This window comes from Eulemur rufifrons, chromosome 4, assembly GCF_041146395.1.
Source record: "Eulemur rufifrons isolate Redbay chromosome 4, OSU_ERuf_1, whole genome shotgun sequence".
In the NCBI taxonomy this organism is placed as follows: domain Eukaryota; kingdom Metazoa; phylum Chordata; class Mammalia; order Primates; family Lemuridae; genus Eulemur; species Eulemur rufifrons.
In genome coordinates, this window is record NC_090986.1 from 23476960 (window position 1) to 23545006 (window position 68047).

At 37.0% G+C, this 68047-nt stretch overlaps 1 protein-coding gene and 1 pseudogene across 1 annotated transcript; both read right to left on the bottom strand.

The window, feature by feature from the left end:
- Positions 1-21836: 21836 nt before the first annotated feature.
- On the bottom strand, positions 21837-60318 carry RAP2A (RAP2A, member of RAS oncogene family). Its single transcript, XM_069467083.1, has 2 exons — positions 59705-60318; positions 21837-26739 (listed from the first exon to the last, which is right to left on the bottom strand). Exons 1-2 carry the CDS (start codon positions 60016-60018, stop codon positions 26502-26504), a joined length of 552 nt encoding a protein of 183 aa, XP_069323184.1. The 5' UTR covers positions 60019-60318; the 3' UTR covers positions 21837-26501.
- Positions 28704-28803, bottom strand: LOC138383041 (U2 spliceosomal RNA; annotated as a pseudogene).
- Positions 60319-68047: the final 7729 nt, after the last annotated feature.

Below are 68047 nucleotides of genomic sequence, written 5' to 3' on the forward strand. Positions count from 1 at the left end.
AAAAAATAAGAGATTACTTTCAAAGGAGCAATAATTAGACTTCAGCTGATTTCTCAAAAATAGTAATGAGTCTAGAAGACATAAAATCCTCTCTTCTGTGTGCTGAAAGAAAATAAATGCTATTCTAGAATTCCATACTGAGTGAAAATACACTAAAAAGTGAAATAAAAACATTTCCATGCAAAAAAAAAAAGAAAGAAAGAAAAATCTATGAGAATTTGTTACCTGCAGACCTAAATTATTCTTTAAGGAGAAAGGAAATGACAACAGTAGAAGGTCAAAATATCAACAAAGGAGTTAAAGAGCAATAAAAATGTAAACAATAAGGGTGTACGTATATGCATAGTACCAAAAGTAATGTTTTGGGGGGTCAAAACGTATGTAGAATTAAAACACAGGAAAAACAATAGTTTGTAAGTTGAGAGGAGCTTAAGTAATGATAAAGTACTCTTGAGTTATTGCATTGTTAAGGAAGAGCATAACCATTTCACATAAAATCTCTTTAAAAACCATGGCTCCTTGTTATAGTTGCTAAGGTAACCACTAAAATAATAATAGCAAAGAGTAGAACTTCCAAACTAGTAGAAGGAAAAAAAGGAGTAGTCAAAAATAATCAAAATGAAGGCAAGATTTTCTCTCCTTTCTTGCTTTTAGAGAGACAGGAAAAAAAAAAAAAACCTAAAAAAAGATAGGACAAGTAGGAAGCAAATGGTAAGATAGTGGGCTTAAGTCTAGCGTATTAGGAGTCACACCAAAGATGAATATATATATATATATATATATATATAAAATATATATATCCTTCCTAGCAAAGATAGAGTAACAAAAAACAGATTTTTCTCCTACCTTAAACAGCCGCCAAATGGGCAAAATATGTGAAACAACAACTTGTAGGACACTGAAAACCAGGCAACAAGGGACAGTGATTCCTGATAAATAGGAAACAAATGAGGTAAGCTCCACCCTTGCCCCAGCTTACTGCTTGGAGAAAGTTTCCAGGCCTTGGCACAGAGCTCAGGTCTTGGCAGATCCCATTGTATTCTGTGGGTTGAGGATGTGGGTTTGAGAGCAGGGAAAGACTAAAGTGGCTAGGGTTTCAAGACAGAGTAGCAGAGAGCAGAAAGCTGCAGGAAACGGAGTCCCAGAGATCTCCAGAGCGTCAGCTTTGAGTATTCATGAGCAGCACATGCATGTGAGGAAACTCCTTGAGAGCAGAAAAAGAGTTACACAAAAGGTAGGTAACAGTGCCTGACACTCACATAGGACTGAGAATAGTACCTGCTGCTGCCAGTCAGATTATAAAACTTTATATCTAGGGCATTGAGTCTTCTTTTTTGTGCAGAGAAAGGCATTCCCTTAGCAGTGGGAAATAATTAGCTCTAGATTAAATACTGCTCTGTTCCCACCTAACAAGCATTAACAGCAAGACCTGAAAGGATCAAACTGCTTCCAAGTAACTTCACTGCATCCCAGAAAAAAACTGAAGAATGTTCATAGGAAAAAAAAAAGCCAAAACTAGCCAGGACCCAACAAGGTAACAATCACAATGTCACAATGCCTGGAACCTTATCAAAAATTTCCAAGCATGCATAGAAACAGGAAAAAACAACCCATAATGAGGAAATAAATCAGTCAAACAAAACCAACCCAGAACTGACAAAGATGTTACAATTAGCATAAAGAACATTAAAACTATTATTGTAACTATATTCCACATGTTCAAAAAGTAAGTAAAAACATTAAAGATATAAAATTATCCAAATGCAATTTCTACAGATAAAATTATAATGTGTGAGATGAAAAATACATAAATGGAGACTAACAGCAGACTTGGCTTTTTATAAAAAAACAACTGATAAAATTAAAAACATAGAACAAAAACTATTCCAAATGAAAACCAGAAAGAAAATATTATTTAAAAATATATGTAAGCAAAGAATTGATGAGCTGTGGGACAATTTCAAAGGGCCTAATCTACCTATAATTGGATTTCTGGATTTCTGAAGGAACAGTGAGAGGAGAAGACAGAAAAAAATGAAGAAATAATGGCAGACAAATTTCCAAATTTAGTGTAAACTACAAATTCACACATCCAAACACAGAAATCACATAAGGCTGCAGTCCCCAACCTCTGGGCTGTGGACCAGTCCTGGTCTGTGGCCTGCTAGGAACTGGGCCACACAGCAGGAGTGAGCAGCAGGTGAACAAGTGAAGTTTCATCTGTATTTACAGCTGCTCACCATCGCTTGCATCACTGCATAAGCTCCGCCTCCTGTCAGATCAGCAGCAGCAGTGGATTCTCATAGGAGTGCAAATCCTATTGTAAACTGCACATGCGAGGGATCTAGGTTGCAGGCTCCTTATGAGAATCTAATGCCTGATGATCTGAGGTGGAGCTGAAGCGGTGATGCTAGTGCTGGGCAGCAGCTACAAATACAGGTTATCATTAGCAGAGAGGTTTGACTGCATAGAGACAATAATAAATCAGTTGCTTGCAGACTCATATCAAAACCTTATCAGTGAGTGGCAAGTAACAGTGTAATAAAAATAGAAATAAAGTGCACAATAAATGTAATGCACTTGAATCATCCTGAAACCATCCCCACATCCCAATCTGTGAAAAAATTTTCTTCCATGAAACCAGCTCCTGGTTCCAAAAAGGTTGGGGACCACTGATATACGGGACTATACCAAAGCACATAATAACCAAATTGTATTCAACCAGTGATAAAGAGAAAAATCTTTAAAGAAGGCAGAGGAAAACAAGATGTTAGGTACAGAAGAACAAATATAAGAATTACAGTAGATTTCTCATCAGAAATAATGTAAGGGAGAAGACCATAGGATATCTTTATAGTACTGGGGGAGTGGGAACCCTGTCAACCTAGAATCCTATATGCAGTAAAAATATCATTATTTATAAAGGTTTATTTTTAATATAAAAAACTGAAAGAATTTATAACTGCAGTCCTGTACTACAAGAATGTTAAAGTAAGCCCTTCAGACAGAAAAAAAAAATGATACCAGAAGGAAATATGAAGAGAAAAAATAAACAAACAACAACATGGATTTCTACAAAGGAATCTGGAGCACCAGATGATAACTATATGGGTAAATACATAAATCTCTTTAACAGATAACTGCCAGTGTAAATAACAATAATAACAGGGTAGTATGCATGTATAACGATGTAAAAATAATAAAAAAATAAATAAAATAAATGACAATGTTAGCACAAAGGCAGGGAGTGGAGAAATGGAAGTGTGCTATTGGAAATTCTTTTTTTTTTTTTTTTTCTGTTTTTCCTTTTTTTTTTTCTTTTGGAGACAGAGTTTTACTCCATTGCCCTGAGTAGAGTGCCGTGGCATCAGCCTAGTTCACAGCAACCTCAAGCTCCTGGGCTCAAGCCTCAGCCTCCTGAGTAGCTGGGACTACAGGAATGCACTACCATGCCTGGCTAATTTTTTCTATATATATTTTTTAGTTGTCCAGATAATTTCTTTCTATTTTTAGTAGAAACAGGGTCTCGCTCTTGCTCAGGCTGGTCTCAAACTCCTGACCTCGAGCGATCCTCCCAGCTCGGCCTCCCAGAGTGCTAGGATTATAGGTGTGAGCCACCATGCCCGGCCTGGAAATTCTTATGCTACACCTGAATAGGGCCAGGGCTTGGGGTGCGACAAGAAGGGAACTTGCCTCAGGCACAAAACTGAAGAGTACTCCAAAAATTCAGCAATCAAGGGAAATATTAATACTGACTTAATGTAATATTTTAAAATATTAAATTAATATAAAAATCCATGATGAAGCAAATATCAAAATTTAAATAAAGACACATTGTGCCAAGTCATGCTGGAGCTTAAAGCAAAAGGAAAAATCAGTAACAATGATGCTGATTTTATTTAAGATTCTGATATTTCATCATGGAAGTTTTTTGCATTAAAATTTTGATTTTTAAAACTATTGCTTTCAAACAGTTGTTTATTTTGATTGCTGAGTTTTGGAGAGTACCCTTAGATTTTTTCTTTTTTTTACCCTAGGCCTGGCCCTGGTTCTGGGGTGAGATGCAGATATTCACATTGTTCTTAATGCTATATGCTCTCCTCCTGGTTGAGAACCACTAACAGAGAAATAATTTCAGTCTTTACCTGGGCATACAAGGTTCTTTATGAACTCAACTGAACTAGCTCTTTTTTTTCTATGTTTCTTCTCCTTGTCCCCTCTGCTCCCCTCTCCCTGCTCAGAAAAAAAACAAAAACAGACGGAGGTGTCATATCCAGCCCAGATTGTGGTACCAGGGAAAGTTTCCTGGAAGAAGTGACAATTAAGCTGAGACCAAAGGATGGAAGGGAGGACAAAAGAGTCTGAGACAGAGAGAACAGATTCTCAAAGAGTCTGGAGGCCCTTAAGAGAGCGGGGCATTCACAGAACTGAAAGAAGTCTGGAGTGGAGAGAGTACGGTGAGGAGTAGTGGGGAGGGGGTGGCGTGGGATGGAGAAGCAGCTCAGACCACACTCTGCAGCAACACGTAAGGCAGAGGTCCCAAACTGCTGACTTGATCTGCCTTGTAAATATATCACATTTGACCTTCATGGTGTTTTAACGTTATTCAAGTAGTTAAGATTTAAAAATTAGAATATTTTTGCATAAATATCTGTATTTCCACGGTACCCTTCAAAATAAAATTAGAAACCCCGGCTTTCCTGGACATGTGTCTTTTCAGAGCAATTGGAGATGAGCAGGAGCAAGTTCTTCCAGACAGGGTGATTGTTACCAATTTTGTCACAGTCTCTGTCACTCCATATAGACATTTGAATTTGCAAACCCTACTATAAGCTATATGTACCTGGACTATTTTAATGACACAAGCCAACTTAAGAAAATAGAATCTTTTGGCTTATATGCCTAGACAGTCTATGGTGGGTTGGGCCTCAGGCTTAGCTGGATTTAGAGGCACAGACAGTGGCATCAGGACTCTCTATGTGTGTCTCTTGGTTCTGTTTCCGTTTATGCATTTCCTACATACAGCCTCTCTCCACATGGTGGGGAAATGGCTACAACAGGCTCAGATATACATTTTCTCAGCTTAATAACCTTATGGTGAAAAATCTTTTTCCTCATATCTATTTATCAGTTTCAAGGAAGGACTCTGGCTCTGTGTTGGTCGCCTTCCTACTCCTGAGTCAAACACTGTGCCTAGGAGGAGTCATTCTCTCTGTTTGCAGTCCTGGATCACGTGACCGCAGTCTGTGCACAAAGGCATCTGGTCGGAGGGAGCGAATGGGGGTGAAATCCAGCTCTCATCCACTCACCAAGCTATGTAGCTTGGCATGGCTGCATTTTCCTGGAGGAAGGGAAATTCTCCTTTGCATAAGGTGGTGTCTGCTTGCCCACCTGTGTATGCACAGGGCTGTTTCCTCTTCTAGGGGTTGCCTTTTATGATTTATCTCTGTAGGGAGGGCCATCTTGGCTAGCAGTGGCTCTTGTGACCTTATGCCCAACCAACCCTTCATGAATTGGGGATGTGCGGTTTCCCCAAAAGAATTTGGGCAGACAATACATACTTACCATCTATGATAAGGATTGGGCTTTTATTCTAGGTATGATAGAGAACCACTGATGAGTTGTAGGCATTACTAAATTTGTATTTTTGAATGAGCAACCTGTTTTTGTACTCTATGTATTTTTTTTTAGTTTAAAGTCAAACATTTGATTCTTCTATTAAATATTTTCACTCTAAAGTTTTAACTATAGCTATGTTTTTGATTAACAAAAACAACAAAGTGACAAGAGAAGAAGGAATTAAGGAAAGGAGCGGGGGAGGGAGGGAGAGTTAGGAAATATGCCCAGGATATGGAGCTGTGGTTGGGAGAATGGGTTTAAGGGGAGCAAGACTAGAGCCGTGACAGCTAGGAGGTTGTTGGCATAACCCAGATGGGATGGTGGCTGCCCTCCCTCCTCCTCCATCCTCCAGGGATCTTTCAAAGCTCAATCGCAAAGGCACTTCTTCTAAGAATTCTTGATGCTACCCCAAGCTGAATTTAGACCTTTATCCACTGTTGCACCACAGTAGTTCTTTAGAGCATTTTTCTCACTGTTCCATGATAATTAGCATACGCACTTTGTTTCTCCATCTAGACAGCAAGACTCTGGGCAGCAGATACTGTATTCTATTTAATCTTTATGTATAAAGAGCCTAGCAGAGTGTATTTATGTAATCAATGCCAAATCAATGTTGGATGGATGGATGGATAGATGGACAAATGGAAATGATATAATTTGGAGTTTAGGATATTTTCTAAATTCTTAGATCGAGTAACTGGGAAGACGTTTCCATTATTATTTGAAATAGAGGGTGTAAGAAAAAGAACAAATTTGGTGGGCTACAGTGAGGTTGGTTTGGGACATAATGCATTTGTGGCACCGTGGAACATCTATGAGCACCAGGCAGTTATAAACTTCCAGGCTTCAGTATCCTCATAGATAAAGCTGAGTGTCTGGACAAGGTGATCTCCAGGTTATCTTCAAGATCCTTGATACCAAATCTAATACCTAAGCATAAAGAAGAGTAGAATTTACAGAGATTTAATGTTGGCTTTAAAACGTGGGAATCCTCTGAGGATCAGCAAAAAGGCAATTTACTGTTCGATTTTTAAAGTATTTGGTTCTGTGATACCTTCTTCCACTCCTCAAAGTGATGCATATCATTTACGTTTAAATGAAAGTGAATTCAAATCGATTTATCTTTGACAGATAATTCTTGAGATACTTCTCCAGCATGTTGCAAAACCCAGGCTGGAAGTTATTCTTTTAATCCATGTGGCTGAATTCTCAGAGAGGTTGGGAATGGCTTCTGCGAAGTCCTGAGACTAGAAGAGAGCCCAAGGGTGGGTTGATTCATTGGTATCTACCTACTAACAAGGATAAATAAGACGATCTCTCAAGTCGCTTTCAGTCCTTGGATTCTTTGATGTTAGTCTCCACCTTCTTGCACTGAGCCAATATTTTTATTGTCCGGGCCTATTATTTTGCAAACTCTACAACTCTTTCTGCCAAAACCAAATGCTATCTCTTTTCCCCCTAGATGATTAATTCACACATGCTTGGACCAATATATACATCCACATGCCAGCAGTCAATGTTTTAGCTCCTCTTCTATCAAGATTGTCCCTCTGCCCAGGGCTAAAAAAGCCAGAAAGATCAGTGCCAAACAGTACGTGCTTTTCATATTGATTCTCCTTCTTAAAATTAATCTCTTTGCAGACTGCTGAATATTTTATTTGTGGTAAGTGTTTCTTTTTTTCCCTCTCATGCCTTCACTGGAGCTGCTTCTTATCTTTTTAAATACTTTAAAGACAATGGGTGTAAATATAAAGGATGTTCTGCTATGTTCTATCTATTTGCACAGGCCCTGGAGATTTCTGATTCTCAAAAAGTCGACATAGACATTTACAACACAAATACCCACAAAGAAAAATGACACAGTCCTTGATTTTTATTCACTTTTCAAGGTGAATAAAAATTCATCTTGAATTAAAACAGAGCAGTTTTAAGTATTTAAGTCATCCATATAATATTCAGACAATCACTGGACTCAGCAAAATTTGACCCAATTGGTTTCTGATCCAATACTCGAGATTCCCATTATGTTATAATTCATCTTGTTTCAGTAGCTATAATTATCAAATCTATTGTCACAAACTCCTATTAAAAACGTACATAGAAACACATAAAGTTTAAAAAAACAGGCTTTTATTTACCATATTATGTAAATAATGTTTAAATTAACAATCCTGTAAGATATTGAATGAATGTTTCAATCTATAGAGATGCAGATACTATCTTTGATTCACAATCTATGAATGTGTTCAGAGTAGTTTCAGATGAAGTGCATTTTATTAGGCTTTAGTTATTTGGGAAAGTGTAAGCTGTTTTTGGCATTATGGTAATGTCAATGCATCAGAATATTTAATTTGAAAGAAAACTCAATGCTAACGATCCTGGATATGTAGGAAGAAAGGGGCTGAGAGGGCTGAGATGGATTGGGGGATCCATTGAGCGTTTATACTACAAGCCCAAGGAGGCCAAACTAGCAAATCCTAATTCCAAACACACTCTCTGGTCTGTTATTCCCATTTTAATCACTTGTTTTTGCTAACTCTATTCTAACTCAGTTTTTTTCCCCTATGCTGCTGAAAGAGTATGTTGAATAGCTCTCATTTTCTAAATACAATACATTTTAAAATTATACATTGTTTGCTATTTTTCTATTTAAAATTTTGTCTTCTGGATTTAGTTTCTCGGGATAAAACTTGAATTTTCCAATCCTAGCCACACATAAATCGGGAATAACCTCCAAACAACTTTTAGGACTGTCTCCATTTTTTAGTTGAGGTAATGGAGGTGGATAGAGGTAAAGTAATTTGGACAGCCATACAGCTAGTGAGTAAATAGGAATTCTCCCCAAGATTTGACATGTCCCAAGGACCATGTTCATTTCCTCAATAATATAGGAAATCATTATATACAGGTACTCTGTAATTTTCACTAAATGGGAGAATCTCCATTAACAAGAATCCAAATACCTGTGACCCTCAATTTTTTTTAAATAAAATTACTTTTTTAAGAGAAAGAGAAAAATTACAACAGTAACTATGTCAATAGCAATTAAGACATAAATATTTGTATCTACAATTCCAGGGCTATTATGTTATTCCCCTAAAACCACATTTGGTCTAATAGTCTACTCTTTAATATTGTATTATAAATACCATAGAATGATTAATATTTTCAGAGATAACCTCAAGCCTTTTAAATGACCCAAATTGAGCCAAAATATTAATCAAGCTAATTAAACCATACTGAGGCAGGAAATACATATATGTTTTATTTCATTTAAAGAGTGCTTAGATCTTATACTTCAATTTCTTGTTTTATAGCGGACTATCTGTTCTGAGATACCTTATTTTAAATAATATGTATTTTCAATCATAAAACAAGTAATTGCTTATTGTAGAATATTTGGAAAATACAGAAAAATATAAAGTAATTCAATAATTCAGAGATATATGTTATACTTTCTTTTTTGCATATATAGATATATATATATCTATATGGCTTTAACTTTAAAAATTGGGATTATACAGTATATACATTCTTTATTCTGCTCTGAGCATTTTACTATGCCATTTATAATTCTTTATTTGCATAAATATACATAGCCTAAAGTAGTCTCATGGAGATATATCATATTTTACTTAATAGTTTCACTGCTGAATATTTGATTTGCTATATATAATACAACAACTAAGATATTTTTCCCTATCTAATTTTTTCTTGGGTTAGATTTCTAGAAACAGAATTACTTTATTAAAGGTAGAAACATGTTTGAAGCTCTTGATAAGTATTGTTAAATTACTCTCCAGTAATTTATGCTCAAATCCTTGTAATAAAATGCTATAGTATTTGCATATAACCTACCCATAACCTTCTGTATACTTTAAATCACCTTAGGTTACTTATAATACCTAATAGTTAAATAATGTGAATGCTGTATAAATAGTTGTTACACTGTATTGTGTTTTATTTGTATTATTTTTATTGTATTATTATTTTTATGGGATTTTTTTTTCAAATATTGTCTATCTGTGTTTGGTTGAGTCCATGGATGTGGAACCTACAGGTACAATGGGCCAGCTGTATTTGTGTTCCTTTTTAGTTATAATAGTTTTCCAATTGATTTTCTTAAGTTTTTCAAATAGAAATTCTGCAGCATTTTACTCTCTCAGGTCCACCTTACCACACCACTACCAGCAATGGCTATGATTGCAGCACGTGTAGATTCGTAATACAATGTCATTATAAATTATTTTCTTTACCAGGTTTAAAAATGAGCCTCTTTTGATTCATGGAACACCTTTTCCTAAAGGCTCTGTTATCTAATAAAACAACAGTAAAAGTGTGGCGGGTACTATGCTAAGTGATAAAATTATCTCATTTAGTTTTAACTACAACTTCATGATATATGTATAATTATATTCATTTTCTAGATGAAGAAATTATTTTATAAAAATTTAATCACTTGCCCAAGATAACCCCATTAGGAGTTGGTACAGAATCAACCAGGTCTGACTCCAAAATATGTATAAAATTGTATTTATTTATTCATTTTAATTATTATAGTTTTATTGAATACTTTAAGATCAGGCACCCAGAATCCCCTCACATTTCTCTACATTATTGCTTGTTTGACCCCTCCAAAGCTCATATTGGAATCTGATCCTAATGTTGGAGGTGGGACTGAGTGGGTGGAGTTTGGGTAGTGGGGGCAGATCCCTCATAACTGCCTTGATGCAGTCCCGGCTATAAGGAGTGAGTTCTCACTCTGTAATTTCCCACAAGAGCTGGTTGTTTCAAAGAGCCTGGTACCTCCCTCTCCCCTCTCTCTTACTTCCTCTTTTGCCATGTGATCTTTGGCACACACTGGAAGCAGCCTGAGCCCCTCACCCCATGCAAATGCTGGCACCATGCTTCTCTTACAGTCTGCCGCGAGCCAAATAAACCTCTTTTCTTTATAAATGACCTAGCCTCAGGTATTTCTTCATAGCAACACAAATGGACTAAGGCAATTATTAAAATATTCTGATCTTTTTCTTTCAATTTATTTTCTAGATGAACTATATACAGTAATCATTTTATCGATTCCCTCAAAATTGGCATTTTTATTGATGTTGCATTAAAGGAATACATTAAATTCAAGAAAAATAACATCTTAAAGTGCCCAGTCTCCTAGCAACATGATATCAAGATATCTCTTAGGAACATGATTTAGTTTGGTGGTTTCCTTCAACATTGTTTGTTCACCTTTCTCTTTTTTTATTTGCTTCCTTCTCTCTCTCTGTATTTTTTTTTTTTTTGGCAATAGTAAGTGGGATTTTTAAAAGTTATCTTTTAACTTACTATGGTTAGCATGGATTTATGTGTACCCTGAGATTTCCCTTGCTATCCTGGGAGGTTTGTTCCAGGACCCAGTTGGATACCAAAATCTATGGATGCTCAAATCCTTGTAATAAAATGCTATAGTATTTGCATATAACCTACCCATAACCTTCTGTATACTTTAAATCACCTTAGGTTACTTATAATACCTAATATGTTAAATAATGTGAATGCTGTATAAATAGTTGTTACACTGTATTGTGTTTTATTTGTATTATTTTTATTGTATTATTATTTTTATGGGATTTTTTTTTCAAATATTGTCTATCTGTGTTTGGTTGAATCCATGGATGTGGAACCTACAGGTACAATGGGCCAGCTGTATTTGTGTTCCTTTTTAGTTATAATAGTTTTCCAATTGATTTTCTTAAGTTTTTCAAATAGAAAGTTGTATATTTGCAATATTTTTTCTCTTAATTTCTACTATTTCATATCTCTACCTTAGAACTTCTTCTTGTCTTATTAAATTGGGTAAAACTTTTGGAAGAGTGTTAGATATTGATGACATGGTAATCATAAGGGATACTCCTTTTTGTCTTTTAGCACACTGAGATTATTTTTAGTATTTTGCCTTTAAGTTAATGTGAATGTGTGTGCGTATTTACTGTGGTAACATACAGGGATGATGCAGTCAGTGGAGATTCCACCTTGACTTTGGCACCCTTTCAGTTTTTAGTTTTCGGTATTGTCGTGGGCAATTTCATGGGGAATTAGAAACTGATATATGGCCCCCAAACTTGCTGCTATTGTAACTCTGAAATGAACACATAAATTTTAGAAAGATTTTCAACAAATGGCACAATACATTATTGCCTAATTAACTTTAAAATTCAGTCCATTTCCCCAAGCATCTCAGTCTTCTGAGGTAAGATTATAATTGGCTTTTCCTAATTAGATTTATCCCACACTCCATTATTTTACATTATACATGCTATTTCCACCTCCCACTATGATTTATGGTTTCCCACATCAGGACTAGAGAAAGTCAAACTTGAAGTTAATGAAGAACAAACTCCTGAGCTTCAAGTCCGCCACTCACTGTTCTGGCCTAGACCTGGTGGTGTGCACTGGGGAACAGGAGGACTTGGCTCGGGCTTTCTCATCTCCTGAGCTCTTGTTCCCTGGGCTTAGATAACCTCATACTTAAACCTAGCCCCAGGACTATAAGGAACTAGGTTTTCCTGAGGCTGAAAATACATAGGCCTATAAGGGTGGATACATGGCATTATGTATTTGTCAAAACCCATAGAATGTACATCATAAGTGAACCCTAAAGTCAACGATGGACTTTGGGGGATAACAAAGTGCCACTGCAGGTTTATTGATTGCAACAAATGCACCACTCTGCTACAGGATGTTGATAGTGGGGGAGGCTGTGGGTGTGGGGGAAAGGGATATATGGGAACTCTCTGCACTTCTCAGTTTTTCTGTGAACCTAAAACTGCTCTTAAAAGTAATGTCTATTTAAAAATATATATGGCTAAATAGCCCCCAAATATGATCCCGATGTCATGCTTATGGACTCCATCTCTACTTCTGTTGAATGTCTAGCAACTTCCCATGGGACATTCTTATGTCATTGTTTAGGAATCTAAGTCCAACAGGGCTAATTTCTCAGGACTCTTTGATCCCTAATCTGTCTTCCTACCCCTCTCTTCTTTTGTTTCTTCTTTACTTCCAAGCCATTTTCCTACAGTGAAAGATCCAAGGGGGGACCTGCTATAAAATAATCATGCCCCTAAATACCTCGCTTGAGTCCTCTCCTCATTGTCTACATTTCAAAACATTGCTTCCCATTGGTTGGTGTCGTCACTATGCCTGAAATCTGAAACAAACAAAACCCCTCCTTTTCCTGGAATATTATAAATAGAGTGTTTCAAAATCTGCCCCTTTATAGAAAAGCCAGAAAATTATTCTATAAACATTAAACATTGGTAGAAATGTATGTTAACGAATAAACAAGTGATAGTGATCCCAAGACTAACAACAAAATAGTCCCCACTTGGTAGCTGATGGTACTATTTGTCACGTTATACACAGGAGCCACAAGAACATCTGGTACAAATCTGCAGAGTTGGTTATTTTTATCTCAAGGACACTGTAAATAGTGTAGTTTTGTTTTCCTCTTGGCTTTGGCTGCCAGGGAACTCAGAAACAAGTATGAAGAATTTGGCTCCCAAAAATACAGGACCATTTGGCATGAAATCATGAAAGACAAGTTCACCCTTGTGTTTTTTTCCCCCTTATTTTTCTATTATATTCACTTTGCTCTTTTTTCCTAGTAAACTTATATGGTATGCATTTCTGCAAGCTTCCCAAAATATCAAAAGGAGAGAAGAACATTCAGGAATTTTTATACGATATTGCAATTCTTAGCATGAATGTTTCTGCCTTTACAAATTTTTCTTGGCCAGTTTAATCACATGCTATTTTCCCTTTGTCATTTGATACATACGTGGACCATATAAACTAAGGGAATACAACACCAATGCAAATATTAGTTTGACTCAAACATAATTGGGAATCAAATTTTTCAGAAAAGCACATAATGCAATAAGTTCCCAAGATAAGTGATTATGACTTTAGTATTAATTGTATTATTATTACAAGTACTATTACCTGTGCTATTTTTTCTTTTTCTGGTTGGTATGTATTTTTGGCAAAAAAAAAAAAAAAAAAAATTTGCTTTGGAATGAAGCTTTCCTTTTTTTTATTTATTTTATGGCAGCTTATTATGGGGGTACAAAAGTTCAGGCTATATATATTGCCCATGCCCTCCCATCCCCCTGAGTCAGAGCTTCAAGCGTGTCCATTCCCCAGACAGTGCGCATCGCACTCATCATGTAGGTATGCACCCATCCCTGCCCCCCACCCCCCACCTCTGTCCGATACCCAATTGGTGTCATTCCCAAATGTGCACTTAGGTGATGATCAGGGGAACCAGAAGCTTTCCTTTTTATAACATGATATTAATACATGAATCGGTAGGAATTGTTGTATATTCACCCTGCCTTTTTTTTTTAATGTGACCATGGAAACATGGCGAGTAGCTAATAAATCCTTGATGATACTCAGGCTGCTTTGATTTTACTGTCCTTCTGTATCTGTTGTTAATGTTGGATTAATTGCAGCACATAATATACCAGATGGCAACAGTAGGTGTGTGCCACATAATTTTTTATTCAGACCTATAACAGTGTCTCCTACATAATCAATGCTTCATATTTCTTGAATAAATGATTGCAAGAATAATGGGATGAATGGATGAAGAATAAAACAAATCAGGCTAAATCTTAAAAATGAGCTCTGGCAAGGCTGCTTGAGAGAAAGGGATTCTACTGTGAGCGACTCAGAATCCATGCTAGAAAACTACTGTTAATAAGAGAACCTGAAATTTTCCTTAATATTGACATTGCTAGGACATTGTTTTAGGCTTTTATCATCCTGACAGCAGACTTTATTAAAGCTGAATACTTGATGAGGTTCTCTGTTGAGATGGCCAAAAGCTGCAGTCCCCAGCCTTTTTGTTGGGGACCGGTTTCATGGAAGATAGTTTTTCCGTGGACTGGGGTGGGGTGGGGATGGTTTCAGGATGATTCAAACACATTATATTTATCGTGCAGTCAAACCTCTCTGCTAATGATAATCTGTATTTGCAGCCACTCAGTACCACTGCCTCAGTCCACCTCAGCTCGTCAGGCATTAGATTCTCATAAGGAACATAACCTAGATCCCTCGCATGTGCAGTTTATAGTAGGGTTCATGCTCCTATGAGAGTCTAATGCCACCACTGATCTGACAGGAGACGGAGCTCAGGCGGTGATGTGAGCAATGGGGAGCAGCTGTAAATACTGATGAAGCTTCACTTACTTGCCCACTGCTCACCTCCTGCTGTGCAGCCTGGTTCCCAGCAAGCCACGGACTGGTACCAGTCTGTAGCTTGGGGGTTGGGGACCACAGGCCTGAAGGATTCCAGGCATCAGAATTTTATTCTATGTGCTAACTTCTGTTCTTTACTCTTTAAAAATTTAAAGGCAGCTGAAAAAGAACCAATTGCAAGGGAAGGGAAACAAAAAAGTCAACATCCAAGCTCCATCTCACATGTACAGGACTGGCTACATAATTTGAGGAGCTCATTGCATAAATTCAGAGCCCTTGTTTAAAATCATTAAGAATTTCAAGATTACGACAACAAAGCATTAAACTTAGCACTGGTTTCTTCTAAGTGTGAGGCCATATATGACTGTACAGATTGCCCACCCATAAAGCTAGCTCTGCGTATAATATTGGCTTTGTACAAATAAAATTGAATAAGTCTGATATATAAGCAAATTTTTTTATCTGAATGTGGTACTGTTTAATAGAACTTTCTGCAGTGATGGAAATGTTCTATATCTCTGCTGTCCAATATGCGTAGCCACTACCTACCTGTGGCTACTACTGAGTACGTAAAATGTGGCTAATAAGACTTGAAATTTGACTAGTGCTACTGAACAATTATATTTTAATTCTATTTAATTTTAATTAGTATAAATATTAATGGCTACATGTGGATGTGGCCAATGACTACCATATTGAACAGAACCATTTAATCAATCAACCAAACTGCAGACAATAAAGAATATAAAAGAATCTGTACCAATGGAAAGCAAACAATGCCTTTTATATTAACTGTCTTGAGCAACTGACAACAGCTAAGTTTGCATGTTAACCCGAGGGAAAGTTTCAGCATAGCTTTTAAACTCATAAATAGAACAAGAAATTGCTGTAAGATGCAGAACTGGGAAACTTTGGATCCCTGCCTCCAAAATTTGCTAAGGGTAGAGAGTTTCCATGGCAATGGAGAATCCATCCAAATGCAATTAAAAGTGAGTGACTAGGGTATCTATATTGTTCAGTTCTAGTACATTTTACCTTTAATTATATTTTTCTAAGCCCCTGATGTGCTAATATGTCAGACAATATTTGTTCAGGACTTGGGCTGACAAGTCATTGTAAGAAGAAAGAAAAGAGGACGCAGTCATCTTCAGGGAACATTAGGAGCTCTGCAGATAGAAAGAAATGAGAAGAAAAGGTGTATCCTTTTGCTACTATTTGGAATCCCTTCAAATAGTAAGAAGAGGAGCCATCATTTTACGGTTTTCCACTTAGGATCACATTTCCCCACCAAGGACTCCTGCCAACTCTTACCCTTGCAGGACTCTCCCTTCTTTCTTCCCAAGAAGTATCTGCCTTTGCTCTCCAGCTGAGTTCCGGTGTCCCAGCCTTTCCTGCCTGCTCTTGTGCCCTCCAAACCCCGAGCCCAAGGCCATGGGCAGCCCTGTGAGGTTCCAACACAGGAGTCCTGACAGATATTATGGCAAACAGCGACAATCACCATTGTCCTAGTTTAAAGTTAATATTGAGCAATCAGTTCTGTTGTGTGTGATATCTGGAAAAAAGTTGGTCATTAAAAAAATGTATACAATGAATACTACTACTGGTATGAGTGAATGAGAAGAGTTTCGTGCACTTTTCTTTTGTTTTAGTTACAAATCACATGTCCCTGGGTAGTAAAGGGGAACACAGGCAGTTGTTGAAGCCAGCTGCTCAAGTGAGCTAATTCGCCTCCCTGAAAGATCTTTATTGCGAGAAAAACCACCACGGAAACCACCGGGCCAAAATCATTCTCAAAAGGAAATAATGTTAATGACTTAATTAGCAATTGTCTGTGTTTAGGATGTGGAGAAAATCCAGCGACATGGGGCCACGGAAGGTCCTCCTGGCAAACCAGGCAAAAGGAAGGACTGAAAAGAGGACAGGAGCCGGAAGGAAGAGTAAAGCAGCTGAATTGGTTTAGGGGACCAACTGATGTCCATCCCAAATCTTCCATTCAAGTTTCAGGGGGTGAACGCTGCAGTTACTTATTTGCTCTTGCTTTCGCCCAGGACAGCGGTAACCAGGCTTTCTTTAGTTTGTCTTGGTCAGCCGCAAGGCAGCAAAAGATCAGAATCCAGGCTCTTTGGGCAGTGACTATTACAAGCATCACTTATTTTGCAATGAAACCCTGGTTTAACCCAGTGGTTCCCAGTGGGAGAGGAGTAGAGCACAATCCGTAATAGAAGGAGGTTTCCAAATTTCCAGGGCACGAGAAAGACTGGCTTGTTCTACAGAGATCCACACAGATTTTGATGCAATCATTTAGGGGCAGGGCCCATTTTCCTTCTTCTGAGTCTCTATAAGCAATAAAAGTTTCCTGATGGACCTACATTGCATGTGCGAAGGATGAGGGGACAGGAAAAATGTGAGGAGGCATTGTTTCCATTGTTTTCTTTTTCCTTCTTTTTTTTTTTTTTTAAAAAAAATATCTCTTATATCTAGGACAGCCCCTTACCTACACCACTATTTTTGTCTTTCAAGACATTTACATTTTTTTTTATTTCAGCTTATTATGGGGGTACAAAAGTTTAGGTTATGTATATTGCCCATGCCCCCCCATCCCCCCGAGTCAGAGCTTCAAGCGTGTCCATTCCCCAGACAGTGCGCATCGCACTCATTATGTAGGTATACACCCATCCCGCCCCCCTCATCTGCCTGACACCCAATTGGTATTATTCCCAAATGTGCACTTAGGTGATGATCAGGGAAACCAATTTGCTGGTGAGAACATGTGGTGCTTATTTTTCCATTCTTGGGATACTTCACTTAGTAGAATGGGTTATTTTTGAAGCATCCAAACCTATTCTTGTGGAATGTCTCACGATGTGGATTTGCCTGATTGCTTTCCCATGATTAGATTCAGGTTAAGAATACCACATACGTGACATGGGGTGTGCTTCCCTTTGTGTCTCAGTGGGGCCCATGATGGATTTTGCTCCACTGTTGGTGGTGCTTGGTTCGATCACCTGGTTCAGGTGGTATCAGCCAGATCTCACCACTGAAAAGCCACCTCTTTGCCTTGGTAACTAAGAAGTACTTTGTAAATGTCTGTTTCCCTATAACCTTTGTACCCAGTGGTCTTAGCATTTCTGATCCTTGCCTGGACCTACTTTTATATGGGAGATTACAAAATGATGATTTCTTGACTCTTATCAGTTTTCTTCTATTAGCTAGTATCCCTCTGTAAATGCCCAGTCCTCCTTATTAGTATTGTTTTTTAATTTCACTATGAACGCTTGGATTCAGTTTTTTCTTAACATCTTTTTTGTAGAACATCATACCGTTTGTCCTGAGATATATTTTCCAAACTGTGATATACTAGTCCTGTGAAATATATAATATTATGTATATATTACACATTATAAATACATATATTTCACAGCACTTCACAAATATAATAGATAATATGTAATAGTCCTGTGAAATGCTCTGAGGAAAAAAGCATTCTATGGTTAAATACTTTCGGGGACATAATGTATCTCCCATCTCTCATGATGTTACGTAATCCACATCAGGATATTGAAAACTTCAAGAACCTGCTTCACGTTGTTTAACCAGGTGTATCTCAACCTGGAGAAACCTTTTTCCTATTCAACACCAACTTAGTACTTGATGAAATACATTCAGGGAAATGCTGGCCAAAAGCCAGCCCTGTTAATTAAATGTTTAAATATTTCATCAATAATAAGAAACAAAGACTGATTAATGATGGTTGGTGTATCACTGTTCAACAAACTCAACTCAGCATACCACTGAGGGACTGGAGGTCAAAAATGACCCTAAAGTAGGCAAAGATTTCATAAAAAGAACACAAAAACAATGAAACATCAAAGAAAAGATTGATGCATTGACTTCATTAAAATTACAAACTTCTGCATAACAGAAGACACCAACAAGAGTATAAAAAGACAAGCTTCAGACTGACATAGTATACTGTATTTATAAACATGTGTCCAGAAAATATAAAGGACTCCCACATATATATAAGAAAAAGATTAAATAAATCTTTTTGAGTTGTTTAATTCAATAAAACAAAAGACATAAACAGCACTTCACAAAAGAGGATAACCAATGACCAATATGCATGTGAATATACTGGCCTTAGAGAAACACCAAGTCAAATCCACAATGACCTACCAATACACACCCACCAGAATGACTGAAATGGTAAACGAGAAAGACTGACAGTGCCAGGTATGTGTGTGGAGGTGTGAAGTTGGTAGAAACTGTGAGGTGCTACCTGGATCGCCTTTCAATCAAGTGATTTTTGCCCCAGTTGCAGCTGAAAACGCTAGGTCTTCACTTTTCAATCCTTCAGGGATTGCTTCAGCTGCATCTTGTCCGAGGTCACTGATGGAGGGAGGGGAGAGGGGACTAGGCATTCTGGCCCAACTTGGGGTGATTCTGAGGGCCATTCTAACTCCCCCAGCCCCACTCCAGGTTGTTGTTGGACCTGCATCCCTCAATGTCCAATCTTACTTCCTCCTTTTCTCTTCCACAGGAGTTGTGGGTTCTAAGGACACTCTGTAATAAACATCCTGCACATTAAGCTCTGTATCACAGCCTGCTTCCCAGGTAAGCCATCCTGTGACAGGTGCAATAGGAGTCTCACACATTTCCTGTTTGTGTGAACTGGTACAACCACTCAAGAAAACTATTCATCCATGTCTACCAAAGCCAATAAATAAGCAAATCTTTAGCAATTCCACTCCTAGATATTGACCTAGGAGTGAGCACTGTGTCTGTCCACCAAAAGTCATGTACAAGAATGTTAATAACAGCTTTATTTATAACAGACCCCAAACTGGAAATGATCCAAATGTCTGTCAACTGTAGATTGCCTCCTCTCCTCTTCTCTTCTTCCTGCTCCTCTTCTCTCGTCCCCTCCTCTCTCCTCCTCTTTCTCTCCCTCCCTCGAGAGACTAGAGGGGCCAGAAGAGTTCTCGGACTCACAACTGATCCAGATCCCCTTATCTGGACAGAGTTCTTACAGCAGTATTTGGAGGCCAAATATCTATTAATAATAGCAGCATTTCCCAAATTTTGCTCCAGAGTGTGCTAACGTATTATTATCTGAAGAAAATATCCTGGCATTAGTTTCCGGACATCAGTGGAATTTCTTTGGGTCTTTTTCAAGATGTGAGATGTATTATGCAGGGTTTCCCAAACTTACTTGAGTCTAGAATCATTTTCTGCAGAACATCTCATGGTACAAGAACTCTTCAGAACACACTTGGGGTAACAATCAAAGAAATAAGCAATGTCCATTTGCTGGAACATCCTCTCAGCGGATCTCCCTCTGGCATGTAGATTCACAGATTCTAACTCATGGCTATCTCTTTCCTACCACATAGACATGACTAACAACGGACTAAATAAATTAAGCCCCTGGTTGCGTTGGTTCATACTTCTTTATTTCATGTGTTATACTGTCTTACTCAGATTTTGTGACTCTTTACAGAAATTCTTGTTCCTCCACTAAATAGTATTTAACGTCTTGATGTTAGTAGTTCTCCAGTAAACAATGATTTATTTAAATCACTCCAAGAAACTGTGAATCACTCATCTCCTCTCAGTTTGCAGGAGGGTCTTAGGAAACACTTTCTGATCCTGATGTTTTTAACTAAAAATCTCACTAAAACCTAAAAATGTCTAATATTTAACTCTAGGCATGGAGCCAGCCAGCATTTATTCTCCAGTGTAGTATTGGGTATCATCAACTTTGCTGCTGTTCCCAAACAGGCTCAGTGCCCCCACTGCCCCTTGCAGCTCTTACCCTTAGCCTGAATTCTTCCTTAGGCAGTAGCCCCAGCCTTTAACAGAACCCCAGATAGTACAGAACCCTCCTGTGCTACCATCCACACCCACCCCATCACACAGATACCACAGGTTCCCAGGATGGACTAGCTCAGACTGGTGGATCTTGGGAAGAAACAATGGAGCTAGCAGCAATCTCAGCAGAGGCTGTGCCTGGGACTCTGGCTCAGCCTGGGTTACTGGCGCACTGGCATGTTAAAGTGAGGGAAGTACAAACTATTTCTTGCCAGTAGACTACTTTGTATCTGCCTTGAGAGAAAAGGGAAATGCAGGGGATAACACTAGGATGTCTTTGACATCAGGGCTTATGTGCATGCAAATATCTGTATGGTTGCACAGTGCCAGACACAGGAGTAACCCTCAATATGTAATAGCTCAATGAGCCTGGAATGTGTGGGTTCAATTTAAGTAAAAGAAATAACAGTGGGGAAAAGGTGATTTAGCGATAGAAGTTTAGATGTGCACTTCAACTCTGCCACCTTATTAGTTGTGTGACCTTTATTTTTAGTACTTGGAGTCACAGTTTCTCAAAAGTAACATTGACTTATTCACTCCTCTACTTACGTGTGTTATGTACTGGCCCATGTATATATGTGTATGTTTGCATAGAAATATGTCTGGAATGATTTACATTAATTGTTAACATGGTTGTTTTGGGGAACCGGAAGTTGGGGTGACTTTTCCTTTTCTTTTTTGTATTTTTCACTAACACCTGATTTTTTTTAAGGTAAAAAGGTAAATTATACCCAAAATACTATTAATGTAAAAATGTAAATGTATAACAATGAAATCTTTGATACTTTCCAATCTTTGAAATGGGAGGATCTTATAAAAAATTCCCATAAACTAAACCAAGTATCATTCCTTCAGTTTCTTTCTTTCCTAACTCACGCATACTAAATAGGTCTTTGTATTTACTCTCTCAAGCAGAGTCCTTTACCTCTTCCTCTGCTAATAAGTCTTGGAGGAATCCTTCCTTACAGGGTAACATGAAGACTAGTGGTTCTAAGAAAATATAGGAAGGAATAACACAGCACCTTACCTAGAAGAGCAGAAAATCTTTTAAAACCCAATACTCTATGTGTGGGGTGTAGACAAAAACCATTTAGATGATACTGAAAAATATAAAACCAGTTGAAATTACCCATTTAACAAATGAAGAGCCACTATGTTTTACTAATATTTAATAGCAGCATATATATTTTAAATTAAGAAACAAGTAAAAGGTAAGGTCAACAGCTTTTTGAGTGAGTCTGTGATAATATTCTCTGCTTCATAGATCCTAGAGGTCAGCTGGACTCCAACCTGGGTGGCACCTTTTTCCTTCAGCTATTTATATTTTTATTCATGGACCTCTAATAAACAATAAACAGCACAACTTGGGAGAATTTCAAAATACTACTTTTCAGTCAGCCTCAAGGAAATTCTCCCAATTCAAATTTGAATTTGATAGGTTTCAATAATTCACAATTTAAATGAGAGTATAAAGCTAATCAAACGACATTTATTAACTAAAATATAGGCATATTTTCTTTTAAATATTTGAGAGTGCATCTACAGTGCCTCTGTTATATTCATTCAAATTATTCTTATAATCTCAAACAATGAAGCTTCTCAACTGGTGGAATGCGGCCAGGGGATTTCAACAGTTTGAAGGCAACATAACCAAAAGGCATCCTTGCAACTGGCCTAGTGGATGAATGGGTTCCTTATCAGAGCTGCTGAAGGCTGTATGCAATTCACGGCATCTGTCAACATTCACGGGCCCCATATAGAATCAGCAGGCCCTACAGCCTGGCAGCAACCTTCGCTTCTGGCACCTTCAGACCCACATGACCTGAAAACAAAAAGACAGCTTCAAGCCATCACTGGAAAGACACTGAAACATTTTAGTGATATTGCTAACGTATCTTAATCATCTAGAACAATTCTGTCAACCTTAGCATCAGGCTTCAAATTAACCAGCTATCACACAAAATATAAAATATCATTTATAACTTTGTATTTATGACTAATTTTAAAATCTTTTTCATGTTATTTTTATTTTTAAAAGATGTGCAAATTATCTACTAACTTGGCTTTTTATATGATGAATTCTAAATTTAATTCAGCTTAAATGTTACTGTGTGAGGGGTACTAAATTCATTATATGGCAATTTTTAGTTGTTTTTGTATATAATACATTTCACTCATGGGCATGGACAAAATAAAACAAAACAAATCCAGAGTTTCATTAAATAAATTTATTTGTTAAAATAATTTAACTCCAAATACAACTGTTGAATTTGCATTGAGTTATAACTACAATTCATGTTTTAATTGAAATGTCAAGGTTTAACAACTGACATTGTTACAAAACAATAAACTGTTGTTCAATTTTAAATGGTCAGTTGTATTAGAGCTCAACAATTAACTGTGAACTATATCTCTGGGAAACCTCAAATCAATAATGATAAGTCTGTTTCCAAAACCCACTGCAGTCATTCTTGAAACCCTGATCAAGATTTAATAGATGCACAATGATACGTTAAAATAAAAAAAGACCCCCATAGTCATTAATATTTGATTGGCTAAGGAGACAATTAAAGCTTACTCAGTGCTAACACAAGACTACTGATAAAAACAAAAAATGAAAAAACAAAACAAATGACCCAACAGCAAAAACAAAACAAAGCACTTTCATATTCATACATACACTGACAACATTCACACTGGAAAACCCTTGAAAACAAATACCAGACAGCCTTAGGCAACATTCTGTATACAGAAAAGCATATCAGTAGTATTACCACAGAAAAGAGATGGCAACTGCAGCAATTAGCGTCAAAAATTCAGCCCTAATTCTACAAACCAAAAGACAAAATCATCAAAGCACCTTTCAATAGTGTAAGAAAAGATTTTACGTAATATTTTTGATCAGATGCTGGTTTGTTTGTGTAAACTGAACAAATGAAAGGCATCAGTTACCATCACTATCACAGCTTAAAAGAACCAAAAAGTTGCAACATTAAAAGAAAGAAATTAAAAAAAAAATGCTGCCTTTGTATAAAAGTAAAAAAAACAAAAGAAAGCCTTACCACAATAGCTAAAGAAAAAGTGGGTCTTTGGATCAAACCATAATATTTTTAAGGCATGTTAGAAAAACTCTCACTTAACTAGTTGCTAGTCTGATCAGGGCATAAAATAAATAGCGACCCAAGGTCACCAACTTTCCTCTGTAGCCACCAATATTTCATGTGCCAACAAATGCAATCTTCCTATTCTTAAGCTTTTTATTGCCACCTCAACAAACACATTCATTCAAGCTGTGTTATACTCACACCAGATGGATACCAACAGTAAAAGCACAGGAGGATTTCCAGTTTTGGGATGTCTTTGAGGCCTTGTCACCAAATACGTAGGGCTATGCGGAAACACTGATCAAGTAGCCAAATCAGCTATTACTAACATCTTTACAGTAAAAGCCCACCTTACTGTCTGATACAAACCTTTCCAATTACAACCCATTTTAGATAATCTTTTCCATCTTATATTTTGCCATATCATTCACATTGTTTAACCTGTTATTCATATCTGCATAGCAATCTATAATGTAAAACTGTGGAATCTTTATAGATATTTCTACTACATAATCTTAGTTGTCATAAATTGTTATTAACTATGAATCATTCTGAGAAGTTAGAGGTTCAAAACTCAACCAATTCACTAACAAATATTTCTGCTTCAGTAGATAAATCATACTTTTCGAAATTTTAGGTTTCTCTACATGTTTGAATCAAATTAACTTTTACATAATGAAATTTGTTTCAATAAAATTGGCTAAAAGATTTTGTCCTATGAACAAGGTGCTTCGTAATTGAGGATTATAAAAAAATCATACTGAAGAATGTAAATATTCACAATTCAAAGATTTTTGACAACCAAGGCCTGGTTTCACCCACATATCTCCTCAGTTCCCTCCTCTATGAAAAATACTATCAACCTTTTTTTTTAATCCTCTAAGCTTAATGCCAGTTATTAAACACTTGGGGGGGCTACCAATGATTTCAATGATGCATAAAAGACACTTCAATAATTTAAAAGAAAAAATGTTTTTGATACACTATATTCTGCAGTATAGATTCTCAGTATAGGCAATTATCTCTGACTTGTGCCAAATTCATAGGAACAATAAACACACATGCACACACAAACATACACTCTTCTTTCAGTTACACACGTAAGACCAGAGGTTACTTGCACAAGACTGTGAAAGCCAACAAAATGTGGGGTGGTATGTAGATCGTAGGCTCAGTGATATTGCAGTTCTGAAGGCCAAATTTATCTCCAGAGGCCCAGGTCAAGATAATCTCTTCAGCATTTATAACTCTGAAGTTAGTTGAAAACCCTTCTATACTTGATTGTAAAACTTATGAATAGGTTTTTCCTGTGCCATTAGTCATGCAAATGATAAATACTTCACGGCTATGAAAACCAAAAAAACGTCAGAGCTTGAGCACCTTTTCAAAACAAAATATTCACTCTAGCTTTATTTGCCACTTCAATAATCAGGGCAAAATTGTTCTAAGAAAACCTTTATATAATTCTCCAGGAAAATTAAAGATAAAAGGCTTTTTGTCCCTTACCTTCCACTCTGTAATTTATGTTCTACTTTTAAGCCCAAATTATTTCACATGGTTATTCAATTTTTTAAATGCCTGCAATAAAGCTCTGCTACAGCAAACTTGATTTTGAAAGCAGGTTAGCCAAGGGTCACGCCACAACGATAGCCCTTAAAAGGCGAGAAGGAATTTGCTGCATTTACAAACCTAAAAAATATGCCAGATATTTGTACTGTCCTGTGAGGTTTCTGCAAACGGGAACATATGGATGCAACATGGCTTCATTTTCCTTACATGATGGTACTAGTTTATCTACTAAAATGCTTCTTGTTAGTAAGGCTAGGCAATCTCTTTCCATCACAGTTGCTTCCTTCTTGTTCAGTAAAGTAATAAAGACCACCCCTGCTTGGTTAACAGAGGATGGTCTTGGGGTTTTAATTCTGATCAAAACCTTGTGAAAGCCTCCATTTCCTGTGGCAAAGCAGGTGATTTACAAATACTAAAGCCAGACTGTATTTTTATACAACCTGTTCTGACTTTTGCTCTATCAAGGATTGAAGCATGAGTTAGTTCCATGTCACAAATTAGGATAACATCTACAATTAAGCATCAAATTTGAAAAACAGAAATGTGTCAGCTGAGCAAAGAATCTCTCCCTGTAGTGCTGTTGGCAGGTCAGCTGTTATTATCTTACTTGATGGAATACATTGGTTAGAAGCTCTATCTCAATTCCTGAAATTTAGTACTCTTGTAGGAAAATATTTCTCCTTTACTTATTTGTTTTAAAGAAGATAAAATATTTTAATTGTAAGTGATCATAGGAATTCTTCTGGTTTCTCCCTCATGATTATTTCTAATTTATACAATAGTTGCTTCTGTCAACTCAGTGACAATGCCATCACAGCTTTCAAATGAGATCACCCTGTAGATCGATGAGCTATGCCTTAAAGTTGCAGATGCATACAGGAGACTGAGGACAATGGTGAAAACTGTAGTTACTGAACCCAGATGTTACTCAGAGATATCAACTGACAGTCACTGCTCAATTCTGAATAAGGGCTGCAGTTCTCTGTAGATTCACACCACGCATCCTGCAAACTCTGCTGTAGATGAGTTTTCTGTGGCCTACGATGTTGGGCAAATCCTGTACAGGACAGCCATATTCGGATGCTATTGTATGTTACATGCAGAACAGCAGGGATCATCTTTGTCGGGCTGAGCGGCATAGTTCATCTGCCTCACAATTTCTGCAAAGAGTTCGTCCACCATTGTTTTACTCTTAGCAGAAGTCTCCATAAAGGGGCAGCCCCACTCTTCAGCAAGGGCTCTGCCTTCATTGGACGACACTTCTCTCTCACTTTCCAGGTCCACTTTGTTCCCAACCAAGATGACTGGCACTTTCTCATACCTACGAGAGAATAAACAAAACAGACACATATTGTAGTAGTTAGCACAAAATTAAACAGGCAACATGTATTTTCTTTTTTCACTATACTCCACTATAAATAGTCTTTTTAGCTGCTTGCAAAATTGTTTGTACACCACTTGGCTTGACACCTACCTGAGGGCTTTTTGAAGCTGCTCTCATAGTGGATCATAAATGGGTTTTCCAAAATGATGTTTTTAATTAATCAGTTATACATTCTTTAAAATCAATTTATCTTTCTAGATATACTTGGAAATTTATTCCCAGAAACTCAGACTAAATCCTCTTAATTTAAATTGTTTCCATTCTAAGAGATCCTTACCCAAAATTTCACAGTTGATCATGTAATAGCTCTACTGAGTAAACAACTTACAGTTATCAGTATTTTACTACATTCTGTAAGTACACAAAACTGATTATGTTCTAATAGTTCCTAAATAAGAAAAAAACTAGCAGAAAGCATTCGGATAGAAGCCATGAAATACAACTATATCCTATCCCTTTATAAAACTGTTACAGATTAGCCAGTTGAAAGAGAAACAATTCTGGTTCTTTTCAAACTGACAAAGGTTAAACATTTCAATCATTAGTTTTATTTGATGTTATCTTTCTTTCCCTTCCTAACTAGAATAGATGTCTCCCAGTAACCATGTTTGGAAAAAGCTAAACTAATAAAGCTAGTGAGTGATAAGAAAAGAACAAAGAACAAAGCTCCTAAATCATTTTGGTACCCAAAGATGATTCTCTCTACAATAGGACACAGCACAGGACACAACATATGTCACAGTGTAAAAATATCTGGTGCAGGTTTGCATATTTATTTACTATTCTTGCTCATGCTTGTTCTAAGAAATGTAGCTAATATATTTTCATAAGACTATCATTTTTACTTTAAAGGTCATTCTGAAAGGCTGTTGTGTTTTTGTGATTTTAGTGTAAATCAGTGTGTATGAATTTTCCCTTACACAGAAGGAATCTGTGATTTATAAAGGAGGTAAACAGCAAAAACAGATAAATGTGATTGGACACAGCTAATCTGTCAGAAGAGAAAACCACCACACAGTCAAGACGATATTGAGGTAGAATTTGTATAGAATTTTTATCATTCAGGAAACTGAATAATAGGCAGGTGGGTACTGTTTGCTACAATACTTTCACACATTTCATCATCCTATCAAGATGGTTCTCTCCCCTCACCCTAACTTGTAAAGCAAACTGAATTCCCAACAGTCTCACTTTTTTCTTTGGCACTAGATCAAACTAAGAATGGTCTCAACAAGGAGCACACTCCAAGTAGCCTGCCATTTAGCAATCTGAAACATAAAAACAACTTAAAAATGAGTAGAAGTAACAACAAGGGTAACTCTAGAATTTGGATATTATCATTTTGCAGGAAATGCATTTGGACAACTCCAATTTATATCAAAGGACTTTATATGAATTTACTGTACACCAACTGTTATGATTTCTGGCCTTAGATCATGCTGACAGCTCTGAACATATGACACAAGGGTTTCTCACATCTTCTAGGGCTCTTACATACAAACAGTTATGTGTACCCCACAGCCTCTGGGAAGACCAGTGGCAGAATGAAGCTGCCTTACAAAATACTGTATCTCAGCTCTTTGCACATAAGCTCTCCTGACCTGCTATACAGAGAAGCGTGGCACGGAGCTAACACTGCTAGCCGTGTCAGCACAATGTTGGTTTCTAATTTGTTTTACTTGCAAAGATATAACTGCATTTCATTTTTCTTATGAGAGTATATACATCACAGTGTACTTTAAAATGCTTTGCTTGGCAGAGAAGTAACTTAATGATATAATGAAGCAAAATTTATTGGTTGAATTTAAGTTAAAAATGAATTTCAATCTCTGTCTGCAATATTTAATAAAAAGAAAAGTGATAAGATATCACTTTCTATTATTAGTTAAGAGAAATATTTTAAGGAATTTTTTTAGTTTAAATACAGTATTATATAATGTTTTATACTGATAAGAACAGATACTACACCCGATCTTAGCCAAAAAAAGGCTGAGAAGTGGTATCATTTTTTATACTTAAAGGAAAAATATTTCTTATATGTTTAGTTAAAAAAGTACAGATCTATTGGAATATGTGGATTTTTAAAACTTGCAAAAATATCAAATTATTAACAGATGTAAGACACACTGTTTAAATCAAGAATTTGAATAAATGTTACCGACAGTCTTATTCTCAAAAAGGCAACTAGAACACTGCAAACATAGGTCCACACATAATGGCATTTAATAACTGTTAAATGTAGATGAAAATTTAGTCAGTATCAGAGAACCTGCCCATTATAATCACTAACTAAATTGTCAGTGATCTCTTCTAAAATCAAGATGCTAGAGATGCTAGAGAAATCCAGATTAATAGCCTCAGAAGATTTTTAAAGATCTTCAGAAAAAAATATTGTGTACATTTCAGAATAGCAGACGGTGATAAATTTTATCTCTTTTTCTGCTAACATTAAAATTTGGGACAGGAGAAAAGATTCTAAACTAGGAATTGGAGGCTCTGCTTCCAGTCCTGCCAATGAGATCATTTCCTCTATGTATCTGTATTTCATTTCTTTGTCAGTAAAAAGGGAATAAGGATATCTGTTCCCACTTAACATACAAGGTTGCCGTAAAGGTCAAAAGAGATAATATAGATAAAAATCAAGTACTAGACAAATGCACGGTGGTGTTTCTTTCCTCTCCTAACTCTACTGGTGTGAGGCCCCAGCTTGAGAAGCCATGAGGTGTCAAGAAGCTGGAGAACAGACCAAGGGAGATAAGGAGCTCCCGAGGGAGGACCCAGCTCAAACCAAGTGGGGTGAGCGAGTGTAGAGACAGACAAAAGAGAGACGGAGTCAAAAACAGTAAACCAGCTGCCTGATGTTGGGTGATCCCTTCTCCTGTCCCTGTGCTGACCACTGTGGTAATGAGGAACAAGAAAGGCAGAAAAGCATTCTCAAGACATTGAGGTCTTAGGAGAAAATACTGGCACCTGTGGGAAGGGCACTTCTTAGAAGCCTTCTTAGAAGGCTTTGGGTTGGGGTAACAGAATAGGATCCTACATGAAGATGGAAGGTAGATTTTCTTTCTTAGCCAAGGAGGATGGGTGAGAAGTAAAAGGGAAAGAAGCCAGGCCTCCTGTTGACGGTAAAGCACAGCACAGGAAGAGGAGGCAGAGCAGAGGAAGCTGGTCTGGCCATCTCCCATAGCAATATGGTGGGTTAAAAAATAAAATAAAAAAAAAAAAAAAAGCCAAACAGACCAGGACTCCAGTCTCAGAACTGCCTCTAGCTAGAGTTTTGTGAATTTAGATTTACCTACCTAATTTCTTGGTTCCCGAGTTTCTTGATGTATAAAATGAGCTGGACTATATAATTTCTAAGGTGCTCTTAAGCTCTGAAATCAAAAATCACAACAGACATAGTGGGCCACACCCGCAATGAACACGTATCACTTACCAGGTTAATTGCTGAGTGCTTAGCACTGTTCTAAGAACAACTTCTACAGGCTGATTTTTAAGAGATATGAAAGTGCACGTCAGAAATAAAGCCAAAATGTAGGGGAAAACCTGAGGAGATCTCATGGGATCGAAACACCGAGTAGCAGGTTTCAAGTCTACAAGTAGAGCAGCTACTGCCAGCGTGCTCTGATTCACTGGCAGAAGTCAAAAATGCACTCATGACCTAAGTAGTTCCATTTCGCTAACTAATACTGCTCAAACACAAATATTTGGGATGGTTTTAACTGTGTGAATACTGAAGGCTATATTAAAAACTACCGGATGCAGCAGAACTAATTAGTAATGAACAACCAATGTATCGTGTACTTACTCGACTACTCCACACATATTTATTTACCAAGAGCCTACTATGTGCTAGGTACTATTCTAGGCACTTATGATACATCAATGAACAAAACAAAAAGATGTGTGGCCTCACAGTCATTGTAGTCTAGCAGAGGACACACATATCAACAATAAACATAAGTAAATAAGTAAATAATAGGTTTATTAGGAGGTGTTAAGTACAATGGAAAAAAGAAGATGCAGGTCAGAGAGTGGGCTGGGGGCACAGGTGCCATGATTTTAAATAAGATGATCACAGGCTTGCTGGGAAGGTGACACACGAGCAAAAGATATGAAGGGCACAAGGGAGAGCTCGCCGAGCCCAGGGGAAGAGCATTCCAGGCAGGGCACAGACCAGACAGTGCATGTGCTGGTGGGAGTGTGCCTGATGGTTCAAGGAATAGCCTGGGAGACCAATCTGTAGAACCTCCCGCAGGATCCCTGCAGTGTAGGAAACGTGTTCATTTGAGGCTAAGCAGACCTGAGAATCTGCGTGCCAAAAGTGGCCTCAGAAGACAAATTTGACATTTATGATAGGGCTCACTCTGTTAGTAACTTTGTATAATTTTTTATCCTCATAACTATTATTATATAATGTACAGATCTCCCTGTCAACCTGGGATCCCCTAACTGCAAATTCCTTGTTCACTGTTAGGTTATTAAGTATGAAATGTCTGATTTCCTCAAGTACTAAGTTAGACAGTTGATGTCTCTGACATTTCACTTTGATACTTCTTGTTTTATTTTTATTGTGAAGGTACATCCTCAATCTTTCAAACACACATACTGGCCTGTGATTATCTTTCAAATTTGTTTTTAGAGAAATTTTTATGAAACCAGGGTAAGTCAAAAATTCATGTTATTTTTGAAAATGAGTTCCGTCATGGAACCAATGCAGCACAGACAGCTCGAAATATCAACCAAGTGTTTGGGAAGGATGTGGCTAATGAACTCACAGTATGTCAATGGTTTGAGAAGTACCATTCTGGTGATTTTAATCTTGAAAAAGAGCCACGTGGGCTACCCAAGACCAAGGTAGATAATGATGAGCTGAAAGCTGTAGTTGGAGAGAATCCATCTCAACCTATGCATGATTTAGCAACAAGGTTTGATGTTACCATTCCAACAATGCTGGACCATTTGAGACGAATCGGCAAGGTAAAGAAGCTGGATAGATGGGTTTTGCATGAGTTAAATGAGCGTCAGAAGACAAATCGTCTCAAAGCTTGCCTTCTTTTGCTGTCACAACATAAAGATGAACCATTTCTACACTGTACTGTTACATGTGATGAAAAATGGATTATTTTTGACAATCGCAAGCATTCAGCACAATGGTTGGACAAAGATGTAGTGCCAAAACGCAGTTCAAAACTGAATATTCATGAAAAAAACTAATGGTATCTGTGTGGTGATCCAATGCTCGTATTATCCAATACAGCTTCAAGAAACCTGGTCAATCGATTACAGCAGATGTCTACTGCAACCAACTGAACAAAATGATGAGGACGCTTGCGATTAAGCAGCCAAGATTGGTCAATAGAGACAGGCCAATCCTCTTGCAAGACACGCTCAACCACATGTCGCACAAACAACACTGTTCACACTACAGAGGCTGGACTTGGAAACTCTCTGTCATCCACCATATTCACCAGACCTTGCACCAACTGACTACCACTTCTTCTAGGCTTTGGATTACTTCTTAGAAGGAAAAATATTCAATTCTCAACAAGCTGTGGAAAACGCCTTTCATGATTTCATCACTACTTGCTCTCCAGGCTTTGATGCTAGCATGAACAAGCTACCATTAAGATGGCAAAACTGTGTCAATAGTTTAGGCGCATACTTTAATTGTACTATTTCTTGATTGAGATATAACAAACTAAACATTTGATTCGAAATCAGATATTTCCTATTTAATGGCCTTAACATTTAGAAAAATGAGGCACTTTGTTAGTAGGTGATGGCAGTTGCTCTATTTTCATTTACAGTTTGAGGGTTGTCTTCATTTTCCCCTTTTTCTAAACACATCATTTGAAAATGAAGCTGAAGATGCAAAATTCAAAAACTATTCAATTTATATGTTACTTGTTAATCGGGTCATGAGCAGGATACCACCTTGCCTGCATCTTGAACATCAGTGGGTGTCTCATCAGCTCCAGCACATCTTTCCTGCCATTTTTTTAAGATCATGACCAGGTCAGACAGTGGCTGACGCAGCTCAAATAATTTTAGTTTATAGTCTGTGAACAAACACTTGTTTTAGTGACATGAATTTTCATATTGTTGATGTATTCATGAGCTTGATTACATATGTATAAATAAATAAAACTAGTTATTTTAAGCAGCTCTGCTTAATGGATTGAATGTAACATCAGAAAAACTGGTTCTAGTATCACTTAGCTGTAGATTGTTGCTGGGTTTCTCAGTGAGGCAGCTTTGTAAAGTATCAATAGCTCAAAAGCATTTGATGTGTTTATCAACAGACTTTATGTTGCCTTCTCTTTTGTATGTATGCATATGTATTTCATTTTAAAGGTGTCTAAAGTTGGCTGATCATCAAAACAACTGGAGAATCTTTTAAAAAGATACTGATTTCTGGGCCCTCTTCCAGAGCTAGTGAATCTGAATCTGTGGGGTCAGGACCCGAGAGTCTATTAAGATATATAATAATCTATATCTATAAGCCCTGAAGACTGATTCTGAGGTTCAGCAGGGTTCAGGAATCACTGGCCTAATCTACTACTTTGTGACCTCTAAGATAATGTATGTGTATAGTTTATAGTTTTTTATATTGTGTTAAGTCCAGAATCAATTCCTTCTTCCCTTCATTTATTCACCAGTGATAAAGTATAGAAAGATACCACTACTCTCAGCTCATGTAGATTCCCTTTTGAGAGTATTGTATTGTAGCATATAAAAAGAAGGTCCTACACTTAATATGAATTGTATCATGCTGTTATCTTCTTAGTCGTAACTAGTTTGAAATACAATTCTCTTTGAATTCAGAGATGGGCATTCTGACAACTTAGAAAGGCTTTTCTAAGTCCCTATGTCCAACTTTCCACCCAATGTTAAAATCTCATCTAAAGTCCCAAGGCAAAATGTCAAAACACCTGATACTTCAATTACTTCCATGACAACCTTAATGAATGGCCTTGTAGCTTATGTTTGAAAATCTTTAGTGATGCGGAACTCATACCTAAAGGAAACCCATTTTGTTCTGTTAGTTCTCTTAAATGTTCGTGTTAAAAAGTCAGAGTTTAAAAATTACCTCTATATAAGTGGCTACAGTCTATAACCCTGTGCCTTCCTCTCATAGATTCTAGTTCTTTTACCCTTTAGAAGATAGAATCTTTTCTTTTCCCCAAAATGAAAATAGGTCTCCCCCTTGCTCAAATTAAATAAGTAATAAATATATCATGATTAAAAAAAATTCCCTGGCAATACATGAATAAAAAAAGAAAAAAATTGGAAAATAGTCTTAATCTCAGCTCTGTGAGAATGATCACTGTAACTACTTTGGTGTATATCCTTTCAAAGTATTTTCCTATACCTATCTATATAACATAGACAAACTTTTGTAAAATGAGATTATAACAATTATATTTAATAGCCTCAATTTTTACTTAATATTATGGAGCTTTCTATTTGAATAAATGACATACATTATATTAATGGATAAGTATATTCCACTTTATAGAATCTATACTGTAACTGTACCATAATTCATCCCCCATGAGTGCATATGAAGGCTCCCACCCCCATTTCTTGGCTAAAATAAACAGCAATCTGATGAAATACATCTAATGAACTACACTAAGTTATGTAAATATATGATACGTAATACATATAATCACACGTATATGTGTTTGTGTGTGTGTATATATATATCTTTTGCAGACCCTTTGAGCCAGAAACCATATTTCTAGGTTGGTTCATCCTATGTATACACACACACAGTTTCAGTGGATATCCGGAAATTTATATGACAACCAATAGTGCTTACGAGTACTTGCTTCGTTCCCCATTCTGGGATTGATATTTTTTAATCTTTTAATAAAAAGTGTTATGGGACTTCTGAAGAAAGAGGATTGTTTTTGGCTAGGACTTGAAGGCTTCTACCACAGCTTGCTAGTAGGAAACAACAATACTTCTTGTAAGGATGGAAAACATGAGCTACATAAGGCTGCCCTCTTCCTCTAAACTGACTTGTTTAGTTTAGAAATGACTAAATATTTCATCTTAAAAGGACATTTCTGGTAATTTAACTTGAATAATGAGAAAACCATAATCCTTTGTTCTCACTTTCGCTTGGTTTCAGAATGCATACTGAAGATGAACAGAAAAAATTTGTAAATGTAAAAATTAAGTAATGAGAGTAAAGATATTAAGTAATGAGAGTAAGGATACCAAAAAGATATTCAAAGCTATCAGGAATACCCCATACCAATGTAAATAAAAATAATCTGCTTTCATAGAAATTAAGAATTGATATTGTATTGGAAAAGATTCCTAATATTTTGATTTTGATGGACCAACTGATGATGGAAATGTGACTCACAAGCATTTTAAATGCTGTATTAAAAATACACTTGAGGACAAAGTGTGGTCATGATGGTATAAACCCACTAAAGTCTTTATCTCCTGATGACTACAAATAAAAACTCAGGACAAAATACAAAAAGCAACTACTGAAGACCTCAAAAGTAAAGAGAAGCAGGCAGTTTGGAGAGGAGAGGCAACAGAAAGGACCCACAGAGAAGTGAGTTTCTTGGTTTTCCTTTCTTTTCTCTTGTGGCCTTAAGCTGAAGGTGGGCACTCAGTGGTGAGGAGACAGCTACAATTCTGGCCAACACAGTCTTTCAAAAGAGAACATCGGGGTAAAGGGGACCCTGTGAACTGCAGTGTGTGTTTGGGTGGAAAATCTTCACTCTTTTTCTTTTATAGCTCACCTGAAGTGAGTTCCTAGCAAAGATGTGGTGGCAGGCAGTGCCAGCAGCTAAAACTTCATGAAAAATCTTTCTGGATACAGGAATTGGGAAAAGGGGTTCCTAAGGTCCAAAGAAGGTGGGGAAAATCCTCAGTATTCTTCCTTCTCTTTTTCTTTGCTCATTTTGCCGGGAAGACCACCCCAATTGTGAGAACTGTGTGGCACTGCATAAAGCTAAAACTTTGAGAGAAACACCATATTTCTGGCCAGAGGACCAGGCAAATGGGCTCCTGTGGTCTGAAGAGTGTAGAAGGATCCCAGAGAGGAGGAGAAAGCTAGAGGAAGAGATTCTCTAATTCTGTGTATGAATCAACATAAGCTCATATGAGCTGTTTATGAGTGGGAAAGGCTCAAAGCAGTTTAACAAAGGTTTTAAGACATGAACTACAATTTAAAACAACTGCCCAAGCCTCAGACTAGCCACTGACTGGTGTATGTACAAGATAGCATAGTAAAGGGTTTCAATATTGAACTGAAAATTGAACCATCTTCCAAACAAAGAGAGAGAGAGTTTATAGTCTGAACCTAAGTGAGTTGGTTATCAGCTAAAACAAAAAAAAAAATCAACATTCCCCGAAGGATTGTTACAGGACCCAGAGTCTAAGCAAATTAATACTAAAAATGTCCAATACAATCTAAAATTACCAAGCATGCAAAAAAAACAGGAAAATGTGACCAATTCTCAAGGGTAAAGTCTACCAATAGATACTAGATGGTGAAATTATCAGACCTTAAAGAAGCTACTATAACCATGCTCTATAAGGTAAAGGTAAACACTGTTGAAATGAATAGAAAGATAAGATGTTCTCAGAGACAAAGTACAAAAAAGAACCAAGTGAAAATCTGAGAACCAAAAATTATAATATCAGAAATAAAATACTCACTGGATGGGATGAATGGACATGACAGAAGAAAGGGTAAGTGAACTTAAAAATAGATCAATATAAATTATGCAATCTGAAGAGGAGAAAAAAGATTGAAAAAAATAAATAAGCAGGCCGGGTGCAGTGGCTCACGCCTGTAATCCTAGCACTCTGGGAGGCCGAGGCGGGCGGATCGCTCAAGGTCAGGAGTTCGAGACCAGCCTGAGCAAGAGCGAGACCCCGTCTCTACTAAAAATAGAAAGAAATTATATGGACAACTAAAAATATATATATAGAAAAATTAGCCGGGCATAGTGGCGCATGCCTGTAGTCCCAGCTACTCGGGAGGCTGAGGCAGGAGGATCGCTTGAGCCCAGGAGTTTGAGGTTGCTGTGAGCTAAGCTGACGCCACGGCACTCACTCTAGCCTGGGCAACAAAGTGAGACTCTGTCTCAAAAAAAAAAATTAAATAAATAAATAAATAAATAAGCAGAACCTCAGGAATCTGTGCGACAATGTAAAAACACTTAACAGGCATGTCTTTGGAGTCGAGATGCCAAGGAAAAGGACTGGTACAGAAAAGATAAAAGAAATAATAGCTGAAAACTTCCTTAACTTGGTGAAAAATATAGCTTTACAGAGTATAGAAGTTCAGCAAATTCCAAACAGGATAAATTCAATGAAAACCATGTCAAGGCACAGCATAATCAAACTACTTAAAACCAAAGATAAAGATAAACTCTTGAGTGCAGCCAAAGAAAGTAAGTGCATTACATATAGAACAAACAAAACAATGGAAGATTTCTCATCAGAAACCACAGATGCCAGAAGACAGTGGAATAATATCTTTAAAACACTAAATGAAAAAACAAAAAGCCCTGTGAACACAAAATACTGTATCAGCAAAAATATCCTTCAGAACTGAAGGCAAAATATTAACATTCTCAGGTGAAGAAAAACTATGAAAATTTATCACCAGCAAGCCTGTTCTAAAAGAAATGCTAAAAAAAAAAATTCTTCAGCTGGAAGGAAAATGGTATCAGAGGAAACCTAGAATTTTAGGAATAGGAAAGAACAACAGAAATGTTAAATATTTAGGTAAATACAAGATTATTTTTCTCCTCTTATGTTCTTTAAAATATATAAACATTCAAAGAAAAGATCGTAACATTGTCTTTTTGGGGAGTTTTGATGTAGGTAGATGTAATATATACAAAAACTCTGGAAAGCAAAGAGCTCTATGTGGCTGTAAGCTCTTTATATTTTATCTTAAATGATGCAATACAAAACAAACTAAGTAGACTGTGACAGGTTAAGTATTTATATTGTAATAGCTAGAACAACCATTAAAAAAATATAAAGACAACAGATAAATTAAAATGGAATGCTAAAAAACATTCAAATAATCCTGAAGAAGGCAGCAAAGGAAGAAGAAAAGAAAAGCAGAGGGAAAAAACAGAAAACTCATAAAATAGTAGACCAAATTGAAGCATATTAGCAATTATATTAAATGTTAAATACATGAATAAAAAAACATTTTCAGATTGAACTAAAAAAGACCTACATACATGCAATTTACACGAAGTCCATTTTAAATGTAAAGATATAGATAAGTTAAAAGTAAAATGATAGAAAAAGATATACTGTAAACACTAACCAAAAGAAAGCTGCAGTGGCTATCTTATATCTGACAAAGTAGACTTTGTGACAAGGAATATAAGCAGAGATAAAAAGGGACATCATATGATGATAAAGGGCTAATTCGTCAAGAAGACACAGCAATCCTAAATGTGCATGCCCATAATAACAAACCTGTATATACTAAGCAAAACTGGACAGAAATGAAATAAGTAGATAAATCTAAATCTTCAGTCACACTTGGAGACATCACACACATCTCTCAGTAACTGACAAAACAAGTAGACAGAAAACCAGATGGACAAAGAAGACCTAAATAACACTATCAACCAGCTTTATCTAATTAAAATTTATGAAACACTCCATCACACAACAGCAGAATACATATTCTTCTCAAGTGCACCCGGAACTTTCACTAAGTTAGACCTTATTCTTGTTTACAAATAAAAACTGTAACAAATATGAAAGAATGGAAATGATATAAAATATGTTCTCTGACCATAATGGAATTAAACTAGAAATCAGTAACAGAAAAATATCCGGAAAATTTCTAAATATTTAGAAACTGAATCATATATTTCTAAATAATCCATAAGTCAAAGAAGACATCACAAGGAAAAATAGAAAACATATAAATGAATTAAAATACAGTATACCAAAATTTCTAGGCTCCCTCTAAAGCTGTGCACAAAGTAAAATTTACAGCACGAAATGTTTAATTTTTTTAAAGTCTCAAATAAATGATCCATGCTTCCACCTAAAGAAACTTAAAAATCTAAATTAAGCAGAAGGAAGAAATAATAAAGAACAAAAATAAAAAAAAAAAAAAAGCCCAAAACATGGAAAAAATCAATGAAACTAAAAGACTAGTTTTTTGAAAAAATCAATGAAACTAAAAAACTAGCTTTTTGAAAAAGATCAATAAAATTAATAAACTCCAGCCAAATTCACTAAGAAAAAGAAGACATAAATTAGCAGTATCAGAATAAAATGGTAAACCACTATAGGCCCTCCAGACATTAAAAGACTATGCCCCTGAAATAGAAAATTAGATGAAATGCACCAATTCCTTGAAATAAACAATTTATTTACATCATCCATACTCTCCTCCTCAGGGGTTGACAACTGCCCTCCACTGTTGACTGTATCATATCTAAATCCCTGTTTAGCTTCTTCAGACAAACTCTTGCCCTTTATATCTAACCCAACCTTATCTTCTACAACTTTCCAAAGTGAACTTTCTGTTTCAAATTCTGTTGCCTTGTTCATGGGAGTATTCCAGCTATAGTGGCTCCCACCAGTCATTCAGAGCTAAGGTCTAATTTCATCTCTAAAATCTTTCCTTATTCTCATAGATAGCTTAATTATCTGAACTCTTATTTATGTTTTATATCACTAAAAATTTAGTGTTCATAGGTTCATAGGATAGTTACGAGACAACTGCAGTGTTCTAGGCAAGAGACAATGGTGACGTGAACTGGGGTGACAGCAATAATAGTGGAAAGAAACAGGATATAAAATATATTTTGAAGGCAGTACAAAGATATAATAATGGACTGTCTGAAGGAGACAGAGTAGGAATAGTTTTTAACAACAAAAAAAGAGGAGTCAAGAAGATTCATAGGTAAACTATCAATTTTACAAGCCTGGTTTTCTATCATGACTAAGAATATGAGGCCCCAAGGAGAAATATCATATGCCTCCTATTAACCTTTGTTTCTAATATACTTGTACTGTCATCATGTTTAAATATTATTTTGGCTATCCAAATCACTACTTCTTACAAAGAAACTTTAGTACATCATGGAGTTCTTATAAACATTAAAAACAATTTCCTCTTAGCTTAAAACTTACAAAGTAATTATTTTCCTATAGAAGTGGCTACTTCTTTTTCCTTATTAGGTAAATAATCTATAAAAGTTTCAGTTTTCAAATATCCTAGTCAGGTTGATTCACTTCATATTTACCTTAGTATTATTTCTGCATTCCCACTTACCTTTTACTGATGACCTAGGAGCCTTTTAAAAGATGTACTGTATGTTTGTTTCCAGATACAAACTTTTTACCATATAAGATGAAAATCATTTGCCCCTCAAATTTTGCCTTGTTGAAGGTCTATTCACACACTGTCAAATTTCTCCTAATACAAAGAGAATGAGATTTTTAGCCTTCAATTTTTACTAAATATGTGGGTATTTCTTTTTATTTCTAAAAGTTGTCAATGGTAATTATTCAACAGTGTAAATTTACTTTTTTTTTTTTTTTAGCTCTTTCAGAACTATTATTTTAATGAAGTCTTTAAAAGTCTTAGAAAAATATTACATCAATAAACAAAGAGCCTCAAATAGTTTTTGGTAGAAGGGACAGTATAAACAAAAACTCCAACACTGTCTCTTTTTTAGGATGAAAAAGTTAACTACTGGGTTATATTTCTCTACTGGGCCTTTTTAGCATTATGTTCTCTTCAGTCCAAGTATCCCACTTTAAAAAATAAAGCTAAGAAAATTTCGGTGTTTGGGTGACACCAGAAGGGAAGGGAAGGGAAGAGAGGGTGAACAGGTAACAGTTGTCATTGTCTTGACCTAGGGAAATGGTGAATGCATCCAATACATACCCAGTGGTACCCCACAGTCCAAAGGCAATTGAAAGTGACTCAACCTAGCCCTTAAAAAGTAAAAATTATCACAGTTCACCTAGTATGAAATAGATCACTTGAATAGGCCTACAATTATTAATGTATCTGAATTTTGAATTTAAAAATTTCCAAAAAAGAAATCCCCAGGACCAGATAATTTCACTGGAGAATTCTGCCAAATGTTTAAAGAATTAATACCAATTCTACACAATTTTCCAGAAAACAGAAGTAGACACAACACTTCTCAATTTATTTAGAAAAGAGTAATTACCCCAATAGCAAAACCAGATTGAATATAGTACCAAAAAAAGGGGGGAAACTTTAAACCAATGTCCTTCATAAATATAGATGCAAAAATCCTTGTTAAAATTTTAACCAATACAATTTGGCAGCATATAAAAAGAATTATACACCATGACCTTCAGTTACCATCATTCTTAATGGCGAAAGACTCAATATTTTCCCTTTAAGACGAGGAACAAGGCAAGGACATCCAATCTCATTACTCTTCAACACAGTACCAGAAATTCTAGACAATGCAATAAGCAGTAATGCACAAAAAAGGTGAAATAAAAGAATATAGATCAGAAAGGAAGAAATAAAACTGTCTCTGTTTGTAGGTGACTGACATGATTACATATTTGCCAAATCCCAAGGAATCTAGAAAAACCCCACAAAACTCCCCTAGAACTATTAAGTGAGGTCATCATGATCATGGATACAAGATAAACACAGAAAAATCAATCATATTTTTATATACTATTAATGAACGCATGTATGAAATTAAAAATATAATATCATTAATAATTGTTCCCAAAGCACATGGGTATAAACCTAACAAATCACGTACAGAACTTGTGTGCTGAAAACTGTATGATGCTGATAAAACAAATCAAAGAAGATCTAAATAAATGAAGAGACACATTATGTGCATGGACTGGAAGACAGTACAACAAAAAAGTCAATTCTCCCCCAAATTGATGTACAGGTTTAACACAATTCCTATTAAAACCTCAACAAGAATTTTTGTAGATACAGGCAAGATTTTTCTAATATTTACATGGAAAGGTAATTTTGAAAAGGAAGAATAGAGTGGGGGACATTTAGTTAAGTAATCAAGACTGTGGTATTGACTGAGGTATATAGATCAATGAAACATAATAGAGAACCGAGACATAGACTTGTTTGCGCAAATATGCCCAACTGGCATTTGACAAAGTTACAAGAGTACTCTAATGGAGGAAGGACAGCCTTTTTAACAAAAGGCTGGAGCAGTTAGGCATGCTTAAATTAATAAACCTCACAACTTATAAAAAAAATTAACTCAAAATGGATCATGACTTAAATGTAACATGCAAAACTATAAAACTTTTAAAGAAAAACATATGTATTTATGAGTCACTAGTACTCCTAGGAATGTACCAAGGAAAGTGTTCACATAATCACAAAAGATATGTAATAGAATGTTCACAGGCCCCCATCTAGAAACTATCCAAACGCCCATCCACAGAATAGATGATGAAATCATGGTATATTCACACAAGGGGTATACTGCACCTCAGTTAAGAGAATTACTGCTACACAAAATAACATGGATCAGTCTCACAAAGAGGATACTGAACGACAGAAGCCAGAAGTTCAGTAACAGGCAAACCTAATCTATGGTGGTCTTTGAGTACAGAAGTGACTGGAATGGAACATGAGGGAGTCTGCTATGTTGCTTGAAATGTCTGTACTACATATTCATCTGCGATTTGGTTACATGGTATATGCATCTAGCTGTATACCTAAAATTTGTGCACTTTACTGCATAAAAGTTATACCTCAATAAAAAATTAAAACAGAAAAAAATTAGTAGGGTAATTAAACAATTTCCTCATTCAAATAGGAAGAGTAATATAACCTTCAAGACAAAATAAGTGCATATGCATGTTGGTTATGGTATTTAGGTCACATAAGGTACGTGATTAGGTTGACCATAGTTATTATTCGGCAGAATAATACTAACCAATTTTAAATTTTTGTACAAGTCCTATACTGTTTAATTTACATTCAAAATTGGCCTAAGACTGAAAGTAGAAGGAATACTAACACTCAAATGCAAATGTTATTGGAAATAAAAACAATAACTCTGTAACTATGAACATTTTCTTCACTATCATATCTATAAATTGTATCCATCTGACCATACTTCTTTTCACAAATACCAAGATGTGACAGTACTTCAAAGATCCATGTTAAAAAGAGAAAACATGATGATGACTATATTTAATCTGGCTTTTTATTTATTAGAAATGGAGAGTATCCATTATAATATGCCAGTAATGTGTTATTTGTGAGGAAGTATTCACAATTAGAGGCACCAAACCTTATCATTTAAAAACCAAATGCAAAAAAAAAATTGTCTGAATAAACCAGTTGATTCTCATTTTTCTTTAAGGCACAATATCTAAGATATCCAAAATAAGGTAGAGGAAAGCTGTTGTTGGGCTATATTTGATACTTAAATGTGTAGTTAGATTTTAATCTACATTTTAATGTACATTCAGTTACCACATCAAAAATGTATCATTTAAAAAATCTGTCAATAAAGCATGCTTCTTATATAAATTAAACAGCAGGGAAAACTCAAGCTTGGGCACATATATGAAGAACACATAGTTTCCAAAGGGACATAGGTATTCAGATATAAAACATGAATTTTATCTTTAGTGAGAGTTTAAATCTGAAACCTGTACATTAAAAAACAGGCCTAACTATCGTACTTGAAAATATTAAATTGAGTCAATTGCTCAGGAATATGCAAGTTATTTGAACTGCTATATAAATTTATATTGGCATTAAATTATAGTACATTACCTTCTCAGTACCCCTTCATTTAAGAATCTTTAGCAAAAATGTTTAGAATGAAAATTCATATGTATCCACTATACAGTTAAAGCTCAATTACAACTATTTTTGTAAAGCTACCTCTGAATCAAGAAGATTTAAAGATGTTTCAGAGATATTGAGAGCTAAGACTTTTAGGGACTTTTAAATTATGAACACAAGAGTATTTATCCCGGGAGGTTTTTCTACTGTTGTAATAAGATCTTAAAATATTTCTCATTTCCAAATCACTCCATACAAATAGCACCAAATTAAAAAAAAATCCAAAACACTGAGTCTCTATAATCCAGCTTTCTAGAAAACTCAAGTTATGAGACCAACAGAATTAGCAGTTCTTCTCCTCAGCAGTAAACAATTCAGGAGAGAAAGAGGAGCACATCAATTATTCATGGCATGTTGTAACTAGTTGGTTCAAGCGGCATGAGATTGATTGGTGATGTCTATTAAAAAGGTCTTTTCATTTGAACCAGGAGAAGTAACAAGTGACAGATGGAAAAAAATAAAATAAAATAAATGCACATTGAAGAAAAAAAGCTGGAAACTATCACTGTTGGCAGAGATTATGGCCCTCGACAGCAGCCAACGGACAATGATGAGTTACATTTTCACAGGGTTCAAGCCAACAGCGAAGTAAAAGAAGTCAGAAACAGATAGTTATAAGAAATCACCGTGGGACAAGGGAGAATGGGTGGTCTCCAATTGTCTCTAATCGTAATCAGGTATGTGATGGGAGGCTGTAACAACAGGTCTAGCACAGAAGTGATTACAGGGGATAGGCAGAGCAGGAATTACTGGATGCTAGAAAATCTGTCCCTTTATTTTCATTCCCACTACAAAAACCCTTTCACATTTCCAAAATAACGCATACCTAAGCCATTGCAACAGTCTCCTAACTGAGCTCACCTCCAATTTCTCACCCCTCTACCCTATCCTATATGCCACTTCCACAATAGTTATCTTGCTTTTACAGTCTTTTTCCCATCTCCCCAAACACCCCATAAAAATAGGTGGTAGATATACAATGACTAGATAAAGGCCTATCCCCCAGTTAACAGTCAAAGCCAACCACTGTTGGTCACTGGCTAAAATCGAGACGCAGTGCACAAGGGAGAGAGAACTGGAACTGGATTTGGAGGACCTAGAAACAAGTCCCAGCTTGGGTATGTCATGACCTTTCTGAGCCTCAGGTCCTTATTTGTGAAACAAAAACATTAATGATACTTAAGTATACTGTTAAGAAAGATGATGGCGATGACTTTACTAATAACAGCTAGCATCTGTAGAGGGCTTAGTGTGTGCCAGACACTGCACAAAGCAGTTTACATGAATTATCCATTAAAGTATTGTAGAAATTGTAAAATACTACAGAAATGCTAATTATTCTTTTCTAAGTTCTCTCAAACCATCTGTTAGTAAATCGGTTTTAGAATCTTAATTGTGGGATATAGCTGAAAAAATGCTATTTGGTATTTTATCTCTTATTTTTGGCTTTTATTCCCCTGGCCAAACATGGCCAAATCTAACCATCTAGTCTGAAAACCACCAATCCTATGGAAAAAGATTTGAGAAAAACAAGATAGACATGATTCCTTCTAATATAGTAGGCTGAAAATTTACCATCTTCTCCAAGCAGAAGTCTCCTTCCTTATTCTGCTCGTTTTCCTGCTTCAAAGACTGCTAAGACAAGTCACTAGAAATAAACCATGGCTCTGAAGCCCTAGTTAAGATAAGGCAGGGGTAACAGTAGGAAAAACAAAAACCAAAAACTCTGACTAGTGTAAGGAATTCTGAGTTAAAGTCTTGTTTCTGTCTGATGCCAGCTGCGCTACCTTTGAAGTTACCCCTGGGACCTGAGGAAGGCCAGGGCTATGAATGTTTTACCGATTCCCCCAGTGCTGGAATCGGTTCCTGACACTGACAGATACACAAAGAAGAGTGAGTGAATGAAGTGATGCTCTTCAAATTTGACAGTTTTCATATACAGCCCATAGTGTTTGAAGTAACAAAAATGTCACTGAAACAATGCAAACACATCCATCACCACTAGGCTGAAAAATAATTTTTGGATGTATACTATCTAGAATGCTTTATTGTTTTTTAATCATGCCTTGCATCAGATGCTGAAATGCTTAGATTGATTCATGGTATAAGGAGTCTCCAGAGATATGGCGAGAAAATTGTCAAAAAACAGAATATAATAATCTGAAAGGACCTTTATTCATAAATTCAATAAACATTTACTAGGTATTTTCCATGTACCAGGTGCTGGATATCAGAATTGAAGTAGAGTGCCACCAAATAAATGGAAGTAGCTTTCTTTGTTAGCATAAATTAGATGATGCATGTCAACTATGTTTATAAATAACACACACTGTGGGCAGAGTGAAGGGGGAACAGACAGTACTTTATTAATATAAGTGGTTGCAAAGGTTGTATACATATATTTGGATTTTCTGCTGAAACTTAGTCTTAATATGTTATATTCTTAATAAAACTAAATGTGATCTTCAAAGTGTAGTCAGTTATGTGCGGGCAGGAGTTGTAAAATGACACTGGCCAAATAAACTGCAAAGACAGTTGGTAGGTGTGCCATCAATTTGTCACCTTTTAAGAGTTAATCCATTCATTCATTCACATATGACTTTATTCACCATCAATAAATATTAAGGATCTTCACAAAGAAATCCAAAGGACCAAAATAATTTTACCAAAATAATTTCTAAATTATCAACATGTTTAACTAAAATTGTCTTATTATTCCAAATAACCATTGCTGCATTAAAAATTATCCCCAAACTTACTGACTTAAAATAATCATTTTGCTCTATTGCATGATGTTATGGATCAAAAAGTTGGGCAGAACTTGGTTGGCTGATTCTTCTATTTCACATCATATTGACCGAGGTCACTCAGAGGTGTTCAGCTAAGGTGAGTAGGGTAGGGCTGAAGGATCAAAGATGGCTTCAGCTGAGGCCTGACTCCTTGGGAGGAGCTACTGGAAGGGAACTCTCTCTACATAGTCTCAGGGCCTCTTCACAAGTTTTCTAGCATTGTAGCTAGAATTCTTATGTCACAGCTCAGGAATCCAAGAAACCAAGGTAGAAGCTATGAGACCTCTTAGAGACTAGCCCAAAACTGGCTTAGTGTTACTTCCACCATACTCTATTGGTCAAGGTATTCACAGGCCAGTCCAGACTCAAAGGGAAAGAAAATAGATCCAACTTCTAATCTGCAGTTGTCAACGAATCTGCAGCCATCTTTAATCAAGAATACTCAGTAATAAAGGATGTTGGCCAGGTCAAAGAAAGGTACTATTCATTTAGACTAGTTATCACAAAAATATATACAAAAATGGAATTTAACATGTCACGATTCTAAAAAACCGAGAATCTGAGGTAAGAGTTTAAAGTGATCATATAAGGTACTGCCCAAACTGAGCCACTTTTGAGATGGAAAGGGACACTATGAATAAATGTACAGGACAGCAGGCCTAAACCTGAACCATCCCAGGTAAACAGAGACATATGGTCACCTTTGGAGAAAAGGGAATAGACTAAAGCAGTGGTACTTATTCAAAGGAAAACAGATATGGGATCATTAGAAGCCACTTAGCATGGCCTATAAAGAAAAGCTTCAGGACTAGTTACTTTAGTAGGATATGCTGATGAGAGAAACAGAATAGATTTTCTTCTCCTAAACTGTTCCTACCTCCATAAATATACAAGTATTTCTTTTAATAAGGTAAGAATATGTGCTCAGGGTGGCCTTTGGAATAAACATGTTTCATCATCAAGAATAGCCTTTCCAATATACGGAATTCCCATCCTTTGGATATATACCCAGCAGTGGGATTGCTGGGTCATATATTAGTTTGATTTTCAGTTTTTTGAGGAATCCCCATACTATTTTCCATAGTGGTTGCACTAATTTACATTTCCAACCTGCCATCTGAAACAACATGGATGTTAAGCGAAATATTCAAGCACGGAAAGATAAATCTTGCATGTTCTCACTCGTATGTGGGAGCTAAATATTAAAAACAATTGATCTCATGGAGACAGAGAGTAGAATGATGGTTACCGGAGGCTGGAAAGGTTGGGGAGGGATAACGTGGGGATGGTTAATGGGTGCAAAAATATAATTAGATATAATGAACAATATTTGATAGCACAACAAAGTGACTATAATCAACAAGTTAGGGTATACTTTAAAATAACTGAAAGGGAATTGGCATGTTCCTAACACATAGAAACTTTAAATGCCTGAGGTGATAGATACCCTGATTTGATTAATTCACATCATATACCTGTATCAAAACATCACATGTACTCTATAAAAATATACAACTATTATGTATCCATAATGATTAAAAATTAAAAACAAATTTAAGAGTAGAGTAGCCTTTTAAAATGTATCTACCTCTGGGAGGCACCCTCCCATAACGAAGGCACCGATTTGTTTGGCAGGGATGGTGAACAAACAGCATCCTGGCCGCCTTTCTGAGAGTAAATGCGGCTCATGGATCACAGCATTCTCCCTGCTGAGTTTATACCCAGCTGGAGGATCCTTCCCACACAGTGCTCCACACAGCAGCTGTATCTACTGAGATGATGCTGTTTACATCCTTCCTTAATAAAAAGTAACAGCACCCAAAACTAGCTGATGGCCATTTGAGAACAAGAACAGAGGGTTTATGCAATCATTATAGCTCCTACATACCAGAACATTGAAAAAAAGTTTTTTGCATCCTTAGTATGCATAAACTGAATTAACCATGGAGAAATTCTTTTCTCATTCCCAGCTCTTAAAAAATAAACCAAAAAAATTAAGTCTAGTTAATTTTCAGGTTAGCTTTCATGTATGTATGTATGTAACTAATTGTCTAAACAACAGGAATCCAGTCCTTTACTTTAGCAATCAACATTACTGATAGCCAGTTTGTTTAGAGGATTGGTTCACAAAGCAGAAAACGAGAACAGTATGAGTATATGTGGGTCACCAGGGAAGGGAGAAACTATATTTTCGTTGGGGATAATCAAAATGTACTAAATATACTGCTTTAGTCTCAATGTTTGTCCCTCCAAAATTCATATGTTGAAATTTAATCCCCAATGTGACAGTATGAAGCAGCTGGGGTCTTTATGAGGCAGTTAGGTCATAAGTTCTCCCTCATGAAGGAGATTAGTGCTCTTATAACAGAGGTTGGAGGGAGCCGTTCTGCCTGTTCTACCACGTCAAGGTGCAGCAAGGGCACCATTTATGAAGGACAGGCCTTCAGCAGACACTAATTCTGCTGATGTCTTCATTTTGGACTTCCCAGCCTCTACACTGTGAACAATAAATTTCTATTATTTATAAATTACTCAGTCTAATGAATTTTGTTATAGCAGCCCAAACAGACTAAGAGACATATACCAAAGTATTAATATGTAACTGTTGTCATAAGTCTTATAGACAAAGTTCTGACCTTCTACACAACAAGTTAGAATGAACAAAAAGCTCCTTAGAAAAGGTGGCCTAGTAAAAACAATGTGTTTGGTGAAAAAATAGTTTGAAACTTAGAAATCAAACTGTCTTTAAAAATCTATTTCTGTGTAACTCAATACTGTCAAATATATAGTCATTTATAGTACATTTGGACATACCAGAAGGACAAAGATAGTATCTTGTACTTATTCTGCATAATGTACATGGATGGCAATGCTATGCAAATGAGGTGGCTTAAATGATATTGTTTGATGTTGACAGTGATGACTTTTATGCAAAAATAGATAAAACTTTTTCTGAAATAAATTTATTAAGAAGTTCTGCCAACACATTACTATATGTAACTAGCCATAAAGACCGTTAAGATTAGCTTTACCCCATCCATAGTTTTTGGTGTTCATAAAGAGGTCTACTATCATTATAAACTTTTTAAAAAAGTGTTAACAAATACTAATATTATACGTTGATCACTTTTTATATATCATTTTTTTAAAAATATATGTACTAAAAATCATCACAATTCCTCATAACAAAAACATACTGCCACCATTTATAGCCAACACATTTAGGTCTCTAGGGGAAGGCAAGGGCATAAATCACAAAGCACTCAGGGTCTACGCTGTAAGTTCTGTAGCATACTCTGCAAATGCTTAAAACACAGAGGAGAAAGCAACAGCAAAAATAGAAATGTGATACCAGATTAGGGATAGAATTCATCTATATGGTAACACAACTGAGCCTAATTCCTAAAAAAATCACATGGCAGTATACAGATAAATGCTTGGGTTTCATTCCTATTTCTGTGATTTTTGGTGAAACTTTATTAATCGTATTTTAGGTTTACTATATAAACAAAAACTTTATGTTCATTACTTCAATAGTTATTACATCATACCCATATGACAGATGAGGAAATTAAAATGCAAAGAATGTTAACTTGACCCTAATTATATAACTAACAAGTACTAGAGCTTATCTTTAGCCAGATTAACACTTACTGTCTTCATAGATAATATCAGTATATACAATAAAATACCTGTATTAAAGAATTATGTTAGTTATTATGTTCATTGAAAACCTTAAGATGGGTGAATTTAGAACGAAACAAAATTCTCCATCTAAAAATACAGAAAAACACTCTAAGATTTCATTTACAGAGAACTGTAAAGATACTAAAGAAAATACTAACATGCAGTGAATTATTAATATAATGTAAGACTTCCAGATTTGAATTATTAATTTTTAAGGGGATGGAAAGCATGAGATATAATACTCCTAAATGTTTTAAGTAAAGGTTTGCAATATTTCTCTTGGGTAACTTTACTGAGTGATTTCAAGATATCTATAATTACAGTCATCTTCATCTATTTTAGTGTCTTAAAGGAAAAGCTGAATCATTATCATCCTGGACAGATGCAGCAGACCTCTCTTCTGAGTGTCCCAAACCTCCTCAGCAACCTGTTGTAGTAACAGATAATTCTGCAATCATGTATTAAAGCCTGAATACTTCTACAACATACCTTTCTCTGTTCTAAGTTTTCACAAGGCAAGTGCTTTCCTGCATTACTAGAATGAACAAGATTACACAAGAAATACGTCCTCACATTTCTAATATGCAAAACAATAATAAATGCTTTCTCAAAAGATATGCGTTAGGTATCTTTTTGTTCAATGACTAAATGCTACCTTTCTCTGTAACAGAGGTAGGATTTACTAACTCACATTGGGAAGTACTTCATTTTTGTAATCTTACATAGCATTATTGGAAACTGAAAAAGCAGGAGAAAGAAGATAAAAGTTATTTCAAAATATTAAACAGATAGTTCTATTTAGTTTCCCCAGAATCAAATGTTCTAGGATAGCAGTTTCCAAATCACGTGTGAAGGGATCGATTTGGTGGGTCATGAGGAGCATTTAAAAACAATGAAGACAGCCAGGCAGGGGCTTGTGCCTATAATCTCAGTGCTTTGGGAGGCCCAGGCAGAAGGATCACTGCAGGCCAGGAATTCAAGACTGCCTGCACAATATATAGTCGCTACAAAAATAAAAAAATTAGCTGGATGTGGTGGCTTACACCTGTAATCCTGCCTACTCGAGAGGCTGAGGTGGGAGGATCACTTCAGCCCAGGAGTTCAAAGTTACAGTGGGCTATGATCACACCACTGCATTCCAACCTGGCAACAAAGTGAGACCCTGTCTCTAAAACAACAACAACAACAACAAAAAAAAAGAAAAAAAAAAGCAAAAAAAAAAAGCAAAGAAAGAAAGAAAATAGAAAGAAAAGAATAAATAGAAAATGTAATACAAGTAACATAGCAAGTTCACTGTTTCATAAAGCACTGGTTTCAGCTAGATATATGTATGCCTGTGTGCGTACTGTGTCACAACATAAAATATATTTCTTAGTAAGGGCCCTGGTTAAGAAAATGTGAAAACTCCTGTTGAATACATTTCCGACATTAAGTAATTAAACACATCAAACTTCTGGAGACCCCCAGCATTGACTGGTCACTAGATTTCCCAAACCATGACTTCAATATAATACGCTGTTGATATGTAACTGAGATATCCAATAGCCTTGTCTTGACTCAGATGCTTAAAGAAATCTTATTTCACAGCAATGACCCTCAATTTAAACTGAAATTTATTAAAAAATCAGGCTAATGTAGGTGTTTGGTTTGATTAGAGTTATCTTACAAGAAAAAAAAGGTGAAATAGCTGGAATATTCATTCCAATATCTTCAAAGAAGTTTCAATTTTCTAAGAGTACAAAGTTAATCTATTAGTATTCAGCATACACCATGACAAAAATATTACTAACTTGAAATATTCTATTTTTAGATATTTTGATTACTTTAAATTTTACCAATATTTTTGTTTTACTTACATACTTTACTGAAATGTAGATGTCTAAAATCACAGCATTACCATTATTGATATTCTATTAAACAGGTGAGCTTGATCTGATAAAGCATAAAGGCATATTTAAGAAACTAAACTTTATTTGTAAGGCTGAGAATAATTTTTAACGAAAGGAATCACCATCAAAGTAACAAATAAGAAGACAAAAATATAATGGCATTATTTTTACAAACCATTAAAATTTCAAGATTAATTTCCTACAGAAATATTATGTCTATATATTTACTTCTGTAACTTTCAATCTCCTTAAGTTTTATCTTGTTTGAAAGTCTACTCATATTCCAACTCTTATTCTTTAGAATATTTACAACTCTTTTTATACCATGGCACTGAAAAATATAAGTATGTAAGAAAGCACTAGGTAAGAATAGATGGAGAGAAACCTAACAGGGAAAAGTCAAAACAGAAGCAAGGAAAACCCTAGAGTGGAGGCACACATCCTTCCCTTGGGGATTAGGTTCTAAAGACAATGACGAAGAGAAACACTGAAAATAAAAAAATACCCTTGAAAAAAATTCCCTTAAATTAACTACACTGTACCTGGTTTTATGTAAAGATCTTTGATTAGAAATATATTTTAATGCATAATATATGTACTTTAATGTCCCATATGTAATTTCCTAGAAGTTCACATACAGAAATTATTAACAAATCACTTAAGTGTATTGCTACTGAAACTTTAGCAAATAAAAAGATACCAACTTTTTTAGCTGTTCCTGTTGGTCGTATCATCTAGAGACACTTTTCTCAGTTCCTCTATGTACTCCTCAATGTTTACCAATTAATTATCCAACTTGTTCCTAAAGGATATCCAGGGGTCAACACTATCCATTTGCCTGGTTGTCTCCATATTTCTTATTCAGGGGTCAGTCATGTCATCTTTCAAACGATCCATTTGTTCTTACCAGAGAATTTATCAATATGCAGGCGGAGCTGATAGTTTTTGTCTGTGTTTAACAGAATGGTTGGCTGGCTATTTAAATTACTTTTGCCTCCTTCCCCTTAAAAAATAAGTTATTAGTATAATGATTCCTTTTATTATAGATTTCATTGATACAATTATCATCAAATCTTAACTAGGTAAGATTTGCAAGTCACAGGCTGATCATTCTTTAAGGTTCAGATTAAATTTCACCTCCTTCCTCATGACCCCCGCTAGAGAGAAATATGCTCACACAATATTAGAGCTGAAGGGAGATCTTCTCTTCTATCTTCAAAGTGAACTTTAAAATTCCAATCCCAGGGTAGCAAAAAGAAAACTATGTATTGTAATGTTATAATTTTAAAATACAGCAAAAACAAAAGTTTTCCTTTCAGGTCCATAAAAAGGGACTCTCTGAAGTTTCAGTTATGTAAGAAGAGTAAGTCACAGAGATCTACTGTACATCATAGTGCCTCTAGTTAATGACAGATACTGTATTATATACTTAAAAATTTGCTAAGAGGAAAGATCTTAGGTTAAGTTTTCTTTATCCTAAAAAAAAAAAAAAAGAGAGGAATGAATGAAATGAAGAATAAACAGGGTGGGAGGAAACTTTTGGAAGTGATGGATAGGAATACAGCATTGTGGTGATAGTTTCATCCCTGTATGCTTATCTCGATCTAAACTCATCAAGTTGTATACATTAAATATGTACAGATTTTTTATGTCAATCACACCCCAATGAAATGGTTTTAAAAAAAAAAAGATAGAAAGGTCATGAAAAACATTGATCTTTTGGAGTCATTTTCAAAACAAATTTCAATTTTTGACCATCTAAATCCCTCTTAAGGTGAGGAAGTGAGCATTCATATTATTTTCCTCCTCCCATCCTGACTTATCAGCTATACTATGTTTTATATTGTCAGTGTATTTAATAATAATATTCTATTTCATAACCATAATGCTTAGTTCTTTAATTTCACTTTTGTATTTAGACAAATACAGCTCTCACCACTGGTCCTTTTCTCCAAACCCAAATTCTTTATTTTGATTTATGTTTGATTGTCAGGATTTAGTCATCAATTTTTCACGGCATACATTTATTAATTTAAATATTAAGTTTTTCCCACTGATCCACCATTACCAAAACAAAAACAAAGAGTGAGTTTTGGCTATTAGGTTCTGTACCTTGGAGGTCCAGCTTTAGTTAAATTTTGGTTACTGGAGAAGGAGGTATTTCTGGAAGAAAAAATGGTAGCAGAGCTCTGGAAGTGTCACTTATATATTATTCTCTGGTTTTAGCTCTACAGCACCAACCTGTCATGGGCCAAAGATCTGTGTGGCAATTGGCAATATGCTTCTATTTCAGAGTAGGTCTTTATTGCTACTTATTGTGAGGAGAAAAGAGCAAACAATCAGTTGGGCCACTTGAAAGTACTCACTTAAGTGATATAGAAATATTAATAATAATTTTTTAAAAATAACTTGCTCACTTTGGCTAGTGCAAATCAACCACCTTTTTCTTGTTCTTTTCCAAAACACCTCATGCCTTCTAGCCTGTTGCAATCTAGGAAGTCTCCACTGCATACCTTACAACTCTCCAAGTTCTATCCTTGGCTATATTCATTCATTTCTAATTTCTATTCCTAGCCATATCCATCCATTTCTCTCTCTATACTCTTCTACCCAGTAGGTTTTATCTAATCTCCCAATATGAACTATGCAGATGATCCTGAGTCCTTACATTAATAACCGGACCTTTCAGGCTTTATTCAGATATTCTAATTACTTATTAGGCATAGCTATCTGGATGATTACCATCTCCAAAACTGAAATAATCTTCCCTAGCTATTCCTCCATAATACTATTCACTCATGTTCAAAATGTCAATGTTACTTTTGACCTTTTCTTCTCCCTCTACCACTGAGTTTAATTCATTTTTTACTCGCATCCCCTCTTTCCTTCCTGTTACTACAGACACCATGCTAATTCAGGATCTTTGTACTTCATATACAAACTATATTATCACAGTTATTCATGACTATTCCTCCTGCTATAAAATGGAGTGGTCTATTACCACTAAGCCATCTATCATATCACATCATTATTTCTATAATAATTTTGATTATGGTCCTTGACTATAGGATCCAAGTCCAAAGCCTTTAACCTTCTATAATTTAGCTTTAAATTTTTTCACCTCACCTCCCCTTACCTTCTATATAAATTCCTAGTTTGGCCAATCTGGTCTATTTAACATCCAAAAAACATATTCTATGCATTTTCTGTGCTATTTCCTCCATCTGGAATACATCATGGTCCTGAATCTTTGAGGTTCATGTTAAACTTTACCTCTTCCCTTGTTGCCCCACCTAGAAGTGTTCTTACAGAATGTTAGAGCTGAATGAAGATTATCTCCTCCATCTGCATAATAAGCTTTAAAAAATCATCTCCATCTATAAAATTAAAATGTTTGGAGAAACTGAGGCCAAAGAACAATACAAATACTTTTCTTTCTGAACATTCATTTTTTTCAACATCTTTTCTTGTTTCTTATGTGCCAGGAGCTGTGCTAACCACGTGGGCTTAAGAGTTTAGTGAGAAAGACTACACATAAATTATTACGTAGATAATCAAATGTTGATGAATGCTACAAAGAAAAGGGAAATGACAGGGTGCACTGATGTCTAAAGTATATGTGGTTGAGGGAAGGGGTGTGGTGTGAAGTTAGTCTACTGTGGGAAGACAAGGAGTTACTTCAGTCTGGGAAGACATGGAAGGCTTCCCTTGTGGGAGAAAATCTTTCAAGCAGGGTGAAAGAATCAAAAGAATGAGTAGGAATTAACTCTACAAAAAAGATAGAAGATTTCTATAGGAAGAAAAGAGAACCCAAAGGCACTTTCAAGGAATTAAAATAAGGTCTGGATGCTGGAGTACAATGGATGAGGAGGGTTGCAAGAGGCAAGGCTGCAAAGGCTGGGAGAAACAAGACCATGCTGGGCTTTGGAAGGTCATGTTGAAGACTGGTGGGTTTTTATCCTAAGAACAAACAAGCCTTGTATATCATGGTCCAAGACACTGAAGCCATGGTCAGGACCATGGCTAACCCTGGGATGGGTAAGAATGAGAGAAGCAATTATAAAATCAGAAAAAATTCTAGTTTTATTTCAACTGAAAAACATTTTCTGTATTCCCATCACTCTTCTTTGTGTGTGTAATCTCACTCAAAGTTAAAAAAAGAAAGCATACGAATTTATAAATATAGCCATTTTAAGTTGGTCCACTTGGCTTTGGCTAGAGGTTGTGTATGTGTATGTATGTGTGTGTACCTATAAACAGTTTTATATTTTTTTAAAAATGAAACATTCAAAATAATAACAATCCAGTGAACACCTCCATTTCATTGTTTGGCTATGCATTAGTGACATAACATCCTCTTGCCTTTTTCCTAAGAGCCTTCATAAGGGAAAATATCTTAAGGGATACTAAAATTTTTCCAAGTACTGTTTTAATCCTAATGGCTTTTTTGTCTCATCTTGTCTACACTGGGTAATGAATTCCAAAATGCAATTACAAATTTAAATTATTTCCTCTAAAATTCCATTATATCAAGGGTAAAATTTAAGGAAGGTAGAACAAAGTTATTATTAATAAAAGTAAGAACAATAGCTAGAATTTTTTGAGCAATTTTTGTATACCAGATATTGTGTTGGGCACACTGAAACACATTATCTCATTTAATTCTAATGACAACTCTGAAAGGTGCCCCCTATTCTCTATTTTACAGATAAGGAAACTGAAGCTTGGAGAAATAAGCAAGTATTTCCTCAAACTATACACACCTTAGACCTGAGTCGTCTGATACGGCAGCCTGTGGTGACATGCAGCTAACTGAGCATTTGAAATGTGACTACTTTGAATTAAGATGTGCTATGTCGGCCGGGCGCGGTGGCTCACGCCTGTAATCCTAGCACTCTGGGAGGCCGAGGTGGGCGGATCGTTTGAGCTCAGGAGTTCGAGACCAGCCTGAGCAAGAGCGAGACCCCATCTCTACTAAAAATAGAAAGAAATTATATGGACAGCTAAAAATATATATAGAAAAAAATTAGCGGGGCATGGTGGTGCATGCCTGTAGTCCCAGCTACTCGGGAGGCTGAGACAGGAGGATCGCTTGAGCCCAGGAGTTTGAGGTTGCTGTGAGCTAGGCTGACGCCACGGCACTCACTCTAGCCTGGGCAACAGAGTGAGACTCTGTCTTAAAAAAAAAAAAAAAAAAGATGTGCTATGTCAAATATAGACCAGATTTCAAAGACATAGTATGAAAAAGTAAAACATCTCAATAATTTTTGAATATTGATTATATGTTGAAATAATATTCTAAATATAGTAGATTAAATAAAATGCATTATTAAAGTTAATTTCACCTGCTTGTACTTTTTTAAAATTGGCTACTTAAATTTTAAAATTACATATGTGGCTTGCATTATATTTTCATTGAACAATGAGGACCTAGACCAAAGGATGGATTTTGAATTTGCCAGTAGATACCAAGTTGAAAGACACTGGTAAAGAAGAAAAGAGGCTACAATAGACTTACACAGATCCTGGTTTAAACGTCCTCTACATCAAAGATGGGAAGTCAGATGATCAGGTTAAGATTAAATATAAAATATCTTACTTCTAGGACACAGAAGGGCCAAAGTGATTCTAATATATACAATGGTTGAATTCTAGTGAAAGGAATTTATAAACTATATACTTCAGCTGATCAATGGTCTTTTTACGTCAAGAACTGAGACTAGTGAATGAAAGGATATACGGGCAAGTAGAATTCCACCCTAAATTTTTCTCTGGTGTCATACTGCAAACAAAGATTGTTCCAATATACCAAGTTTAGACTAACCCATTATTATAACTGAGATAAGTAATTTGCACTAAATTATAAGAAACAAAATTATTGTAGACCATACTACCCAATGGTATTTTGCTATATCCATCTCCTAGGCTTGTGCAAGAAATTAGCCCTTAGGTATGTGACTTTACCAACATACGTATGCAACTTTATATCTTTAGATGCATATATTTAAATGTGAAGGGTGAGGCAGTTGAGGCATTTACTTGGATTATTATTTGAAGTATGTATTTGGCCTGACATCAACATGTGACAATGTATGAGACTACCCTGTTCTGTACTTTGTTTTTCTCTTCTTTTTAATTGAGTGATACTGGGAGATGGGTAATAATCAAGGATTTAATTCACATAAATGTCATACACATAATTTTAATACTAAAATTGTTTATCTCTTGGCTATAAACAGTTAACTTTAAGAAAATGACACTGGAGAAGTAAAAAGCTATCAAATTCACATACCTTAGAACATCAAGAGAGACAATTAAAATGTTCGCTTCATTCTAGTTTAGAATTTAACACAAGGAATAACATACAAAATTTTAGTTTAGCTATTAAAGTGCATACTCAATTAGTTAAGGGAGAGGGTCTTCCCTTTGATCTCATATGTGGCATTAATAAACTATCACTTGTAACGAATTTTTGAGCATCCCCTGAGTACACCTGACTTGGTCCTTGCTCTTTCAAAATTAGTAGATCCAAGCTGACTTATACTGTGATTTGTGTCTACAGTACACTTACAATTGTTTTTCTGTAAATGTCCTCAAATTAGAGCTATAGGTAGAATAAGCCAAGAAGGAAAAAAAAGGACACTAAAATTATCAGGAAGCATTAAGAAATAGCAATGTGTAATTAATAATTAGAAAAATTTGCCAAGACTTTGAACTATTATTACATTTCTAACGCATGAAATTATAGGGAAAATATAGTCAATTTTAGAGAAAACAAACATTTTAAACCATTTAAACTATAAGCTGTATTTCCAAAACGCATACTTTAGAATACTTTTTATCAAAGAAAATCTTGTTTGCATTAACTTTAAATTAGTTAATACTTGAGTCACACCTTTGAAGAAACCTGTTTCCAAATGCTTTTGGGGGGGGGGAAGTGTAAGGCAGCTAGATTTAAAAAAAAAAAAAAAACAGAAATCAATAAAACTGCATTCTCTTAATGTGAATGGCATATCTGTGCTCCTATATGCTAATACTCTCGCAACCCCACTGAGCTGTTATGATGTCTTCAAATAATTTGATAATCTGTCTTTAAAGTTTCACACTAAATTAAAGAGTTCAATTTTGTAAAACGCCTTGGCACCATTAAATCTTTTATGAGATGAGAAAGGTCTCTTCCCTCTCGACTTGACATTATCACAGTATAGGTGTGAGCAATTTTTGCTGTCAAACACTGCAAAGGTATTTTTTTTTTTTTTTTTTTGGTTAAATCTGCAAATGTCTCGCCTAGATCTGCACACAGCTGCTCTCTTCCCAACACAAACCTACCCACCCCCTTTCTCCTCGGCAAGTTTCAAACTTTGTTTCCTTTGGGGTTCTGTACAAGCGCTACTAATAAGATCCAAGAGACAAAGAGCCGTTCTGTGGGTTAACCGGATGCCAAATTTTAGTTGTGAAACAAAGCACTCAAATTTGAGATTAAGGAGGAAGAGGGTGATAATACAACCAACCCGAAGCTCAGAGCCATCTCCCCAGACACCCCCCTCCCCACGGCCCCGCGCGGGGAGCTCGGGACCCGGGACGGTGACTCTGGGGTGCAGCTGCGAAGCCCCCGGCACGCTTTGGGGGCCGCCCTGCATGCGCCCCAGCCCGCTCACCGCTTCACTCGGATGATCTGGTCCCGCATGGGCTTAATGTCCTGGAAGCTCTGCTGGTTGACGAGGCTGTAGACGAGAATGAAGCCCTGGCCGTTCTTGATGTACAGGTCCCGCATGGACGCGAACTGCTCGGTGCCCGCTGTGTCCAGGATCTCCAGCACCGACGGCGACGAGTCCACCTCGATCTCCTTGCGGTAGAAGTCCTCGATGGTGGGGTCGTATTTCTCGATGAAGGTGCCGGTCACGAACTGCACGGTCAGGGCGGATTTGCCTACCCCGCCCGAGCCCAGCACCACCACTTTGTACTCGCGCATCGTCCCTCCGCGGCCGCCGCCGCCGCCGCCGCCCGCGACATAGACCTACGCCGGCTCCGCTGCGCCCCCAGACCCTGCCCCGGCGGCCGGCCCCGCCGCCTCCCGCGGCCGCCCCCACCTCACGGCCGCGGCGGGCCCCCGGGCGCCGGCGGCGGCGGCGGCAGCTGAGGGAGCAGCGGCCCTGGGCATGGGCCGAGCCGGGCGGCAATGCGGCCCCGTGGGCGCCGGCAGGGACTGAGGGCGAGCAAGAAGCCGAAGGAGCCGGAGCCGCCGGAGCCGCCCGAGCCGCGGGCCCGCAGTGCCGCCCGCCCCGCCCCTCACGCCTCCACGCCCAGCTCCCCGCCCGCCGCCGCCGCCGCTTCCCCCAGCGCCAGAGCGCGCGCCCGAGCCCCAGCCGCAGCGCGGCCCGGGGCGGGGCCCGGCGGCCCGGGGCGGGGCTGCGCCTGTTCCTCGTCGCCTAGGCGACTAGCCGCGCGCGCTCCCGGGAAGGCCCTGAGCGGCGCGGAAGCGTCTGCCCGCGCTTGGATAAACAAGCACTGTGCCGCCCAGCAGCACCTCGCCCTGCACGTCCAGTTCAGCCCCCGGGCCTGCGTTCTGAGTATGCGCACTGCACGCGTGAAATGGGAGCAGCGGCAACCAGAGTCTCCCACGCTCAGAATTTGGCCCAGACGAAATGATAGAGGGGCCAGACCGGCCACCAGGCTTCACCCTGAGGCAGGGAATAAGGGGAAGAGATGCCCAAGGTCCAAGAGGAGCCTTTGCCCTGAGGGCCTTTGCCCGACGCCACCCCGGCTGCCAGCATTCGGGAGCTTTGGTTTTATCTTGTATTAACATAACGATGTGAAGCTTTGTTTAAGGGGACGAGCACCTTCAGGCCTCGGCCTGCGGTCGTAGAAACACGACGAGATGAAGCTTTGTTTGAAGCGTTAGGACACTGATGGAGCGACAGGCCGCTCCAGTAGTGCGCCCCAGGGGCTCGTCAGCGGCGGCCACCGGCCCCGGGAGCCGGTCCACGCCCGATGACGTCACCGGGCTCCCGCCCGCCTTCCCTCTAGCCGCGCCCCTCCTCGGTGCCGGCTGAAGTCGAGCTCTTCCCACGCACTGTCAGCCACCGGCGCATTGAAAACCTGGAGAGCGGAGACCCGAGCAGCAGCCGGAAGGCCCAGGGACACTTCATAGCAACAGCCAGCTGGGGGCACCTAGTAGGAAGCTGGTATTCATCCTAGCCAACCAGATCAGGTATCCGGACCCCACTCACGACCAATAGAGAGCCGCTTCATAACACGTGACGCTCCTCTTTCAGCCAGTCGGGAAAAAGTCTGGTCGCAGGATCAGCCAACCCGCCTCCCAGGGCCTCGCCTGGCTGGGCGTTTGCTCCTGCGCGCAATCTACCAGCCAATCATGGGTGAGCTGATGTATGACGGAGGCTTCTGCGGAGCCAACCAGAACGCGCGACTCCTTTGCCACTGAGGGCCGGTGGTATGGAGACAGGCCGGGCTGGCGGGACTTAGGAGGGGCGGAGACTGAGGGGCCGAGACTGAGGGGCCGGTGGCTGTACCCGGTTTTGGCAAGAGAACAAGATGCGTTGCAGGCGAGAGTGATGAATTCTACTTTTAACATCGTCTCCGTGGCATTCTGCCTAAATGATGGGCATGGAAATGGTGCCGAGGGATGTGGGCTGAATCGAGAAAACAGGGACTTTTGTCTTCAGGGTGAGAAATTTTCCGGTCCTTAAGGAGACATTGTGCAGCAATTGCATTGGTCCTCAATTTTAAATCTTAGCGTTCTGTCGCTAGCTTTAGATCTTAGTTACACACCATCCTCTCCTGCCCACACCATCCTCTCCTACCCGTAATGTCAAACTTAGAAGACCTTACATTCCCGAATATTACTGGATTATTTTTTGTAATAACTGGTTATTGGATTTACGTTACTTAAACTATATCTTTCTCAAACTAGTCTACACCTGTTCACTACTCTCTCACATTCCCTGCAAATAGTAAATTTCTGTGGTTCTAATGTTAGATCATGGCATACCTATCTGCCATTCCTTTCTCACAAGGTCATCATGTAGAGAGGATTTTGGTCTGAGTTCCTCTAAAAACCGGGTATTCTTTTACCATCTTTTCTGTCAATTATCAAACTACTACAAAGATGTACTTAGGTTTAACAGTGACCTACTGCCCTCTGGTCCACTATATTAGAATGGAAAACTTCCTTGCATTAGCTTGCTGTATTATAGCACACCATAATTTTGTTCAGAATAGTTGAGGACAAGCGCCCTTTAGAAATATGTAGTAAAATACAACTCAGCATTTCTTGATTACATATCATTAAAATATGACAGGTTGGATCTGAGCCGCCAGAATCGGCAGTGAAGGCAGATTGCAAAAAGAACTAAGAATCGGGAATGTTTTAAGGGAATTGAAGCCAAAGAGGGTCTGATATTTCCTCCTAGGCTGCTAATGTGAAAAAAGTGAATTAAAATTGAGAGAACTCCCATGGATGCTTCATGAGCTACTTTGGCAGGGATGTTTCAAGAGGGTGTTTTAGGTGAATACAGTGTTCACTAGGCATTTTAGAAGTCTCATATTTTGTGTAAAACTAGTATGCTTATAAGTGGTTACTTTAGCTTAGTAGCATCTATACTTTTCTGAGGAAATACAGACTGTCTTTTAGGATCCAAATTGTACATCTTGGTGTTAAGAAGTTCCTAGACTTTTTGGAGTTAACTAAAACCAAAAAGTACAACTCTTTCTATATTATGACAACTCATGTGGTACCTTGCATTATAGTGGAGCTGAAAGTCTCACTTTGCAAAGAATAAAGGTCCAGTGATTTTTTTTTTTTTTTTTTTGAGAAATTTGCATTGGGATTGTGGGTCCAGAAGGTTACCTTAAGCAACTGTTTTCATTACTTCTAGGTCCCCAGAAGTTGGGAAGCTCTGGATTGGCATGCATCTGATAGAATCCCTAGTCAGTCCACTTAGCATAATAGAGAGTGGGAGAGCTTTTTTGACATTTCTCAGTCTATTTTCCCTGACCTTTCATCAATGCTGACTTTTTTGGTAAGAAGAAATGTAGAGACTGCAGCTCATGGGTTAGTTGCAGCTCATTTATGTTTTTTATATTGACAGTCCTCAGTTTTCATTCTCAATGCCATTTTTAACCACCATGACACAGGAAACATGACAGGTACGACCATATATTTTCACCTATTCTGGTTTAGATATTTGTACTTATTAGATTTGTGGCTGGACATGTAGAGAATTTTGAGGATTTGGGTGGGAGGTGAATTTTTTTTTCTGATCTCTTAATCGTATTCATTCCTATAGCAGCATAATTCTGCGAGTGATTTTAGAAATAAAAACTTATGTCTTCATTCGTTTGTGGGAAAGACAAGGTAAAAATGAGACAACATGAAATTGAATTATCCCCAAGAGCTGTAAATCTGCATGACAGTGAAAAGTTAACACTGTACACTGACGCTGCAGAATCTCTTTAGTTTCAGAAGTGCATTGCTAGGAGGAGGGAAGAAAAACTTTGTTTCTCTTCTCCTCACTGAATCTGAAAGGGAGTTATCTCACCTATAGCCAGATACCTTCAATTATCACACTTGTGTTACCATGGAAACCCAGATCCTTTCCTTCTGTGGAAGATGTTGAAAAAGGTGGAATGAGGTGGGAAATACACTGTGTTCTGGGACTTCCTGACACCAGCAAGAAGCAAATAAACAAAGAATTTAATGGAAAGAAGTTAGCAGAGGATGTTATAATATGACCAGTATTTATTAGCTATAAAACCCTGATTCCTATGGCTTCCTGTTAAAGCCTGCATGCCTTGAATTCACCATGAAGGGGAAGGACACCTCAAGTACATTTAGCACCTGTGAAATGATGCTGGCAATTATTCTTAAAAAAAGCAGACGTATTCTTGGCCTCTGCGACTCCTAATACAGTTGAGAAACAGAAGTATATATGTAGAGTGGAACGAAAGGGACAAAATAAACTTGTTCTCTTTTGATATGTGATTTGGTGCTTTGAAAAGAAAAACAATGAGAATGCAGAAATTGAGTATGTAAACAAGTCAACGAAAGAAACCCACTGGTTGAGAAAGTAAATGTTTCAAACGGCAATGTTAAGGAGAAAAAAATTTCTGAAAGAAAAGACTTGATTAAATGTAGAGAGAAAAAATAAAAAGCCTGAAGAATCTTAAGAGCTTGAGGATTCTGAAGAAAACAGAGTTTTAGTGTGGTTCATTTAACATAGCAGAAGAGCAGGCGCAGTGTTACTTGCATACTCAGCAGTTTCCCTCTATTTTTGCCAGAAAACCTGGAATGAATCAGGATTGGCCATTAATAGCATTGCTTTCCCTCTCCCCACAGTCAGTCTAGAAGTAGGCACATGACTCAGTTTTTGTCATTGGAATCGGGAGAAGGCTGCTGGGGGTTGGGGGGATTTCTGAGATTCTGACAAGAGCAAGGAGATGTTCCCATTTTTTGATACCTCCTTACTTTTTGCTTTGCATATTGAAATATGAGAATGTGGCCATCCTCTTTGGCCTGTGACGCCTTACAGCTGAGGTAGAAAGTCAACCAGCTTCAGATAGCTAAGCAATGAAGACTGGGAAGAACCTATGTCCTGGATGACAACACTGGACTGCCAGGTCCTGGATGACAACACTGGACTGCCATACCAATGCTGGAACTGCCTACCTTTGGACTTAGGGCTGAGTAAACAGCTGGTGTCCTTTGATTTAAATCCATGTTAGTTAGATTTTCTGCATCTTGCAGCCAAATACATTCAAACTGTTACAAAAAGTGTGAGAGATTCCAGACAAAATAGTAGTTTAAAAATTCAGCAAGCATTTGTGAACACTTTCATTCCACTAATATCCTGAATGGTATTTCAAAGATATGATAATACTTATTGAGCACTTAACTATGTGTACTTTTCTAGTCTCTGGGAATAAAACAATAAACAGCCAAAAGAGCTTGAATTCTAACAGGAGAGACAATCATTAAGCAACCAATTACATACTTACATTATATAATAATAGCTATAATTCATGCTAATAAGGAAAATCAGGGGTTTATAATAAGATGTAATAATATAAATAATAAAATATTACAAAATATATCACTAAACTGAATAAAATAACAAAAACAAACACTTTCCAAATCCATGACATATAGTTTATACATAAACTTCTAGGTCAAGAGAAACAGGGAATAAACTAGTCAAGGAAAGCTGTCTGTAGGAAATTCAGATTCAACCAGGTTTTGAAAGAAATGGCCAAAGGACAGGCCAGGTGGGGCAGAAGGGAGCACCCCAGATGTAAGGAACCGGAAGAGAAAAAGAAGAAAGCAGGAATGAAGTAAGAGTGAACTAAGGAAAATATAAAAATACTTGATTCTTTAATTCCCTGTAACAGCAGCATTCTAGGGACACCTCACAGAGAAAAAGTCAGAAAGAAGCCAGAAGTCTCAAAGCAAGATAATAAAAGGCATAAAAATAATACAGGGAAAAAATACAGAAGAAAAAGTAGGAGTACAAGGGTACATTTGAAATTAGGGCATTATTCAAAATAATGAATAATTTATAACGTGGGTGTCATAAAAGAATTATCAAAAGAAGTAATTATGGACTCAGCAACAAGAAGGAGGGACTTAAAACTTTCACAAACAGAAAGTAAAATGGGGAGTAGCAAAAATGAAGACAGGTAGAAAAACAGTTTTTGCTTATGGTTATTTTTTCATGGTAGCTGTTATTGACATGCATTATGTAAAAATGAATGGAATTTGATTGAAAAGAAAAATTTCAATAGGCCAGTAATACATAAAGATAGTCTTTTTGGTAAATAATGTAATTTAAAATATTTTCCCTAGAATACCTTTTTGTGCCTTGCTGTAGAAAAATCTTTTCAACAAAAAAGCTGTAAGTAATAATAAGTTACAGATTAGTAGAGCATTTTGGAAATAAAAAAAAAACCCATAGATATGCCAAATGTAATAGTAGAGCAATGATAATAAATACTTGTAATAGAAATCAGAAATTTTTTAGGCATTAATGTGGTTTAGTCAAACGTGGTTTTAGTAGTAATTTTTCTAATGTTATTTTCTGTACAAATATAAGAATATTTTTTACAAATTAAGCTACAGTGGGCATATGAGCACATCTTGATATTACTGGAGATAGAATTTGCCACCCACTTTTTGTGACCACAAGTATAACCCTGAACAGACTTCTGTCTTAACACCAATAGCACATTATTGCACTATCTTCTCCACTGACTGAGGAAAGGAACAGTGCTTTATTCATTTTTGTTTTACCAGCATTCAGCATATTGCCTAAAACATTGTGGGAATTCATAAAATGTTTGTAAATAAATGAATCATTGAATGGACTATAACTTTGCTTCTAAAAGTCCTGGGTTTTTTTTTTTTTTTTTTTGCACATGGAGAAGATGAAAACCAAAGGAAAAGAATGGGTATTTTCTCAAAATCAAGGTGAGGGAGACATAAATGTCCTTGAAAGCTGGCCTTATCCCCAAAGGAGCTTCCAGATCAAAAAGGAGGTCTGTAATAGGCAAGGTCAATGGCAGTTTGTGGGCCTGGACTTTAGCAGTGTCAGGAAGGATCTGAAAAGTTGCCTTTTCTATTATCTGACTGCTACCTGAAATTCTACACTTAGGATTTTGGTCTTTTGATGTAAAAGTTTGTTTTTTTTTCTAATTAAAATATAGTGGAAGATATGCAGTAAAATGACAACATCCTTCTATCAACTTGGGAGCATTCTACTATGCTTACCTGGCCAGAAAAGAAAACAAAGAAAATAAAATAGAATAAAATTGTTTAAATCCGGGCGTAAGTCATAGCACGAATGGGTACCCAGAGTGAGCACAAGCAGGTGATGGAAATTCATTGTATTTTGTGCCATATACTTATTAATTTTCTCAATAAATTTAATCTCTTCACATGGTATAACAGCAGTCCCCAACCTTTTTGGCACCAGGGACTGGTTTCATGGAAGATAATTTTTCCATGGATTTGGGGTTGGGGGTGGGGGGTGGTTTCTGGATGATTGAAGAGCATTATATTTATTGTGCAGTCAAACCTCTCTGTTAATGATAGTCTGTATTTGCAGCCATCTGCTCCCCAGTGCTAGCACCACCGTCTCAGCTCCACCTCAGATCGTCAGGCATTAGAGTCTCATAGATCCCTCGCATGCACAGTTTACAGTAGGGTTCATGCTCCTTTGAGAATCTAATGCCCCCTCTGATCTGACGGGAGGCGGAGCTTATGCCTTGATGCAAGCAGTGATGGGGAACGGCTGTAAATATAGACGAAGCTTTGCTTGTTTGCTGCTCCCCCACCTCCTGCTGTGTGGCCAGGTTCCTAACAGGCCACAGACCAGTACCAGTCTGTGGCCCTGGAGGTTGGGGACCGTAGTGGTATAACATGAAAAATAACAGCCTTCACAATTACTGGAGTCTTAAATTTGTTTCAAATACTCTTATTTTCATGAGATTACAAGAATTTTCTAAACTTTGACACTGCATCCTCCCTTATCTGATTCTTTCAGTTTCTCTTCTGCTTCTCACACTATCGTGTTCTGCTATGGTCTGGAGGCACCTTGGGGAGGACGGTGCAGAGTTGCGGTTGGAGGCCCATTCAATTGTTCTTCTCAGCAGCCATCCAGTTATCTTGTCTAGGAAAGTTATTTATCCCACTGTCTAGAATTATCTTCTCAAAAATCAGTTTCCTGCTTTTACAGAACAGTATATCATCTTTTATTATAATCCTAATTAATGCTTCTCACACAGCCTCACAAAATATTAGCAACTTAATGAATAATTAACCATATTCAAATAGCTTCACTAGTTGAAAAAGATAAGTCTTGTTTACTTAGTCAAAGTGCTATTTCTGTGCAATGGCACTGATGGTGAAATTGATTATAGTCTACATTTGAATGAGAGAAGCTGAGGGAGACATTTCAAGGACAGTAAGCCTTTTTATTTTCTGTGATGTA

Bases quoted from the DNA above. Each gene is read 5' to 3' on its own strand.
- RAP2A (XM_069467083.1), bottom strand. From the start codon at position 60,018: ATGCGCGAGTACAAAGTGGTGGTGCTGGGCTCGGGCGGGGTAGGCAAA. The intron at 26,740-59,704 runs GTGAGCGGGCTG...ATTCTCTCGTAG, and splicing joins CAGATCATCCGAGTGAAGCG to GTATGAGAAAGTGCCAGTCA.